General features: G+C 41.6%; 1 protein-coding gene across 1 annotated transcript; it reads right to left on the bottom strand.

The window, feature by feature from the left end:
• Positions 1-37,733: 37,733 nt before the first annotated feature.
• mtnr1aa (melatonin receptor 1A a) lies at positions 37,734-71,886 on the bottom strand. Its single transcript, XM_030094268.1, has 2 exons — positions 71,489-71,886; positions 37,734-39,320 (listed from the first exon to the last, which is right to left on the bottom strand). Exons 1-2 carry the CDS (start codon positions 71,670-71,672, stop codon positions 38,452-38,454), a joined length of 1,053 nt encoding a protein of 350 aa, XP_029950128.1. The 5' UTR covers positions 71,673-71,886; the 3' UTR covers positions 37,734-38,451.
• Between the last annotated feature and the right edge of the window lie 203 nt (positions 71,887-72,089).

The raw sequence follows: 72,089 nt of genomic DNA, 5'->3' as shown, positions 1-72,089 counted from the left end.
AGCGTGTGGGAGAGAGACGGAGTAGGTGGACAGTTCCATCACCGAGTTAAAAATGAACAGAAAAAAAAAAAGGCAGGGGTTTTCTCCCTAATAGATCTGGAAGGTGGCTCGAACAATTAAAGAAGAGCAGAGTCAATTACTTAATGTGAGAAAAAGCACAGGAAAGCACTCTGGCAGCCATTCAAACCCACACACTGACTTCCAGGCACGGACAGGCTGTGAAAGGAGCCAAGACTTGATGAGGAAAAAAAAGAAGGAAGATTGGTTCAGAATCCAATCACATCCATTGAACATGCACGAGGCCAAGTCAATTATTCACAAGCTTCACTTTCTAATTATGTATATTCATATAAGCATCATCAATTATGCATATGAATGATTGAATGAGTTGATCAGAAAATAAAAAAGATGTGCTTCAAAGCTGAAGGGATTCCCGCCGTTTCCTTTGAAAAGGTTCTGTGGTAAATTGTAAACCAATCAATTACAAATCAAACAGACTAATACTTCACATGCATCTACCAATGGTTTGAACAGATGAAATCAACATTTATTATTAATCACAAAAATTAAGGTTGAAATTTAATTCACTGGTAATTCGGTATTCTTGTTTGGGCATGCTTATAGTTTAGCACATTTCAACTGTTCCGTTTTCAGTGAACACCAGAAACTGAATGTGGATTGGCTCGTTAATTATAATACTATAGGGGCAAAGCCTACACTTGAAGCCCCTGCGGTGCTTCAACCCAGATTTTTGGCTGACACGCTGATACCCTTTACGACCTGAATGATGTCGCTGAGGCGATCATTTCCATGTTTGAAATATGTCCATTTGTTTTCCTCTTTACAAACTCCACCGCAGAACACTCACGACGGCTACAGCAATGGCGATGGCAGTCAAAACCGTTTTTCCTCTCCGGGGCGCAACACTTGCCAGACCGTGATCACTTCCGATTTATACACCTGGAGCTAATTGGCTCCTACAGCTAATCTCATATTACCAATATCCAAGCCTGGAATAAGGCTGTAATGGTGAATAAATCTACAGAACGGCCTCGTGTTATGTGCACAGATTAACTACTCTGATCAACCACAGGATTACAATTTGCTTGATATTTGGAAGCTTAATTTGTGATTTTACCCGTGCATGGTTTTCTTTCCAAAAAATCCAGCTTCACTTCACAAACCATAGTGTGTATTCGTCCACATGGTATCTCTAAGTTACTTGCACTGTGGTATGTGTGTGTGACTCTCTCTCTCTGGCTCTCTCTCTCTCTCTCTCTCTCTCTATCTCTCTCTCGGAGCAGCAACCTTTCGTGGTGCTCTGTCTTTTGTCGCATGTCTGCTGGGACGAGCTCCCGCTCATCCAGAAGATGACTGGATAAATTCTGCCCCTCACCAGTACTGTTTAACCTCTGAAAAGGTTGTTGACAGCAGCCGACCGAGTAGACAAAGGGGTAGAGGAAACACCCGATTCAGTGAACCATTCACATCCATTCGACAGCTTTGGAATTAATACATAAATGTTTGATTATCAAGCATTAAATTATAAATCATGACTGAACAATCATTAATGCCTGAATATCTGTGCCGCGGTTTGTCTGTAAAGACAAATGAATGAATGCGTGGTGTCTGTGTAACAAGCATTTGGATTTAATTTGACTTTACATATGCAAACAGTCAAAGTGTTGTTGTGGCACTGTATTGTACCCTTCACTGTCATTAGCATGTTTAATATATGCAGCACATGTTGGATCATTTGTGTACTCATGGGGCAATAGCTTCTCAGGCCAATTAGTCGATAGCCAACCAGCATGTCACTTGACATACAGTCCATGGTGTGCAACTTTGTATATATTTGTTAATTGGTTTAACACCACAACAGCTGCATCAATTAACCTGGAGCACAATGTGAATGCAGAATCTGATCTATTTGTCCGGGGCCTCAGAGAGCATGTGTTTCTTCTTCAGCCAAGAAGCCTTCTTCTTTCATCCTACCGTCTCTATTTTTGGAGCAGCTCTGCGTTGTCCAGCATAGCCTTTTCCTTCCAGAGGCTTGTTACTCGGAGCTGGTGGGATCTGGGCACATGTGTCCCTGTTTGTTTCCGATGTTTTTTTTTTTTTTTTTCCGAGAGGTTAATGCGTGCTGACATCACATAAATGTCCTCTCATCCAACTGAAAATATGCCAACCGTGCAGCAAGGAAGCCAACTGCACACACGCAGGGATGCTCCCACACTTCCTATCACTCTGTCCTCATCTCTCGTCCGACTTCATATCTTACGCATCGCCTTGCTTTCATTTGTAAATAACCAGGTTTTCCTGCTTGATTACTCTAACAAGTCCACGTGTCAGAACCCTCACTGGCAGCACATCTGCGATGTGTTTAGAGTGTTTCAGTCATTCAGAAGTGACAGACAGAAATATATATATAAACAGTGCTAAAATCTGTGCTTCCAAAAATGCATTGAACATAGTTTCACCTCACAAACTCATTTTAGCACAGAAGCTTCGTCCAGAGCAGTAAAACAGATATGACAATTACCTGAAAGTGACAAAAATTCCAAACGTTTCCCTTTGTTTTTGAACCCATTCACAGAACAAAAGTTCAAGCAGAAATGTATCATTATTGCATTTCTGTGTCAGAAAGGTTTTGCATTTACACAGCAACATTTTCAAAACTATATTCAGCAACAGCAGAAATGCTGAAAACAATGTAGTTGTTTTGTGTCTGTTCCAGCTTGCAGTCCTTGCTGCTGCGGAAAAAAAAAAAAAAATCACAGCGACGAAGTTGAAGTCACGGTTGAGCCAAAATCAAAGTTCCAATTGTGAAAGGTGCATATGAAACCACACACACACACACACACACACACACACACACACACACACACACACACACACACACACACACACACACACACACACACACACACACACACACACACACACACACACACACACACACACACACACACGCGCGCGCGCGCGCACACGCACACGCACACACGCACGCAGAGAGCAATAAGCTAAAAAACATAAACAATCACAAACTTCAAACTCATGGAGATAAGGTCAGATTATTTTCAGAAATGTGTGCTCTTCGCTGTTTTTGCGGAGACAGAGTCAAGCTATTTTCATAGAAATCTACCTTGGACGGTGTTTTCAGAGCCTCTGAGCACCGCTGTCATGTAAACATTCAAAATGCAGCAGAAGTTTGCTATTTACAACTGAAAATGTATAAATTGGACTAAAATATTTAATTACAAAACCTGAGCAAGTTGAAAAATTAGCAATGATTTCTTGCAATTCAAAATCAATTTGGAATTTCTGTAAAGTTGTGTATTTTCTTTTCTTTATTCTTTTCTATTTTTGCTATTAATCCTTATCCAACAGTAAGCCACAGCTGAAATGAATATTCAAGCAATATGTTTTGTTTGCCTGCTTGCTTATTTGTTGTATGAATAACAAATTTAATTTTTCACTCATACAGTTTTTGCTTTTCACCTACATTAGTTATTTTTTGCATTTTTTATTGTTTGAGACCGAGGCGTTTCATGTTACCATTTGACAAAAAAAAAAAAAAAAAAAAGATTAATTCAAACAGATGCTACTGGCAATTTGGTGAGATTAAAAAGTAAGAAATGCTTTCAGCTGTGGTTTTTGGAGAAGTTCTTTGTACTTTTACAATGTATTACAACAACATAGTGTCTTGAGTTTGGATGTCCTGAACTCTTTCTCTCTTGTTGAAGACTCCATGTTTGGAAATGGCAAAAAGAAACCTATAAAAGTCCAGTTGTAAGAGATCCTCTCCGTGTACCAGTCCTCCTGAGAACAATCTTGATTTGCCTTGTAAGACTCTGTGTTTATCCTGAAAAGGCACACTAAATAAAAATAACATAGCTGTGAGAACTCCTTGGTACATTCAAACTTCAGCATAGGGAAAAGCACAATTGGGGGAAAAAAACAAACTGTTTACTGTATTATCTGAAATGGAAAATCTTACATAATATACCTCGGTGGGCTTTGTGGCTCACAATCCTCTCGCTTTAGGGCAACAGCTCTAACCACTAGTATGCTCTGATAAGTCACACTAAAATATGGAAACTCCACACTGAATCTGAGCCAGATGAGTGCAAAAGTAAAACTGCAAAGTTTCTTGATAGGTAATGTGTTTGATTGTTGTTACCTGGATGTTTTTAGTTGAATAGCTGTCAAATTGGAAGCAGCTGGGTGAGAACTGCCCCACTATACCACACCGGACATATCTATTTAATTCATTTATGACTGTAAACTCTTCAGAAAGTCTGGGGACTTTACAATTCATATGCTTATAGTGAAACTTTTCAAGAAGCAGAGCGCTTATGGACATTTTTGGCTGCATTTTCCACCTCAAGCAGCATCATGGAGCTGTGCTCCCCGTTTTGTTGTTTTGTGTACGTCATGCAACACGTGAATTGACATCCAGTTGTCAAACTGTGCGACTGATTGACAGCTTCGGGTAGAAGGGTAAGGTAACAATGTGGAACTGGAAAGTAAGCAAAATCAAAAAACAAAAAAATGAACAAAAAAGCATTCTTGCTAAACCCGTTACTTTAGTAAGATGTAAATTTAAAACAAACAAAAAAAAAAAAAGACAATTTTTAATGCATTAGTGATCGACTATAAACTACTCTTACAGTATAAAGAGCTTTTAAAACTGCTGGAGCAGAGCCAAAAGCGCTTTACTCGGCATTATCACATTCACCCATTCACACACACAATCACACAACACATGGTAAAAATAAGTGTGACAAGCCATTGAAGCCGGCGTCTGTACTGACTGCACTGGACGCTTTCATTGAAACCATCCAAAGCTTGGAAATTCAGGCTTTCATAATGTTGAATAAAAATCACCCCCAGAAAGATTTTGATTGAAAAGTCAAATATTTTAAATATTGTCGTTATCATCTAAATCCAGTAATTCTCTCAAATTTTTTCACAAAATACCTGATAATGACAATCTACAAGACAGAACAAATGGAAAACTAAGAACTCACTTGAGTAGAAGCAGCCACAGCCTCTACCTCCAGTGTTCCTCTGAGGAGAGGGGAGAACCATCTGAAATCACAATCTGCCAATCAGACCTGAGAGGCAGAGTGATCAGAAGAAAGCCACTCCTTAGCAGCCTGTCTTCAGCTTATTAAAATGCACCTGAAGGACTCTCAGACAATGACAAACTATACTCTCTGGTCTGATGAGACTAAGATTGAACTCTTTAGAATGAATTCCAGGTGTTGTGTTCAGAGAAAAACAAGCAGCACTCAGGCAGTGGAGCATGGTGGTGGCAGCATCATGCCTTGAGGATGTTTTTACAGTGGCAGGAGCTGGGAGACAACGCAGGACAGAGGAGAAGGTAAATGTGGCTGCATACAGAGACATTCAGAATGAAAACCTGCTCCTGAAACCCGAGTGACGGCTCGTCTTTCAGCGGCTCGAAGCAAACAGCCAAGATGTCAAAGGAATGGCTTCAAGACAACTCTGACGGTTATGGAATGGCCCAGAGAGACTTCAGAATTGACTCTGGTAGAACATCTCTGGAGAGATCTGAAAATATCTTTAAACAGACGCTTCTGATCCAACTTGATGAGCTTGAGAGGTGCCATGACAGGAAATGGGCCAATTAACTGCCCAGATATAAAGGTGTGTGAAGCTTCAGCCTAGTGAATGTGCATCGCAAGCTATTGCGTTTCGAATTCCATGTTTAAAATTCTGTTATTTTGCATTTCAAGGCAGTTTTCAGCCCATAATGTAAAGCATTTCTTACTAGAGTGCTTTAATTCAGAATGCAATCAGCAAAGGAGGAGGTTCCTTTTAGACCACTTTTATTAAAAAAAAAAAAAAAGGTAACGCTTCCTTTTACAGTACGGTAATTACCATGTTAACATGGTAATTGCAAGGTAAGTACCATGTCATAAGGAGAAGTTACTGTAAAATTACCATGTAATTACAGGGTAACTATGTTGCTAATTACCTAGTACTTTTTGAGTAATTACCAAGCCAATTCCAGGCAAATACCAAGTAACTACTTGGTAGTAAGTATTAATTACTGGGTAATTATAATGTATATAGCAACTATGTCGTTAATTGCCAAGTATGTACTAAGTAATTGCTAAGTAATTACCATGTAATCAATGGGAAATGTAGACTTTTTACTAGGTATTACTAGGTACTGCTAGGTGTGTACACTATGTATTTCCCTATTAGTCAAGTGTTTTTTACTACTTACCCGGTAACTTCTTAGTATTTCCCCGTAACTATACCATTTGCCTGGTAATTACGGTTGAACTGTAGACTACTGCAAAAGGAAGTGAGGTCTGTTTCCACGCTATTACCTGGTAACTACTTATTCGTTACCCAGGAACTGCAAAAATACCTACCTCGAAATTATATAGTTATTAAAGTGGATTTGTACTGTAAAAGGAAGTGAGGTCTGTTTCCATGGTATTACCTGGTAATTACTCAGTATTTAGCCTGTTACTCGGAAACTTTCACATTACCCCACACACTTGCACTAAAAATGCAGCAAACCCCATCAGTGTCTGTGATACATTCTCTGAACAGCACACTGTATCTGTCAGGAGATCAGAGTTTCCATCAAAACCACCATCACCAGCCATCACATTACATTAAGATGAACGCATTATTATTACACTTCCTCACTCCAAACACCTCACTGTGACAGACATGCAAAAACAAGAGAGCTGCCAAAGATAAACATTTTAATCAAATGGAGTTCAACTTCTTATAAAACAATTTACAAAACAGTGCAAATTTTTAGAAGTCAGGCACCTTTTTTTTTTTTTAAGAAACAGAACAGATTTCTTTTGCAAAAAACAAAATACAAATAACAGTGATAAACAATCACTATAAATCAACGACAAGTACACTGCTCCAGTCTTGTGAATTCACATCATGTGTTTTCTGCAGACCCATCTACAGGAACCCTTGATCTCCATCATCCCGAATACCCAGGACCGCCGTCGCCAGGTGTTGTCACGTCGTCCACATCCAGACTTGTACCTCCCTCGGCGTGATGAAAACGAGGACAGCACAACTGTTCCTTCTTAATGTTCAGGGTTTATTCACTTTAACACCCAAACCCCAAACGTGAGAGCTGAAAACATACAAATATACATATTAATAAACAGAAACTTACACAATAAACAACTATACACATTGCACAAAACACAAATATCTTTAAACCTTCAAACATACACATGAAACCGACATTACAACCGAAACATTCACCCAAGCCTGAACCACAGCCACCCAGCACCAGCTGCAGAGCCATCACACTACCACCACTATAATAATCAATAAAACACCAAGCAAAACGGAAATATACACACCTCAATGGCTGCTTCATGCTGTAAGCCGTTTGTTTTTGCTCTTTTTACATACTTTTTGGAGCGTTTTTTCTCTCTCCACGTTTATGTGCGCACCACTTAATGTGGTCCTACCTGGAACGTTCCGCCGTAAACGCGCTCTCTCTCAATAGAGGTAGAACCAAAATTTAATTAAATATAAATATCACCATATCACCAAGTGGCAGAACTAACCATCTGCAGACGTTCTGCCATAAATAAGCTTTCCCTCAGTCGAGGTAGAACCGAAATTTAATTAAATATAAATATCATCGAGTGGCGGAACTAACCGTCTGCAGACGTTCCGTTTCTGTTTATTAATATGTATATTTGTATGTTTTCAGCTCTCACGTTTGGAGTTTGGGTGTTAAAGTGAATAAACCCTGAGCATTAAGAAGGAACAGTTGTGCTGTCCTCATTTTCATCACGCCGAGGGAGGTACAAGTCTGGACGTGGACGACGTGGCAACACCTGGCGACGGCAGTCCTGGGTATTCGGGATGATGGAGATCAAGGGTTCCTGTAGACTGTTCTGCAGAAAACACATGATGTGAATTCACAAGACTGGAGCAGTGTACTTATTAATGTTGATTTATAGTGATTGTTTATCACTGTTATTTGTATTTTGTTTTTTGCAAAAGAAATCTGTTCTGATTCTTAAAAAAAAAAAAAAGGTGCCTGACTTCTAAAAATGTGCACGGTTATGTAAATTGTTTTATAAGAAGTTGAACTCCATTTGATTAAAATGTTTATCTTTGGCAGCTCTCTTGTTTTTGCATGTCTGTCACAGTGAGGTGTTTGGAGTGAGGAAATGTAATAATAATGCGTTCATCTTAATGTAATGTGATGGCTGGTGATGGTGGTTTTTTCCACTTTAATAACTATGTAATTTCGAGGTAGGTATTTTTCTATTTACTGGGTAACAAATGAGTAATTACCAGGTAATACCATGGAAACAGACCTCACTCCCTTTTACAGTACAAATCCACTTTAATAACTATGTAATTTCGAGGTAGGTATTTTTGCAGTTCCTGGGTAACGAATAAGTAGTTACCAGGTAACAGTGTGGAAACAGGCCTCACTTCCTTTTGCAGTAGTCCACAGTTCAACCGTAATTACCAGGTATATGTTGTAGTTACTGGGAAATACTAAGAAGTTACCAGGTAAGTAGTAAAAAACACTTGACTAATAGGGAAATACATAGTGTACACACCTAGCAGTACCTAGTAATACCTAGTAAAAAGTCTACATTTCCCATTGATTACATGGCAATTACTTAGCAATTACTTAGTACATACTTGGCAATTAACGACATAGTTGCTATATACATTATAATTACCCAGTAATTAATACTTACTACCAGGTAGTTACTTGGTATTTGCCTGGAATTGGCTTGTAATTACTCAAAAAGTACTAGGTAATTAGCAACATAGTTACCCTGTAATTACATGGTAATTTTACAGTAACTTCTCCTTATTACATGGTACTTACCTTGCAATTACCATGTTAACATGGTAATTACCGTACTGTAAAAGGAAGCGTTACCAAAAAAAGTATCATGTAGACCAATTTAATACAATATTTATGTCAAATACAGTTTTCAAATTGAAAAAAGTAAAAGTGAGATGTGGCCCCCTGTCTACTTCAAAAACACATCTTAAAGAAAATGCTCCAACAGTGTGGTCATGAAACCAGGACCTAGAGGGAGGAAACAGCTTCCAGATATTAAGAGGGATAAAGTAACATGCTGCTTACTTTGAGAAATTGAACATATCAAACTCTTATACTACTTCAAAAATAAATAAATGCACCATTAGCAAAACAGTCATACTAATCCAAACTTGAAAAACAGTAAGCAAATGATCTGCAGCACTGATGAGAGATTTTTTACTTGGTTGATGTGTGTAGAAATGACTATGTTGTAATTGGTGCTATATAAATAAAGCTGAATTGAATTGAAGGCAAACAGAAGACAAATGAGATCGAACATAATCAGAAAAGCCAAGAGTTACATTCAAATGAGCAGGTTTTATAATGAAGCAAGGGAAGAAACAATGTTACTCTTCCCCTAAGACCAGGCAAACCAAAACTCCAGCTACATCACCCCTTTCTCCCAAATTCAATCAGACAAAAGCAGAAAAGAAAGGGAGCCACACTGTCCAGTCCGCATGGGACTGTCTGGACGTAACAGGAATAAAAAATAAATAAAAAAAAAATCCCAATGACAATAAAAAAAAAAAAAAATTAGAAAAGTGCACTCAGCAGACAGTCTGATTTCTGTTTGACACAACAATGCATGGAAAAAGTGAAGTGCTGTGAATACTTTCTGGATGCAATGTACAAAGAACATCTAGGTGGGGCTTTTTATTGAACAAAAGACAGTTTCAAAGCACACAATGCACAGGAAAGTTTTATAGAAACCGTATCACAGCTTATTCTCACAATTTAGCACAAAACACACATCTTTGTTACATTTTGTGATTAAAATTAAGTTTCTCATCATGACTTAATGAGCATCAACATAGCAGCGCTGACATTTAGGTAATTAAAAAGTACTTTTTAAATTCCTACCACTGTAAAATTAAAGCACTTTTGTTATTCTAGAAGCTATTTTCATCTAACCTCAGCATTACTGTTCATTGTGCAACATTATTTAACTCACCTGTGGCCTCATTATAAGTTGAAATATCAAGTCGATTTGTAGCGTCTAACGTCATAAAATTAAGGCACTTGTTTTTGCCACTGGACCCGTTCCACTGCGCAAAGACACGTTGAAACAACGTCTTTTTTGGGTCATTTTTGTACGTCCAGTCTTGGTCCACTGAAGGTGCAGACTGTAACGCCAGATGACGTCTTTTTTCCAACGTCTTCGGGAGTATAGCAGCAAAAGTCCGGAAAATTATGAATGAAATTGACCACAATCTAACCACTGGGCTTGCAGTCTGAGGCCCAGGCATATTCTTTCAGTCATTTCAGCATTTCATTACAGCCGGGTGAAACTCACGACTTACTGTTCAGATTCACTAAATTTAACCCCTTGGGTGGATCTTTTATTAGACATAATTCTATATTTACGAGACAATGAAAACAGACTCAAAGAAAAAGAAATACAAGACGGGGATTAAGATTCACCTAAACACTTTTTCAATGGTAAATTCATCAACGTTGTCTGGATGTTGAAATAACGTTTTTCAACTGACACATTTCAGCAAAATTTTTAGAAGTCGTGGTTTTAAAAATACTGACGATTACATATACATCTAAAAACTGTTGATATTTCAATGTTGAATCCACAGTGAGTTTACGACACAACTTCAAGCATTTAGTGTCGTCGTTGAATTAACGTTTTTCATCGACTGACATTATTTCAACTAAATTTCAGCGTTGAATGTCAGCTGGGTCATTATGGGTCATTATGACGTCGAAAAAAGGTCTAATGACGTCTGAATCTTGGACCAATTTTGTACGTTCTGCTGACGTCTAGATTTGGTCTTTGGATGACGTCCAAATCCTGAACGTCATTATGACGTCCAAAAAAGGTCCAATGATGACGTCTGAATATTGGACCTATTTTGTAAGTCTTGCGGACGTCTAGATATGGTCTTTGACTGACCAACCCAATAATGACCTGATCCGCACGTCTTCCTGACGTCAGATGTTTGGTGGGGTACAGCTACTTGAATATTTTCAGTATGAACGTGTCTTTGCTGTCTTTACAGTGGTGATAATGTACAAGTTAAATATGGAGGAAGGCAAAGCCAGTTCCATTACAGCAGGCCTGCCCACATCATTACATCGAGTGCTGCTTTCGCTTATTCTGGAAAAGTGGGTGCTGTCAAACCCTATAAAATGTTACTTTATGCGGTTAATGTCTAAGCAGTAGGTGACACAGTGTAATGCATTACTGAATAACAAAATTAAAGCAATGGTATTTCAGAGCCATGACATGAACCACAGATTTCACACTTTCCAGACCATAAAATATCATTAAGTTGTCACACTGTCCTCGTCTCCTGAGGTTATGAAAGCTAATGGGATGGTGACTTTGTGTTGCATTTTTGCAATAGGGAGGTGGCTAATTTCTCACTGATGATCTCTTCAGAAAAGCCCTGACGTAATGCTCTCTTTGTATCTTATTTGGTGTTTTTATTGTTTAAAAAGTTGCTTTTTGAAGAGGACTTATTGGGGAGAAGAGTCGTACCATGATATTTGCAACTTAAACCCTGAGAAGACACACACAAAAAAAAAAACAAAAAAAAACTGCCTACCATTAAATGTTGAGATAATTGTGTTGAACAACAGACACCCCTCAGGAGTATCTTTACACAGGCCTCCAGCCACTGAGAAAAAGAATGACCTCTAAATTCATTTTATTTAGGATGAGAATGTCCCATCATGAATATTTTCAAAGCAACTCTAGTCTATGTTTGCACCCCGTTTAGCATTAAATTGCCTCTCTGAAGCAGAGGGAGGAGCTCCAATTTGAAGATTGCATTTTGTCAAAGCAGCTGCAAGACAAGCAGTAGCACCAATGCACTTCTGGACAGTGCGTAATTTACTTTTATTTTCATCAATTGCTGCTGGTGTAGTCAAATTCATCAATAATCTTTCAGTTTGTATGAGTTTAATCTCACATTTCAAAAGTTGTTGTTTGTTTTTGGTGTCAGTCTGAAGCCCACACCATCATGTGCGGTATATAATCGGAAAAAGCATGAAAAGCACAATAGACTGACCTTCAGAGTGTCACCCCTCACAGCGGGATATTATCTGGCATCATGGTTGAAAAAGCCACCTGGAAAAAAAAAAAAAGATTTGTTCTGTTTCAAGGAAAAGACATATGTCCTGCACTCCACAGTTCATTAACCCCATATGGCACCATTGGCACAACACACCACTTCCTTACACTGTACGGTACAGGAGAAGAGCAAAACCCCTCCCTGCTAAAGAAACAAGCTGGTAAAATGGGATTTCAATTTTCTTCTATTTCACATAATTATGTACTTCATGTGATAATTTGAGGCTGATGTCTTGGTGATATTTCTGATAAAAGAAAGTTTAATGAAATTGATTGTATTGATTGCTTAAAAAACCCTTTTGTTAAATATATATACTTTTTTACACTGTGGAGTACTGTGCAAAAGGTTATCTTACTGTACATCAGATTAGAGTTACATTTGAGAGGACGTCAGTCGTGTGAGATAAATGGAAAGTCTGCAATTAAAGTGTTGCTCCATGCACATATCTGTCCTCTCCTTTAGTTGATTTCCACACTGTTATATGTGCTTAGTTGTAAGGTCGTTCCGCTTAACAGGACAGTGAAGGATCATTTGACCTTGTTATCGAGCAGTATATTAAAGTTCAATTATCTTGGTGGTGATGGGGAACTATATGGCCTCTTTACAACAGTCAGGAGACTCCACGAGGACGCAGGGGCACAGGGCGTGATAGTACCCCCCTCTCCATGTGTGCCTCCTGGTGCACAACAAGGCAGAGAAGGACAGGACTCGGACGGGGACAGGACTCGGACGGGGACAGGACTCGGACGGGGACAGGACTCGGACGGGGACAGGACTCGGACGGGGACAGGACTCGGACGGGGACAGGACTCGGACGGGGACAGGACTGGAACGGGGACAGGACTGGAACGGGGGTGCGCTGCGCTCCCTCGGGCAGCCAGCACGAACAGGAGTAGGACAGGTTGGGGCTGCACACCGGCAGCAAACAGGAACAGGATAGGTTGGGGCAGCACCTCGGCAGACAGAACAAACAGGAACAAGACGGGTCAGGACTGCACGCCGGCAGCAAACAGGAACGGGTCGCCGGCTGCAAACAGGGGAACAGGACAGGTCGGGACTGCATGGCGGCACACGATCTGGGGGCGAGCTTCTCTCGCCGGCGGGGGGCCATAGGCACGCGGTCCGGGGGCAAGCAGCCTCGCCAGCACACGCCCAGGGGGCACGGTCTTCTTTCGCCGGGGCGAGCAGCCTTGCCGGCATACGCCCTGGAGGGGCGCGGGCTTCTTTTGCCGGCGGGGGGCCATAGGCACACGGTCCAGGGGCGAGCAGCCTCGCCGGCACTCGCCTCAGAGGGGCGCGGGCTTCTTTCACCGGGGTGGGGGGCCATAGGCACAAAGTCCGGGGGCGAGCAGCTTCAGCAGCGGCCAGAGGCAGATGATCCGGGGGGTACTTACTGCCTGCTGGGTCCAGATGTGGTCGGCTCCTTCTGTCACAGGTGCGGGGTGGAAGGACCCAGGCGCAGGCAGCCAGGCGGGGAAAAAAAGTCTTTATTTTCCAAAACAAGGGAATCCAGAACTCAAGGAAAACCGGGAACTCAGGAACACAGGAACAAACGGCAAACAGAGCGGAGGTGCAGGCAGGGACATGGAGGCACACAGACAGACCCACAAGGAGCCGACAAGACACACCTGGAGCACGGGACTTAAATACATGGCAGGGCAGGTGAGGCACATTAAGGAGTTAACGAGGCGGGAGAACATGAGGGCAGACAAACAAAACAGGACCCCAGCGCCTCCACGAGGACGCAGGGGCACAGGGCGTGACATTCATAGGTTTCTTTGTGATACTGTATTTACAAAATGATTTATCAATGACATGATTATGGAAATGGATTGCAAAACACTGAAATTAAAAAAAAAAGTGCCACAAATGATAAATAATAATAAAAACTGAAGAAAAAAATCAATAAAATGGAAAGCACAAGAAGAACAATTTAAGAAAACAATATGTTATCGAAATTTTGTTACTAAATGTCCTGCGCGTGATTATGAGGGAATGTCTCAGCACAGTTGAGGAGTCACCTCATTGGTTGTGATGAACACATAATTGGGATATCAGGATGGATGACACTCTGGAGCCGCTTCATGTGTCCTGTGATTGCCTTTGTACAGTCCACTGTGGCTTTCACACACACACACACACACACACACACACACACACACACACACACACACACACACAAACACCTGTTTATTCACCAAATCAAAGTTATTCTGTTTTGATTAACAGAAACAAATACACCATCTTGTATATAAGTTCATCAATCACTGCCACAATTTGCAACTCACACTGAAAAAATAAAATGTTGACAAAGCTTCACTCAATTACTTCAATTGGTAACACCTAAATGAATTAAGTAGTTTGAAATAATGTTCACTGTATGCAACTTATTAACCTAATTTGAAGGAACTTAGTTTTTTTTTATTATTATTAATTCTTAATTCTTTTTTCAGTAAAAACCCCAGAAACAAACCTCAAAACCAACCATCTCGTGAATGTATTTGCCAGGAGTTGAAGACAAAAAGCGTCTTCAGCTTTTGAGGATGGCTTGACCTCCATTGCCCAGGAAGTGAGCGCTAGTATGTCCTCTGTGGCACATGCACTTAGACAAGACACTCCGGCCATTGTAATGCACACCCGGCAGCTGGTCAGCACCGTTTGAACTGATGATGGCGATAACAGCACCGACTAGAGAGAGTTTAAAGGGAATCATGAGACTGCCAAATGGTCCCATAACAGAGCAGACGGGGAGCGAAGATAGAGGACTGCAAATAGCGTCCAATATACGGAGACAAAGCACCACTTCGTATTTTGCCCACCCATGTCCTTGACTTTTTGTACCAAGTGAAGTTTGACCATGTGCAGAATGCGGCAGGCGATCACAACCTGAGTCACACGTTCGTTTTCTGGACTGTCCGTACATACTCCTGCAGAGTGATCCAAACAACAGAACTAGCTTTCCAGCATCGATACGTTCAGTGTGTGAATGAGTGCCTTCTTCCGCCGCCCCCTTCTGGACCAGTGTGCGGACGTCATCCTGGGGTGGTGGCTGGGATCTGGGCTCTGGGATTTTTTGGGTCTTGAGGACCTTTCTAGCCTGCTTCTGATCTTCTCGGAGGTCAGAGGTCATATTTGCATGAGCACAGTCACTTTGCATGATAACGTTCATCTTTAATCACTTTATATTCAGTCATCATGTTATCTTGTGGACTGCTGCTCTGTTTGTAATTCAATATATGTATCCCCAGCTTGCATGTCCAGGATTACCAGTTATGTATTCTAACAAAAGTCCTTAGGATGTTCTCTGTTATATCTCTGTGCAGGTGTAGTAGCCGGTCATCTTGAGTGTTGGTTCCAGTCGAAAGATCGTTGTTCTATCTCTGCACTTTTATTCTTCTTTCCACTCAATTTTGCTTGTTTGTTTCTTGTGCACCCTCTCTCTCTTTCTGTATTTCTGTTCCCCTGTCAGGTCCAGTAATATTTTGTACCAGTATTCAAACTAAATATGAAGTAAGAAATCATATTGTCAAGAGGTTTAAGCTCCCCTTGGAAGGGTAAATCTGCTTGGCTCATTACAACAGTCAGGCCTTCATTCTGCCGTGTTGATGCTGGACAGGACAAAAACATAAAGGAATAGGAGCAGTAAAACCAGGAATGTCTGACAAATGGACAAAATGCTACTTGTGTGGACTGTGGCTGAATTTGCTTTATTGACCTTGACACCCATTGACTATAGTTTGAGAGGGAGCTTATTGGTTAAGAGAAATGCATGGCCCTTAAAGTTGTGCAGTAGATTGAAAAGAATCAATGTCATAACATTGACATTAACAGCTCCCTCTCGTGGAATCTATTGATTCTTCATTTTGACAAAAGCCGTTTAGTTGAAGCATGCAAGAGTGCATTTATATTAGACATGAATGGGAAACTGTCGCCAGACGCCAAGGTTGGGGCCCAACATAACAGGAACAGGCCCCTGAGAGAAATCAAAGCATTACATACAAAGCATGCAGACAAGTCAACAGAAACACAGCAGTGCCTGAGCAACAAGGCCAAACCCAATGGATGTTTCAGAAAATGTTTCTCAGTAAACTTTGCAAATTTCTTCTTCAGTTATGTTTTACTAAATTGAATAATAGATTTTTATTGAAGTTTTGAATCAACATAAGTTTGACTTTCTTTCTGTAGGAAAGAAGAAATCCATCTATTATATTATGCTGAACTTAAAAACTTTTTTATCTTTTGACAACAAACTTGAGAAATAGGTTTTTAATTTAAGCCTACACATTACTAAGGCTCTTTCCTGCAAAAATGACAAGAATCAGATCCCCCTTTAAATCCAGGGATTCTGTAGCTGACTGTTTATTAAAATGGGATTTGGGGAATTATCATTCACATGGTTTTGGATGAAAAAAGTTGTTAAAGATTGTGACAAGCAAAGCTGGGTGAAATGCCATCATGATTTGCTGAGGGATGAACAGAGAAAGCCGCAAAGAAATCTTAAAAAGACAAATGTACAACTTGGTCAGCTTTGTCAGAAACTTAAAGATGAGCTCTTTAAGACATATTATTTCCATTAAGATCCATGTCAGGTAATTGAATGACCAGCGGAGACCTCGTGCTGTGATATTATCCTAATCAAGAGAGGAGAAAAATGGCTGAGAATAATCTTCTCCTTGAGCATGACAGATAATTGGGTGGCAGTTTTATGGCAGACTTGACAGCATAGACACGGCGCTCAAGGTATTTGAGGAAGGCTCTTTACGGAGCATCGTGTCAGCTGAGTCGAGACAAGGCGAAGAAAGATTTGGCAGCTCTCCCCTCATCGGAAATGGTACTGTGTGTGTAGTATTTATGCCTGGCAGTGGTACAACATGCTTATTCATCTTCATGATGGTTTTTTTCTTCCCTTTCTTACCATGTGACGATAGCCATTTGTCTTCACTTACTTTGACTGAATGAGCCAGTGTCCTTAATTGTCCTATAATTGATCAGAGAAGATATTTGTGGCATGTGGTCTCCGAAGTAACTGAGACGAGGTCACACCATGCTGCGATGAGAAATTGGTTTGATGTGGCACACTTATTAATTTTGGTAGCTGTGATTTTTTTTCCCCTGCAGTGTGATTTTTTTTTTTTTAAGATCACAGTGCATAATGAGTTTCAAAAGATTTTTTTTAACTGAAAATGCACCAAGAAAATAAGTAAGACTTGAAAATAAATTCCACTGCTTGTCGAGTGGGATCCATTAACTTTTCAGCTTTCTGACTCCTCAAACCTCCACAATGGTTTTAAATGAAACAGTCCAGATGTATGTGAAGTGCAGACAATCGGCTTTATCATTCACCTTACCAGATGCCAAACAGAAACACATTCAATAAAAACATTATATCTTTTAATTCCTTGTGACTGAAATAATGAAAGAATGACACAGATGTGCACATGGAGCAGCTCAGTAGCCGATTGTCCAATTAAAAAAGGTGAAAGACATGAAGTGTATTGTGGTTCACATCTTGTTCACACCCTCAAATTAAAGTTGCAAATCTGCACTGAAATGATAGTACATTTGTTTCATTTCAAATCATTTAAGGTCATGTACAGGGTCAAAAAGCTGGGAATTATGTCAATGTACAAATGTTTCTGGATGTCATTGTAGTTAAAACTGAAGTCAGTTTAGGAGTTCTTCAATAGAGACAATTGTTTCTAGTGAAAATCATGAGCTGGAGGCTCTCCAGACAAGAAATTTGATTTGTAACTTTAGATAGCATTTCTACATTTGCAAAAAAAAATAATAAAGCACAGTAGATGTATGTGAATAGATGTCTGTACTTTGATTTGAAAGTGGCCTTTGAATGCCCAGCGGCCTTTGAGCTCTCTATGGCTGTATTGCTTTCAGTGTCACTTGATTCACTTTTCACCAATATGGTTCCTTCTATCTGTAGACAAACTTCATGCTCTGTTCATGCTCTGCATGGTTCGCCCAGCCCATGCCTTGCCACCGGCCACAACGCCTCTCATCTGTTCCGAGGGGGTCCTGGTCCCTGGCGGCGGTTAGCCCAGCCACGCTTCGCCACCGACCACGACGCCTTTCATCTACTCCGGGAGGGTCCCAGTCCTCGGCAGCGTTCCTTGTGGCGCCCGACGGCGGCTCTCTGATGACTGTTCTCCGCTTCTCCGCTCCTGGATGGCCTTTGGGGAGGGAGAAGTTTTTGGTCCCCCGTTCCTGTTTGCTGCTGTTGTGCAGTTCTGTTCCCAGAACACCAGGAGGCGCACCTGAGGAGGGGGGTACTGTCACGCCCTGCAGCCATGTGGGGGCGCTCGGTCCTGGTTTGTGTTTGTCTGCCCTCATGTTCTATTGCCTGGTCACCTGCCTGCTCCTCTTGTTCTCCTGTCTGGTCTTCTGTCTTGTTAACTCCCTAATGTGCTTCACCTGTCCTGCCCTGTATTTAAGCCCCGCTCTCCTGGTGTGTCTTGTCGGCTCCTTGTGTGTCTGTCCTGGCCTGCATCAGCTGTGTTCCTGAGTTCCTGGTTTCCTCAGTTCTGATGGAAATAAAGGACTTTTTGTACTCCACCTGGCTGCCTGCGTGTGGGTCTTTCCACCTCGCACCGTGACACTGTCGATTCTAAAATGGTCTGAAGGACTCTGAGGAGGACAGTGAATCTGGACAGCATCATTTCCACCCAGAGATACTAAACCCTTGTCTCCATAATTGAAATAATCTGCTTGTAATGCACAATGGACTCTATGCACAACTTCACCACTTCCTGAACTCCAGGAGGCTCCTTTGTTTCCTGTCTTTCATGATAGGATGAGCTGATTAGTCCAGGTGTCCCTGACCTCTGTAACCACAACAGTAATGGTCAGGGACACCTGCATTAATCAGCTCATCCTATCATGAAAGACAGGAAACAAGGAGCCTCCTGAAGTTCAGGAAGTGGTGAAGTTGTATATAGTCCATGTCGGGGTCCACATTTGTGTCCACCTTCTCCTTGATGTGTGACACTACCAGGCGTTGAAGCGTTTCATAACTACCTGGGTGAGGGCCACCAGTTGATAGTTATTCATACTCCTCACTGCTGCACACTTGGACTCTGGGACAATGGAAACTGTTTTCAGACACACCTGCACCACAGCCTGGAACAGAGAGGTGTTAAAGATGTTAAGTGTGGATGGACTTACTTAAAGTGCAAAATCTAGCTTATCATACCTTATAGCTTTTAGAAAAATATAATTGCCTCAAATAATATTCTGAACTTGTGGTATCAGGCTTCAAATACAGTGACTTAACATTTGTTGGACAAAGGTGCCTGTTAGGTCTTTGTCATAACTCTCTCACTATATACAGCTCTGGTCCAGAGTATGGTCTCCTCTGGTGGTCTATGTTCTTGTTAAAACAAGGCAGACAGTCCATCAAACGGGCGTGATTAAAATCTCCAGCAATCACAAAAAATGCCTCTGGCTGTTGATTCTGCAGCTCACTCATGTGAACATGCAGCTCTGCCAGCACCATGCCAGTGTGCACACTCTGAAGAATGTAAACAACCACCAGCAGCACTACAGTAAACTCCCAAGACAAGGTAATGTGGTCAACACTTAAATAAATGTCACAGACGTGGAGCAACACTGACTTACCAGACACAATTATAATGTCACAGTAGTTAGACAAGAACAGAGTTGGAAGAGTTGGTCTGTTGTTAGCCCTTAACCTGGTGAGCAAGCTATTTCCCCTTCTCCTGCCACCGTTTTTTTCTGCCACACTTGTTTCTTTCATAAACAAGCATCTTCCATTCACATACGATGTGGCGCATCTATGAAGGATCATAAATCCATCATTTTTCATCAACTATCAAGAATGTATTTATGTTGACTTGTGGTTTTACCCAGAATATTATGGTATATTTTTCAGTGTGGTGTAATCCCACAGCTCTACTGCACTCACAAATTTGGACAAGCCATTTGAGCTTCCGGGGATATTGGATAAATTCTCCAATGGTTTACTGTGTGGGGCCGGCAGAGACATTATTGAGGATAAACTAAATTCAGCCCATTATCCTGTAGTGTGTACCGACCTTTAGTTTGGTAATTCTGAGATGACCTTGATGTGCCCGTTTTGAGAATAATTTTGGGAATTTACCAACTGAATCTTGTGATTCAGTTTGTAGTTCACCTCCTGTCCACTACTTGGTAGTATTAAGTCTTTGTTTACACTCCCTGATAGAATTAGTCTTCTGCTTCCTTCTTCCTGAAAGTGCTATGCATTGCAAAGTTCTAATGAACTTAAATCATATTTGCAAATAAATGATTATTTTGCATTTTACCCATCTGTGTTCTGTTTCGTTACTCTTTATCTGGGTCTCACTGCAGCCCCTGTAACTATACCTTTGATCATATTGATAGCAATAGTCAAAATGACACTATTTTGTGTAATAAAGAGATGTGTGCATTATGTAAAAACATAATTACAGGCTCTTATACATACAGTTGACAATATTTCAGTTGACACTACATTTACACCCTGTGGCTCCCACTCTCACTTAATTTAACAGCTACATTATTGCCAGTAATGACAGACAATGGAGGCATAATGACCTTTAATGAGCACCTTTTAATTCAGCTGTCGTCTCTGACAGATTGTAATTCCACGTCTGAATGCTGCCCCCTGATCATTGATCATTTCCCATGGCAGTTTTTTTGTGTGTTGAGTCGAGGGGAAAGTATGACTGTACATCTGTTCATCTTATCTGCAGAGGTGTGATTTTTCAAGTTGAAGGAGAGGTGTGTGTGTATGTATGTGTGTATACGTACGGGCGTGCAAGTCCAGTGTGAATTTTGCCACAAAGAAAGACATGTTTAGTCATGGATGATATTTTCCCCTCCAGCTAGCCCAGTTAACACTATTAATGGCTTCGCAGCATGTCCCAAAGCCTTCTCGTTGGCTCATTAGAAGACAGTATCACTGCCTGGACCGTCGCCAAGAGGGACCCCGACTGTGAAGTGAAACACGGAGCAGACTATAGCATCTCTGACTGGGGCTGCCACTGCTGATCTCCAGCTTTCTGGACTTCCACTTTTCTTTGTGTCTTAAGCCATCCATCACTGCTTTTCCTGTTTTATCCTGAATCCGAGGAGGACTTCGCAATTAGCACAGTCATCAAAAGGAAAAAAAAAAAAATCTAACCAAAGACGGAATGGAAACTCTGGCTAATTCCACATTCAGATGTCATCATTTGACTGTTGAAAGAATAGATTGGTTGCTCTGAATATGTCACTTTATAATGAGTGGCTAAAAATAACTAACCACACATTTTTAATTCAGTGATTGATCCTTCTGAAAACCCATTAGGACTCCGTTAGTTCTCTCTCAGATGTCAATGCACTTGTACTGGATCTGTTTGAAGTGAGGTCTGTGGAAATGTCCGTCTTCCGGCCTATTTTAAGTTTTACTGAAATAAAAGATAAAAATCACAACCACCGGCTTCTTTAAATTGTGGGTTTTAATGATATCATTGTCACTGCTATAGACAGGATAATGATTGGTGGGAGAAGAGTTTTGAGTCTAAAGCGCTTCAATAATCAAACCTGCATTTAGCATAATGGATCTCTGATGAATCTGTGAGCCTAATTTGCCATCTGCAGCGACTCAGCTGAACAATGTGATGAGGTATTTGGCTTTAATTTAAAAGTAATGGGTAAAAAATGTGGAAAATATGCTTATTTACTTCCTTTTCGAAAATGAGGAGGCTGATAACAAACACTCTAATGGAGCCGGCAATATTCGCTACAGCTCAGCATTGCGCGGTGGGCCAAGCAAGGGCAAAGGTAATATTACTTAATTACCATGCAAAGCAGGCAGTTTGTGCATGTTTTATCAGCCAATCAGCTACAGCAAACCAGCCTTTGTTTGGAAATATGTCAGTAACTCAACCTGTAGGTTACATAGTAACACAATATAATTATACAGCAGAGCAGTCATTTAATGACGGATAAATAAAGTAGAATATTACCCCAGAAATATCAGAACAGCTTTATGCAACCTGACTGGCGCCTCTTGAATATATCCATACTGGTTGTGTCAAGTAGCATCTTAATTCAAGCCTTGTTTACATCAGTTCCACTCTCCAGTGTCCACAGTCATTGTGACGGGAGCAAAGAGGAAGCCAAGTGTTCTCCTCAGGGCAAAGGTAAAGGAACGAATCCTATGAATTTGATATGTACATTCACCTCAGGGGCACTATCCAAGTCTGCATATGATAAAAAATCTGCATGTAACTGATTTTAAACAATCATTTCAACCCAATGCATGCTCTAAAAGTCCTAGGTAACAAACCTGAATTGAGATCAAATGAAAGCTGATGATATCTTGGGCTGAATAAGACGGAACAGATTATCTCTCTGTCCTGTTAGAATTCAAATGTTTTGATGTAATCACTCAAACATATTTTAATCAGTATTGGCAGCACTGACCTTACCTGCCCACCCCATCGCTGTGCAGAATGTGGATCTTATGTGTCAATGGGTTGAAGCCAAGTGTGAAACATCTATGTGTTAGATTTTTTTTTTTTTTTCTTAATGTGCATGTTTGAAGCATGGTGTGTGAATGTGGACTGACAGGGTTGTGAGAAGCAGGTCGTCTGGTTTCTGGGAGTAAACAACTGCAGGAAGATAATACTAGTTTAGCACTCATTGGAGTCTGTGAGCTTCTCGGTTGATAATCACTGACCTGTTTAATCAGAGCAACTGTAGTATCTCATTCATTGACTTGCACTGTGGTAAAGACAGCGTCAGCTCCAACCAACCGTCACAGAAACACACTCCTGGATGCACCCGGCCAATAAAAACCCATCCAGGCAGCAAAGGCCCGCCTGCACTCAGCTGAACCGAAACTTCAGGCACATTTGATTAAAGAAACAGTCAATATTGACCCTTTGAAATCTAACAAGGGTCCCATTGTTCGTCACTTTCACACATGATGCATTCGTGTAGCCGTTTGTATTGTTTGCATCATATATAATTTCATTTTTCATATATGTATCAGGTGTGACCAAATTCCATTCTTTGGTGCGACATGACCATAAATGTTCTGCTTAAATATGTAAGAGTGTGCGTTCTGCGTGTTGTCTGCTTGCCCTTTGTTTTTTTTTTTTTGTTTTTTTAGGTGTATATGTTGTCTTTGTGAGTCTAGACCTGGGTGTGGGTGGGGGAGTTTAAAAAACATACAATTGTACTTGAAATCTTGCAATTTTATAACTGCTATTATTGTATGTCGTGCTTGTTAAAATGAATAAAGAGAGTTGGAAATAAATGTTATGCTTAAAGTCAGTAAAATGTGCATGTGTACACTGGATTATGGGATGCTGAGAACTGTAATAGATGCGCACAGTCAGCATTTGTATATCTCATGAATTGTGCTTTGAAATGGGACACAACAAGTTATACAATTGTGATATTTTTTTGTCTCCAAACAAGGAACTGAGAGGATCTAGCCTCTGAACTACGACAACACCCTGTGCATATAAAAGAAACAGAAACTGCTGAGACAGCAATTTTTAAGTAATCTGCTGCTTTGTTGTACAATCTAGTGCTTGATTCGTATGTTCATGAAAGCTATATTTCAGCACGGGAAACTCCTGTGACACTCGCAGTGTCATGAGAAGACAAAATGAGATGTCAGAGCTTTTTACACATACCTGGATTCGTTCTGAACCATCTCTCAAGCTCTGTGCATCTGAAAATGTCGATTAGCCGCTCACATGCAGCGGCACTCATCGTCATATATACATGGGCTTGGTACATGTGACCCAGATAACCTTTCGTGCCTACATTTTTTTTTCAGAGCTCTAAAAATAGCTGCTAGCATTGAATGAAATATGACTGCACTTTAATGTAAATAATGCAATGAGTGGTTAAAGACAGATATCTAGACTACAGCACTGTTTGTACATTTGTGGCTTCTGGGTATGATTTACTTCTAATATAACAGGATGTAAAAGTACAGTTTGAAAGTAAAGTACATCGTTTGCTTGTTCACCTGTTTTTGCAGTTCAACATAAAAGGCCGCTCACACCTGGATTAACTTACTTTCATTTTTTCTGTGTTTACTGCTCCATGAAAACACCAAACAACACCACCAGTGGCTGGTAATTTTCCAGCTGGGTGCCACAACAAACCACTGCAGATAAAGAAGAAGAAAACATGACAAGGTGTCATGGTAAAAACATTTGTCAAATATCTGAGGCTGAAGAACAAGATGGAATAATCGTGTTTAGCTTTGTATCATTTAGAAAGTGCTGCAGCCTCATTGTTCTGCATAGATGTGATGTGTGTGTCAGCTGATATAATTTCATTCACTCAAAAGTCGCTGAACAGTTTCTGGTTTTTTTACTCGCATGCATTTTTTTTTATGACATGATATTCTTTTCCCATTTTGCTTTTATTCAAAAAGCAACTTTACCATGTTTCAGTTCAGCTACACATGTTGCAAAGGTTTTATGTATTTTGAAAATGCAGATTGAAAAAAGTGGTAGAAGAAGGCACTCGGATACTGCCTAACTCAGTCTGCGGAGAATATCATCCAGATCCCACAGAAAATTGACACTCTGTTTACATAGCAATGTTTTCAACTGAAAATGCAAAAATTTGGTTCTGTTTTTGGTGCCCATAAACACAACAAAATTTGTGGAGCCACTGAAAATACAACTTTTTGGAAATGTCTCCCAAGGTGGAATTTTTCAAAAATGATCTGACTATGTGTAAATGGGGGAAAACACAACTTTTCTGAAATGCTACTACTGTACATTGGCCCCACAGACACAGATATTTCTTGTGTGCATAGATGAAAATGTGTGAACAGATCAACAACAACAGATGACAAACTCCAGAGAGACATGTCTCTCTCTGGGTAGTTCTATTTCATCCCTACTTACTGCCAGAAGACGGTGCTGAAAGCACGGAATGTTCACTTTGCGCATGCGCAGATTGAGTATGCGACAGAGGTCACTTGTGGCCGCTGTGCAAACCTAGAAAGTTAACCGGTTCCGGTGTCACACAGGCTTGGTTCCTTTGTCTCCTTTTGTGTTGTATTTGCATATTGTTGAAGATTACAGGACTAACCTGTGGGTGTGGTTCTTAGCTCTACAGAGGTTCCTCAGTATTGGTCTGGGATTCCTAGTGACTAAGCTGGGATACATGATTCTGTGCTTTCAGCACTGCCTTCTGCCAGTCGACTGGGATTCATAGATTCACACTTAGATTTGAAGCTTTCATTTTAAGACTGTGTAACTTAGAACTGTGAAAGCAATCCAACCCTATTGTATGCCCATACAAATTTTCTGAATTGAAAATGCTGTACAATGCATTTTGATCAAGCAACGATGAAACGAGATGAAAACCAACTTTAAAATGGTAAATGCAGCTGACTGAAGATCCTGCATGTATACATAGTAGAGGTGAGTGAGTGTCGAGACACAGCTGACAACACTCATCAAGTCACTGGAGAGTACACCCTACTTAAAACCACACAGCATGGCACAACAGAAAATGTGAACGCCAGCTAAATAAATAAATAAATAACTACTAATACAAACTGACAGGCAATGTCTTATAACTTATGATTAGTTTTGAAAAAAAAGAACCAAAGAACTACAGTAATTCAAATATTTGAGAAATGAGTGAGAAACTTATTGATTAGCCTGTAAGTAAAAAGAGGAAAGTTTTTACAGTGTAATGAAGAAAAGTATAACTTCAGCTGTTAAACGATTGAAAGCCTCAAGACATTAAATCTAACAGAAATGGTATTAATCCAGCTTAGTGGAACAAGCCTCGGGTTTACTATTTTTCTTAGTTTTTGGGCCATTTCCTCCCTTTGAGCTATTTTTATCAGTTTTTACTGTCCTGGAGTTGGAGCTATTGATTTTCAAAGGTCTGGCCATTCCCCAAAAGTTAAATGCAAACTATCGATCAAAACTGTCCTTTTGGGTTGTTTCTAAGCACATAATCACTGAATCAAACCTTCAATGAACAGTGTCTTCTGAGTCCAAAATTTTTTCTTATTCAGGATAGAAGTGCAAATTACTCAATACTTACAAAAAAGAGACCAATAACATCTAGTATAACACTGCCCAGTAGTTTTCCTCAGAGACAGTTTGTCAACACAATTTGTAGGGTGACTATATTCTGAAAACCCTAAAAGAGGACACATCCTATCTGGTCTCTTTGAGACTTTGCAAAAATACCCAAAGATACTGAAAGTTGACAAAGTATCTTTGTAAAACATGCATTTTTCAAAACCTTCCTTTTCTGTTCAGACTGAAAATTTTCCTCGACGTGTGAAAATGAGAGGCAGAATATTCTTTTTTTTCTTTTTTCCTTCAGTCCTCCTGGCCTTGCTGGTCTGCCCATGCAGAGCTGATCTTTCCCACCTTTACTTGCTGCAGACATAAAGGTGCCAGCTTTGCAGACAGTACACATCGCTCTCCACTGTTCTCAAACACAACGAAAAAGAAAAGGGTATTTTATTCTGCAGAATGCAAAAAGTCGTGGATGCTGTCAAAGGGAGGACAGTGCAAAAGGTTTATTTCTCAATACAGCGAAGCTATAATTATTACTTCTGTATTTCTATTAATTCATCATCTTCTGTGATCATGTCTTTATCATTCTTCTATTGTTATTGTCTCGTTCAGGCATCTTTTGTGTTAACTGTGTGACACTGTGAGTGAGAGGAAGGCTTTAGGGTCGGGGCTCGAATATTTCGGTGGTGGAAGATGATCATATCCCTTGGATGAAACATTTAACATTTATCTTTTTCATCGCATGTTGTAGAATCTTGAGGTTTAGTTTGACTGAAAGCTAACAGCTGTGCCGTTCGGTGCAATCATAGCTCTTTTACAGGCTGAGACACTGCATCTCCAGGGGAAATCGTCAAAAAACAGCTAATCATTGCCATTTTGCTAACACCTGGATGCAGTTCATTTCCGATTTCCTGTGTATATATTCACCTGCATGCATTTGAATCATGTCATGTTCAAGTGACGTTTTAGTAAATATTCTTGTAAATAGTTACCTATGTTTGTGATAGACTTTATTTCTTTGTTCTATATTGTAAAGAAGAGTTGAAAGAACATTTTTCTGTTGTCAAAAGTTTTATTTTATACTCTGGATTTTTAAGGAAGGAATGTTGTCTAATTAGTAATTTCACCTTGATGACTTTATTAGTGAGCTAAAACAATGTTTTCTCTAAACTAATCCTAAATCTGCCACTTCTTTGACAGCCAAACACATAAAGAGAATTATATTAGTAGGAAACATATTTGAGGTAGACCACCTCAATCTTTGCTCTCTGTGTGAGTTTCCTTCAGTATGAGACACTTAGATCACTCAGGTGAGATTAGTGGGAGTTAATTAATTCCCACAATTTTAAGGAAGCATGTCTTTGGGTTGCATGTGGGTTTTCCATTGTTCACAGCATAGGACTTGAGATCCGAACAGTCTTCCAAAAACACTCAGCACATTGTTATGGTACACAAACAGACCATGGTTGTTTTCTTCTGCTTGAACTGGACCTTTTGTCCGGAAAATGATTCAGATTCCTGCTGTTGCAAACAGATACCCATGTGCTCTCTTCAAGACAGAACAGCCATTTTATCATAATGTAATTATTAACCCAATCAATTCAATCAATTTCTTGGAGATTCGGTGGTGTTTTGATCTTTTCCTCTATTGATGTCATGATGTTAAGTTTTTGGTCAACAAGCCCTTAAAATAAATCTAAATTTTCCATTTAAAGTTGTGACAAGTAATTTTACTTCATCATGGAATCTGTCACTAAAAAATTCAGACAACCGTTCAAAAACATTTTCATAGTCTGTTTGATCATGCCAAAGCAGTTCTGTCACTTTGTCATATTTCATGATTATGATTGCAATCCCAAAGTTTGTGTACCCTTCTCAGTGCCTTACTGTTTTCATCCTGCAGTCCTTCTTTTAGGCTCTTGGCTCCTTAATCTCATCCTACATGTAGAATGGCAAGGCTCCAAGGTTGCACAGAACATTTTTTCAAAGACCTGAACAGACTGAAGGCATGACTTGACCTAACCAATTTTATAATCAGGCTGCGACTATATCTGTTTATACACTGAGCGCATTTTCATCTTGAAGCCTCGTGTCCAGCCTGAGTAGCAATCGAGGTCTGTGCAAGTAGTCCACTCAGCATTCGCTCTTATGGATGCTGCTTCCACCGTCCTCTGCTAACTTCTGGAGCAACCCCTCGGTACAGCAGTCCTTGTTCATCTGGCCTCAGTTCAGAAAACAAACTTTCTCACCTCCTATTGTCTCAAATTATGTGCTTTTCTCTTCAAAAGTCAGCAGTGCATTCAAGATTTCGTACAACAAAAATCTCAAATGTTTCGATTAAATTTTGTTTACTTTTCGGAACTGATGCAAAAATGTGATATCCACAACACACTTTTTTTTCCTATCGGTTCCTAGAGGTTAGGCACTACATGCAGAGTTTAAGACCAAACTTTATCCCAAAAGTCAGTCTAATCAGTGTTCTTATAACCAACTGGTCTATGAAAAGAGAGCCCTTCTTCTTCTCCTACAAATTAAAGTAGTTCATCAAATTTATTTATTAAATTAAACTAAATTAAACTAGCTCTAATTTCTCCTGATGTTAACCTTATATTTGATAAATACGAAATCAGCCCTGGCTCCCTTTTTACTCCTACTGGTTCTGTCCAACTCTGACAAAATTTTGAACACACTATTTTCAAATGTTCTCAAAACTCCTCCACCCCAAATTTCAGCCAAATCGTCCTTTGGCAGATATCCAGATAATAATTTACCAAAAGTAAAACCTAAAGTTTCTGCCTTTTCTTGGTTGCTGACTCACTGAGTCATTTTATAGGACCTTTTCTTCTCTTATCCTAGTTTCGATTTCTGATCATTTCCAATTCGGGCAATTTTTTTCTTCGATAAATTGCAGGAAAGTTGAAGTCCCTTCCATGTTGAGATAGTTAAGTGCAGGGATGTCAAACCCTTTTTACTTCTTGAACTGCATACAATCCAATTTGATCTCAATTAAACTGACCCAGCTAAATGATCAATTCAAACAGAATTGGTTTTGATGGTTGTCACACAAAAATTTAAGTAGTAATGTACTTACTGTACTTTTTACGAATTACTCAATACGAACTGCTGACAATGTTACGTAATAAAAGTATGTAGCGCTGATGAACGAAAAGAAAACTGATGTTGCTGACTAAAGCTAATGACTAATTCTAAGTAGACAACTCTCTGAAACCATTTGTATGTTTTCAGAAACTCACCCTCAACATATGGCTCTATATTTTCCCAGCATTGAGGCGATCTTCTCTCACCGCCGCATCGCTGATCTCTTCTGGGTCTCAGTGTTGAGTTGTGACCTCTGACTGAAATCATCTGCCCCCAGTGGACAAATTAAAAATAAGTGTTATTTTTATCAGGTTTATTGGTTGTATAGAGGTGAGAGGATATTTGCAGGTTTGGATTTCAATGCTAACAGTTTACCTTTGACTGTTCTTAGCAAGTAAAGACACTTTTTTGGTCATGGGCCCAAAGTTTGAGAGCTCTACTTTGGAGATTCTTTTAAAAACAGTTATTTTGAATTTAGTATATTTTACAAAGCAGCAGCAGCAGCCTTCGAATTTCTATGTTTGTATTTATGCAACATCTTCTCTCTTGACAAACTAAGTTTCAACCTAATTAAACAGGCTCGGCTATTTCCTCGACAACTCTGACATGTTTATGCATGATTAAAGCATCATTTTCTCCGGCTGTCACATCAGTTGAATGCTCATATCAGGCCGGTGCTGATATTCCAGAGCTTCTACCAGCAGACACTGATGGCATGCCAATAGAATCAGCGTACCGAATATCTGAAAGCCGTCTAACGATCGCTGTTTCATTTGTGCTACTAGAAGCACACTGCTCCGATTCAACAGAGACAAGGTTTTGATCAGTGACACCTTTTCCTTCCCATTAAGTTCTCAAATTGACCACTTTATGTAGATAAAGATATCATGTGTGAAGTGACTCTTTTAAAAATAAAATCTCATTATCTCATGAAGTAAAAGTAGTAGCACACTAATTAGGACACACATGTGTCACCTCCGCCTTCACTCTCCCCTGGTAAAGTATCCCTCAAGGGCGCCGAAAGGTTTTTGCAGACAGCACAGGTGTTTCATCACAGACAAGATGCCTCTATCATGTTGGCTAAACATGATAAACAAAACCCAATAATGACTGGAAGCTTTGTTAGATCAGTTTGAGAGAAACAAAGTTTTTTGAATATGATTCACCACAGTGTCTTTCTGGGGAGCATCCTCTGATGAAATGCTTTTTACACACAGTGTGCATGAATAAAACTTAGATGGCAGCACTGTCACAGTAACCAAGCAGACCAATATCCCACCTGAAAGTCAAATCCGTAAGTCTGAGGGTTTCATTCTGAACTTTTCAAATATGGCTGAGTGTGTGTCACCAAGAACTGAGACAGGATGTCGTCCATTCTCAGCTGTGCACACTGTCCATGGTACACCCTGCTTTTATGTCATGAGAAAGGTGAAGTCGAGCTGGAGTCAGAATACTGATTTAGACTTTCTTTCTGGTATTGTAGCCCAGTGGCTGACAAGTCACCTTATAGCAGAGAAGGTATGATTTATTGCGAGGCCCTTTCTGTGTGGAGATTGCATGTTGCAAAGGTACGGTTTTAGATTACTTGTGTGTGTTGCAAGATTGTCTTTCTCTGTGGGTGGACGAACAAAATCTCTTCCCTTCGTCTTGGGCTGAGTTAGAGCTGGGCCCTCCTGGATCTGTGAAGGCTGCAGCCTGAGATTTGCTGTAAACCGGTTTTGCATCTACATGCTGTTCAGGTTTTGTATGATTACATCTGCAACAGCCCATCTTTACATACTTGACACAGATTTTTTACAATCCCCTGCAAAAGCAGATCACATTACCACTGCTTGATTATAAATGAAACCTCAAAGATAACAGTATCAATAAAGTAAAATAACGATAGCTGACAGTGGAGTGTCCAGTGTGTGTTCAGTGTGGTTCCTGCATATAAACATCACTGAAAAAAAAAGAAAGTCTGCTTTATTGATCATCCTCGGGGAATTACCTCTCTGCATATGAACCCATCTATTTATGGTTAACCTTAAAGGTACTGTAGGCAGGATTCAGCATCTGCGCCATCTTGCTTAGGGTTACCTAAGCAAGATGGCGATTTAACCCATCTAAGATGGCGATTTGAAACCCAGCACAGCCAATCCTGTCCTGTTTTCTCTGACATCACACCCTTGCGCAAGTTAAGCCCCTCCCACAAGAACGTGCGACGAACGCCCCTCAACCAATCACGGTTAGAGCCTCAGGTCCTCTTCTGATTGGTCATAGATACCTGGAGCTGTCGAGATTCCTTTTCAGCTCAGAACAGAGACAGATGGAAACGCTGCGCCCTCGCGGTAGTGCAATTATGCTACACTCCTAAAGGATTATCAGTGGATACTCTAACATTTAATCCAAAGAAAACAGAAAAATTAGCATTGACTAGCTAAATCCTGCCTACAGCACCTTTAACTATACATTCAGAGAGCAGTTGGGATGAAGGGTCTTGTTCAGTGGCCCACAGTGTGAGCCTGTCAGCAGTAGGATTTCAACCTGCAAACTTCAAATGCCAAGTATGTTTCTCCAACGTCTGGGCTTCCACAACTGAGGTGATTGACGTCGACTTTGCCGACTTGCATGGCAGAGTGGTCATCTCTTCATCGGAAGGCTGCAGGCTCAATTCCACATGCAGATTCCTCTAGCATGAGGAGTCTACCTTTGGCTTATCTCCTTAGACAACAAACCCGTGTCCCTGCAAAAGCAGGTCAAATGAAGAATTCAATCAAAGCCTCACTGTTTTGTTCCAGGTCCGTTTTGTTGGTCTGCGGATGTGTCCTAATCACAGGCTGTTTTCATGATTTATATTGGATAAAGGGGCTATAAAGGAGTCTAGATGGGTTTCGCATACACAGATGATGCTCCTAATTTTACAGCTGGGTGCCTTTGCGGGCCAGAAGAGGGCACAACAAGATGACAAAATAAAAAAGAGCATCAGACAGTGTAGAAAGCAGGATATAAACATTCAAGGCATCTTTTCCCAGTTATACTCTCCTTATCATTCCACACAGATGGGTGTTTTTCCTTCTGCCAGGTTTTTTTCCCCCCTTTTCCCAAGTGGAGTGGAAGCTGTGACAGACAAGCTGCATAGTTTTTGTGCCATGGTCCATTTTCACAGCAAACCTTTGGGAACTTCAGCAAAACACCAGCTTGATGCACACAGTCCAACACTTTAGAAACTCTAAACAATTTGATTACTTAAAATGACACAAAAAGAAGTTTGTTTGGACACCAGTGATGAACCTGAGTGTCTTCCGTCACATGCTATTGCCATGACAACAAGGCCCGGCTGTGGCTATCTGCCATTCGTGCAGCGGCAACAGGAAGGTGGACTCACGTGCAGATAAGTCCAGGCATGCAGAGACAGTTTAAGACGCTTCCTTTCAAAATGCAAAGCAGGGGCTTGTTTGTCAGTTTGGCAGGCAGTCAGGTAATAGAAAAACGGGAACAATCGGGATCTGGAACGGCATGACACACGAGTGTGTGCGAGTGACAATCTGGCATAGAACAATAGCGAGACGGCACGCACGTGTGAGGGGACCGATGGCAGCACTGGCAGTAGATGAGGTGGGCGTGGCAGGAAAATGACTCTAAAGTTAAACTCCCGTCGTGTCGTTTTAGGTTTGTGAAGCCATTCAGTGTCAGTTGATCCGGATGAAGACTGTGGTCCTGATCCACTCAAGATTTGAGTACAGAAATAAGAGAAAACTGGATCTTGCACACACACACACACACACACACACACACACACACACACACACACACACACACACACACACACACACACACACACACACACACGCGAGCACACACTGATGGCACATACAAAGGGCGGACCTGTCTGGCAGACACCCAAAATAACACAGAATATGAGGTGTGTGTTCCAGAACTGCACTGAGATGGGACTCCTGCAGGAATCAACAAATTGCAAATTGCAAAACTGCTGCAACCGTGAAGACTAATAAAACACAAAAAGACAAAATATCTAATAATGTTCCTGGCATTCACTGCAGTGTCACCAAAATCACGAAATCCTTCACTTGTCTCCTTTACTGATCAAACCACAGCAATTGGATTGATAAAAAAAAAGACTTTTTCATGGTTTAAGGATTTTTTTTTATTAGTGATATCAAATCAAATCAAATCAGTCTTTATTAGTATTGTACTTTTCACACAATAAAAGCAGTGCAAAATGCTTTACAGCATTTAAAAAGAAGAAAAACAACACAAAATAAACCCATCCCTTCCACCCACAGTATATACATATATACACACTACACGTACAGTAGGTGCAGCAATACACACACTCATGCGACATACATTAGGGTGACATGGCATGGCGCTGCGGATCAGGGAAAACGCCACCATTGGGGCCATTCACACTAGGAGGAGTCACAGGTCAGGACCACTGAGGGCGCCGGCACCTGCAATGCTGTAATGCTGTAATATGTTTCACTTCCTCCACATAAACACATGTAATTCCATTCTGACATGATGTTTTGTGGTTGCAGTGACTCAGTTTTCCATCCTGGCACATCTGATGGAGATGATGGCACTTCCATCAGATCATTCTCATATAAACAGGCCATAGTGCACTCAAATGCCTCATCTGAGTTACCGGCTTTTATGCATGTTTGTCGAAAACTGCGCACAAACTAAAAACAGTATATTTGTATCATGTATCATGTATATTTTTATTGTAGCGGTTTATCAAACTGTATTCAGGGTCTTAGTAAATAAGTCCTAAATGTTAAAGGTTTTACAGTATTTAGTACTAAGATGTAAAATTAAGTTTTTGTTATCAATATACAAAGGAACAAGGCCGGTTTTTGTTCACGTTGTAGAAAAGATTAATGTATACTATTCTTTTGCACATACTTCAGCTTTTTCTTTCTTCCCAGCATGCTCCTCTCAGTTCGTCCCTTTTGTTTCTTCCTACACTCTGATCATTCTTGCGCGGTCAGGTAGAATCTGCAGCTGACAAACTGTTGTGGAATATCTGGTAAAAAGTATGTGAGAACTATTTCCATTAGAGGATGAAAGCAGGCGAAACAAAGGAGAACGAGTGAATGAATCAGAAAGCAAAACACAATCTGAAAGCACTTTCTGGTAATTTTCTAGATGAACATTTACACTTCTGTGAACATTATGTTCTAAACATTCTTTAGACCATATTGACCTCTACACAAAGTCGAGGACTGATGGTGTGAAAGTGATGCCGGATGACGCTGTGCAGAACAGTCTCCACACTGTCGTTCGGCGTCCTTATAGCTGCAACAGCACAAGGCCGCTAATGTTCTCCATGCCTCGGCTGGATTTACCATTGTTGTTTCACTCTACATAACTCAACTGACGGTGAGATCACTCTGATCTCCTCCATGCGGCGTCTTTCCGGTTTTACACACCAGGCTCGCGGGGCTCTGGGGAACGTTGCAGGAGGAGCCGGGTTCGTAGCTGTGATTCACCTGTAGATTATGTCTCTGTGAGAGAAGACAGAGCGGCTTTATCCAACAACAGTTCCAGCTCCTCAAAGCCGCTCAAAATATGGACAGCAGCGGCAGGCCGACACCTTTCAGGGAAATGGACAACTGGTCTCTCTGTATAGAGAATAAAGTGATATAAAATGTGACTGTCACGTTAGAGGGAGTCGGTGGTCAGAAAGACATGCACTTGATCTCAACTGGTATCATCAGCTGAAATATATTCTTGCGTTAAAACTTATTGAAAGTGGATGCACAAAAAACATTTATTTTCAACAATTCTGACATTTTAATGTTACCTTGATAAGAGAATAACCGGCAGTCGTGTGCTATCTTATGCAGTCATTATGAAAATTCAATTTGAGAATTACACTGGCAGCAGGTTTTTATATAATTGGCTTTATCGGTTATTGGCCTGTATTATTTTATCGATTGTTACAACCCGGACTCCATGACTGTGTTTCAAAAAGTAGAAGGCTTCTCTGAGTGGTGGACTAGTGATGAGAGCTGTTAGCAGCCGTCTGATGGACGGAGCCGATCCCAGCTGACTGCTGTGGAGGCAGGATGCCAGTCCGTCACGCAGCAAACCAAGAGACAGACAGACCCACACGGCATAGAACAAAAAGGTCCCACTGGGTAACTCTGTGTGTGTGAGTGTGTGTGTGTGTAATCGGGATGGTGACTATGAAAGTTTTAATACTGAAGTTTAAACTTAAATTAGTTTTTATTCTAATTTAAAAATGTTGGCTTCACCAATTTCATTCTAATAATAATAAAAAGAAAAGTTTCTTGACAGACGTGGCTAAACTCGAGCAACATCACAGTGAAAATTAGACTTTCTTTCTTCTTCTTCTTCTTAAGCTTTTGATTAAAGTGGAAATTGTAGAATTCTAGTTACTGATGGTCGTTGGAATAACTTTTTGACATGTTTCTGACATGAGTTTAGATGAAATGTATTTTGGTCACAAAATCCCTCAGGGTGACCTTGTCTTGCTCATTTTAAATCCCTCCACGACGCTGCAGTGGCACTGAAATCTGGTTATTGACGAAGCCATTCCTGAGCCCTCCGTTTCTGCTTTTTGAGTGGATTTGCTTATGTGTTCATAGTGTGAGCCTGATCCTCCTAAAAGGTTCACTTTGTGTTCGACCTCCATCCAACCTCCAGAAGGCAGCGCATTTTCATCAACCTATCTTTGACATGACGTGGAACTTGAATAAGTGACTGCATGCTGACTGATTCCTCCTTTTCATTCAAAACTTGACACCATGATGTGATTTGTCACAAGTTTTGAATTAGTTTACTGCTGGTTAACCCAACGTCATTTTTCCCTCAGTGGCTTTGAACATGCAACTTTCCAAAAGATGTTTTTGTTTTTGTGCTGCCGTCATAGACCACATTTTTCCGAAAATAACAATTTTTGGGGGGCAAAAAATAGATGGATGTAGCTAAAACAAGATAAAGTGTGCAGAAAAGGTGAACTCTAAAAAAGGTTAGTTCGACTTAAAAGATGCGCTGATATACGGAAGAGATCAGATTGTGATGAAGAAATAAAAAAAGACATTATGAAATGTATTGCCTATTTCTTCTGTTTCTTTGTTCCGCTCTGCACATGTCTCCTGTGGTTGGTATTTCAGAACAGAAATAAACTTGGCTGCACGTGCGTGTGCTCGTTCCTGTGTGTTAATATCTTTCTGCCATCAACAGAATCTTAGCCAAACTTAAAATAGTGAAGCCGATATTAGTTTTTCTGGGCTTTCTGTCGCAGAGGATACGCTCTGCTGGAGCCTGGGTCAACAGCCTTATCACAGCCATGGAGACATTCTATTTTCTTTTTGCGGTATCAAATCAGCGATGGGAGATGAACCTAAAGCGGTGCCATTGGTCATGTAACACCTGACTTTTTCTCTTCCATTTTGTTGTACATCCCGGGCTTTGAAAACCGTCGGGCCCAGATTACTGTATGAGTCTGTCTGGGGGCAGTGTAAATCCCTGGGATTTTTACATTTGCTCATCCGCAGCCCATTCAGCCTCTCCTGCCACGCACGGCTCCTGGGATTAAACAGATAGAGAAGGGGGCAGGGAGTCCACTGGGAGCTGGCTTTTCATCTCTTGCTTGGAGGATGATGGTCAGCAGCCATTATGTAAGCCAAGTGGATTTCAAATGCATAGTTGAGCCGTCCTCTTGCGTGGTGCGCATGACGCCTTTGTGTCGGTTTGCCCACGCACACCACGCAACACACATGCAAGCAGTGATGTACAGCATCCGGCGCAGTGGCTGGCTGCACCGCAGAGTCCTTCACACACACTGTGAAGGACACGAGCACCTACCAACACTTCATCGGCTCACCTTGAAATTTGTTTGCGGACGGAACCCGGAAGCTCGCGCGTCGACCCGCCGCACACGCAACGGACATCAGACAATGTCGGAGGGGAAAAAGACAGACAGGCAGTGTATTGTATAACCGAGTGTTATCATATTTATTGGCTAAAGACGACTGTGCTCCACTTTTGGCAAAATCCCATTACTCAGGCAGATTTGTAGCGGCACCGTCCACAAGTATGAACACACAGCGGCGTATTTTGAAGGTCTTGTTTCCTCTCCTGAAGGAGAAATTTAACTATACAAATGATTAGACTACTGTTAAAAGAAAACAAATATATTTCCCCCTAAACAATTCTAACGGTACACTTTCCTGGAAAGAGGTTAATTCAACCTTACCTTCAACCTTGCTGCCAAATAAACTGATAAGAACCCGAGCAAGCGTCTCAAACAGGTCCCAAGTTGTGATAAACAAAATTTACAGGTATGTATTTGCATAAATGTAATAAAACTGGGTACATTAAAAAACGGGGCTAAAGCATATCTTCCATCAACGTCGGCTTTTATTTTGCATATGAACATTTCCTGATATCCATGCATACAGTATAATGAGCTCACGAGGTGGTCGAGATAGATAGATAGAAAGAGCGAGAGAGAGAGAGAGAGAAAATCTTTTTTTACTAAAATATATATTCCACCTAATGAAAGGGACAATACTGTAGGGTATAATAAGACAGCAGCAACCCACATTGCTTGTACTCAGTTAGTGATACAGTGTCACAAATGAGGTTATTAAAATTGGTTAACTTACTTTATAAACTTGTGGTTATATTTTCAACCAAGTTGGGTATAAACTTTCTTTTTAATTTGTTGGCCTCATAAAATGTTACTTTCATTTTTACTGGAACCTGATATATCTCACTATATATCTACATGACATGGCATACAAAATAAATACTTATATAATGCATAATACATGTATATCATCACTGTAAACATAGAAACAAAACGTACATCATATATTTACGGTACTACAGATACTGCAGCCAAAAGTGCTTGATAAAAGACAAAGATAATACGCACCCCTGCTCTTACTGTGATTGTTCAGAGGTCAGATAGCACCGTTTGACAGTTCAGACAGCTCAGAGGGTCGACGTTGTTTTGGATTTATATTTGGTATTTTTCTCACCATTTATTTTTTAACTCTCAGTAACGGCATTTATGTTTATGTATGAGTTTTTTTTCTTTTTTTCTCTTTTTCTTTTAAACCGAGTCCACCTTCACTTGGTTGTTGTTGGTCATGAGCGGAGACGGTTTGCTCTTGAGCCTCTCCCCCGCGTCGTTGGAGCTGTCCTGGAAGAAGATGCGAGCGGTACACACTGACACTACAATACGCTTGTACTCACGCCGGAAGTTCTGGTTCAGCACACCGTACACTATGGCATTAAGGCAGCTGTTGAAGTAGGCCATGAAGTAGCTGGCCACGAATAACCACTCGGGGATGAGGGGGATCACCACCTCCGGTTTGATGGCCACCGCCAGTCCGATGAAGTTGAGCGGCGCCCAGCAGACGGCGAAGAGCACGAACACCACGAACATGGTGACGAAGTTCCTGACGTCGTGCGGCGTCAGCTTGGGCCGATTGTCCGGCTTGACCCGCCGCCGCACCTGTATGACCAGAATCCAGATGCGCAGGTAGCAGTAGGTGACAATCATGATGGGCAAGATGAAGTGAAAGAAAACCACGGCGATCGTGTACGCCGAGCTGGCCGACTGCTCGAAGGTACAGGAGTAAACCCGGGGGTCGTACTGCAGCGAGCCCACAAACAGGTTGGGCACGATGGCCACGACAGTCAGCGCCCAGATGAGCATCACATAGCAGACGGAGTTCTTGTCGCTGTACAGCTTGTCGTACTTGAGGCTGTGGCAGATGTAGCAGTATCTGTTGATGGCGATGCCGGTGATGTTGAAGATGGAGCCGATGACGCTGACACCCATGAGGAAGCCGCTGATCTGGCAGTGGACGTAGCCCAGGTTCCAGCCATTGTGGAAGATGGAGGTGAGGACCAGGGGATATGGGTAGATGGCCACCACCAGGTCCGCCACCGCCAGGCTCACCACGAAGATGTTCCCTGCAGATGAAACAAACAGCCACAGGGAAGACGTGAGTCACCGACGGCAGCAGCAGCAGCAGAGCAGAAACAAATACCGACAGATGAAGAGGCTCTGAATTATTACATCCACGCACGGCAGAAGAAAACCTGCATCCTTGTTCAGGTAATTAAGTAATAAAAACACCATCAGTGAGACCATGAGAAAACAAAAGTATTCAAATGAGGCCTGTTTACACATGAATGACCGGCTGATGGTTGTATTGTTTGCTGTTTGCTTGGGTCTGCTGTGGAGTGACTTGATGGAGTGCCGAGCTCCCACAAGCTCATCATTGAAATGTGACACCACAGAGTTGGGATGTGTCGCTGGAAGGAGTTATCAAACGTATGGGCGCATTACAGCAAATACATCTGAATTCAAAAACACAATATGGGAGACGAGGGAAAGACAGGAACAACAGTGTAGATTTAGAAAAGACTGCAGGAGTCAAGAAGGCTGACAACAAAGAAAATATAAATGTGTTGGTGAACCAACTGAGGAAATACCACTGGCAGCAGCTCTGTTAAAGGTTGAGTGCATTTGCATCTCATTACAAACGTGTGAGAGACGCAGCACAACACAACGCAGACCTTTTTATGAATATTCATGGAGTTACATTCATAAAGTTCCTCCTGTTGGTGAGCCAACGCAATATCAGGTCTGGTGCATCCAGATCGTGCCGTGTTCTCGTCGTCCCGGCTTTGCTCTCGCTCTAAGCCATTAGGATTCCCCACACATCCAGCTCTGCCGGCGATGAACACGTCCTCGCAGCGATACATTACTCGACTAACTGGTGACAGTTTCTCCCGCTCATGTCGCACTAACCTCTGCGATAACAGCGGCTCCCCTTTCACCCCGACAGACCAGTTTCTTGTCTTTAGGTTGCTTTGACAACAACCCACACAGTCTGAAGGAGAACAGCAGGATGTCTTATTCCTCCTCTGAAAGGTTGAATATCTCTATTAGGATTGTTTCTGTCTCACTATGAATCCTTTGCTTTTTACTTTCCCTCCATTCTGAAATTCTGATTACACTGCATGTTTCAGCCCAGTTGATTTGTGAGTTGCTTGTTCTCGGACACAATTTCATTTTCATTATCATTTTAACCGGTTTTTTTTTTAACAATTTCTTTCCTTCGCATGATGTTTGCTGCAAATGTTGAGATCCTGATGACAATACATTTATAAAGCATCGCTGAGTCAGTAATTGTTACAATGTCAAATATCTCCGCCACAGCTGTGCCCCTGTGAGTGGACATCATGGCCAGTCCATACTCATATCATGCATGCAATAAAAACCAATAACATAATATGAAATGATGAGCTGTGCTCTTATTTGAGCTTACAGGAAAAAAAAAAAAAAAAAACATAAATGTGGCCACAAGGACTTTCGTCCTTTGGAGATTTAAATGTTGGGAGTTTGAAGAAGTTAACATGTATGTCGCATCTGAAGGGATTTTCTAAGGCTATTATCACGATCGCACATTAATGTAAATGGGATGGATGGATGAACAGAGAATTAGAAGATAACAGTGCCTCTGGCCGTTAGCTGGTGTCAGGCGGAGGCATAAAAATAGTCTTGGGTCAAAATTTATGTCAGTTTATGTTATGCAAAGTAAATATTGTTTTATAGCTTTGTTTTCTTTCTGTGACGTGATGTGGAGGGTTTCAGTTAGGTTACTGGAAACAGATGCATATAAAAACTTTAATTTATTCCCACTTCTTTCAGAGATTAAAAGCGGTAAAACTTTGATTCACGAAACTACAATGTCACCATGATCGTCCCAGTCAGGTATTTATCTATATTTATTTACTCCTATTGACACTCTGCACGCATCGATAAGGGAAAGAAGATGACGGATAAAAGGGATTTGTTGTCCACAGTTGTGAGAATTTGTAGGAGCGCCACAAAGAGTGAACTTTGGATTTCACGTGGAAACCAGTGTCCCAGAATGCAGAGGCTCCCAAGCCAAGCTGGTTCCACTCTGGCTTGTGTCCAGACATGCTGCTGTTGTTTTCTTTTTTAATCCATCAGGAGATTACAGAGCACTTTTTCGTCTGTCGGTCTGGTGACAAGCATGATGAAGATTCTTTGAGAACCTTTTCCAGCAGGATTTTCTACAACTCCTCTGAACTGATCCACTTATGGTGGGTATCGCTGGGCTGTAATTGGCCCGGCAACCCGCCCCTACCCTGAGCCGTACAAACAATCCATTGTGAAACGGAAGATGACAGATGTCAGAGTCACAATACAGATGGAATGAAAGCCGCTATCAAATACATCCGTGCGTCAATCGCTCATCAGCAGCCGCACAGCGATTCGGCCATTGGTGCAATCGGAGAGCCGCCTAATAACTGAGGGTCAACTTCACGTTTCTGTATTATAGAAGCTACTTTTAGACAGATCTTATGAAATACAGTCAGATTTTGAGATACAAATTTGTATTTGTGCAACGAGCCAAATGAATCAAAATGCATTTGTTTCTTTTAGAAGTAATGGATTCAGGTGGTTTAATGGAGTTTGTATGTTCTTCCTGTGCGTGCATCGGTCTCTCAGGGCACATTCCTAACAGACAAAACACATCCGCTGCTGTGGACTGGCAGCTTGTCCAGGACGTGCAGTACATTTTACCAAATGTACACTGGGATGAATTCCAACTTCCCTTTGAGAATATTTATGGAAATATGAAAAAAAAAAAACCCAAAAAAAACAAACAAAACCTTCAGTGTACTATAAATGTTCCATGCGATACCTGGCATTTTATTTCTTCATGTTCTCTTCTTTTTAATCAAAAGAACAGGATCGAATTTACTCAAGTATAACTAAATAATTATATTATTATCAACCTGTACTATTCATATTAAATATTTGAGAATGGTTTACATTAATCTTCACTGAAGCTATGGCTCTTGTCTGTCAGTAGCGGCTGAGGATGGTCTGTGTGATAATCTCCATCAAGGTGCACTGACAATAAAAGAAGAGTAAGCACTGCTGTCAGTTCTGTAAAACAAACAAAAAATGTGATACGCTTTGGGAAATAGCTGGCAGTAATTTAAGTAGGCTATGCTTTATTTTCAAATATGCTAAAACATGCAAAAGTACCACCCAGAACCCATTAGAGACATCCATTTGTTTCTGCTGCTACTTTGTTATATAAGCCACAGGGAGAGGGCCTCAAGGCTGGATGTCTGAGAGGAAACGCAGCTGCAGATTCTGCATTGTTTGTGTGAAGGTGTGCGTACGTGAGCCCGTGCGAACACGTTTGGTGGTTTCCCCTCATGATTTAATGTGTGTGAACCCCAACCCGCATTCAACCGTCACCTTCTGATGTTGATGAATAATGAAAGAAAGGGTGGTCCCTGTCGCTAAATAATGCATGTTTCTAATTGGAAGCAAGGGCTCAACAATGAGCATCATGAGCGGACACGGTTTACAGGCTGAGCAGTAATCTAGGGCATACTAATATATTCTTTGGAAATACACTGATGGGGAAATTGCTGGAAAACACACTTCTCTGATTGTCATCTTTTTAAAAGTGCAATACATAATTTACACTCAGAGGAGACAAATAAGCAAATATCCTCTTTTGAATTCGGCCGAAACAGGCTGTGTGTGTGTGTGTGTGTGTGTGTGTGTGTGTGTTTGTATACACACGTTATTTTGTGCCTACGGCTTTTTCTGCATTATGCACACTTTTGCGTTTTAGCTTTGGTGACCGTCGAGGTTCCTGTCACGATGATGGGTGGAAAATCCTAACATGTAGCCACAAAGCATTTTCACAGCTGTCACTTACACATCAGTGGAATGGGCTCCATGTATGGCGGTAAACACCATATTATGAGGCCTAATGACAAGTCTGGGTTCAGTTTTCCAGATGTGACAACACCCTGTCACCGATGATGAGATGCATTTAGTGCATGTCAGATGGGAACTAAGCGCATCGTATTTACAATCATGGCAGTGCAAGAGGCAATTTCATTTTTGCACCCGTGTTCGGGCAGCCGGCATCAGACACACTCCACCAACCTGCAGACAGATCTGTCAGTCTCACCTGAGCATTAGAGGCACACGACTGATCGGCTCGGCAGCCTGTTATCTCACACAGAACATGCCAGCCATTCTCCTGCCAGAGATCACATGTGGCTATTAATTAAGTTTTGTCCTTTTATATCTGTCATTCAGATGCCCTCGATAGAGAATTAGGTGCACCTGCTGTTGTCACATGATCTCATAGCTGCTTAAAAGCTTTACAGTATATGTGTGTGCTCTGGTATATCTATCTTTGTGAGGACCTTGAGGTGGAGGACACTTTGTTCAAAGCTAGACTATATTTCCAAAGGCACTCGTGGAATGTTGTTCTTGTACAAATGCCTGTGCTGCAAATATCTGTATGTAAGCTTGTTTTAAAGCTTCATGTTTGAGTGTTATTGACTAAACAGAGAACGCAGTGCAGGGTTTTGTCAATTCAAGAGATACTTAATCCCTAAACATCCTTCTTTAAAAAAAAAAAATAATAAAAGGGTAAATAAACAAATGAAGGATATAAATTCAAACATTTGATATGCTTTTTTTAATCTACCTTTTGGTGCCCCAACCCACTGGTTCTGTTGCAATAAAGTGACGAGTACATACTTTTCTAGATTGGGCTTTGTCACCGAAAGTGACAAAACCCAAATGGAAAACTTGTCACACGATGTTTATTGTTAGAATATTGACAAAGGTCAGGTAGCTGGGTTGCTGCAAGCTGTACTGTGCTTACTGCTCGAAGTTTGTCTGTTGACTAGTGTGTAAATTACAGGTGTCTAACTTTATAGCTGTGTAGGACAGATAGAACCAGTGGTGGAACAAATAGAATGATTTGTTCAATGACAAACCGAGAAAACATCATAACCAGTCTATAAATAATCAATGTTGGTGAAAAAGTCTGCAGTGCACCTGAACAACTCCATTTTTTTATTGTCAAGTAAAAGAGAAAAAGAGAAAATATTTATGCGATTTTTGTTTTCGGAACAAAATTGATGAATCCTTTGCAAACGCATTTATTTTCCATGTTGTGGGTTTAAGTGTCACTGTTGTGCTCACAGGTTCTATCAGCCAACCAAACAACCAACCAGTGAGCGATGAACCAGCCTAGAATCTGATCAGTCAGTTATCCGTTTCATTTTATGAGGTTTGCAAGGCACAGAGGTTAACCCAACGTAATCCAATATAACTATTCTGCAATATTGTTCCATTTCCACTCACACCGTCTTCAGTAGTCATTGATTGAACCACACTGTCAGTTGGAGTCAGTGGCCGGAGATACTGTTGGAGTACGACATGCTGCAAGGGCTTTTGGTTCCATCACTTTCCATATAAATTCAATGTTTTCCCCTCCTTAGCAGGTTTTTCAGTCTCCACCAAGTCCTCGGGGAAATATCTCTCTGACTCTTTAGCTGCTAAATCCTCCACTTTGTTCGCAGCCTGGCAGCTAACTCAGTCCTCGGGGCTGTCGCGATCATTAAATCCTCAATGACAGCCAATTGTGATACACATAATTGCAGTTAATGATTTAATTGTCTTTTTTGTTGTTACGCTGTACTATGCTGCAAATCTGACAAATTGCCTTCTCTGAGATACAGGGGCTCCACTGCTCCGGCTCACAACTAAAATGTACCCACACATGGCTTAGAGTGAGGATATGTGATTAGTTTGAGGTATTTTAGTGTATTCTCTGATCGAAATATCTCATCAAAATTTCAGAATAAAACATTCGGTTGAAATTACAGGCATCACTTTGTTCCATTAGCTCCAAATATCTGCTGATGAAAGTCAACAATGCTTTTTAAATCTTTTATTTTTTTCCCTAACTATTGGAGTTTGAAAACAGTCATTGAAATTGCAAACCTCCAAAAAAACTGCAATTCACTGTGGATTCTGATTTATTTACATCAGAACTGGCATGATGCAGTTTGAGTGAGACACATCGACTTTTCCTTTCAAACAACAAAAACTTGAGCAGTTGTACTGTGAAGACTCTGATCACACAGTCTGCCTGAATTCTCACCAGAATTAATAGCTGATCCGACATAACAATAATGTTGATTTTCTTGTGAATACTAGCAGAACTTTGTCCCAGATTAGGTCTGATGAGCAGGAGATTAAGTCCAGTGACTGTACGTTTCCATGCTCAGAGAAGGAGTTGAGACAACTTGTAAACAGTCATCCTGAGAGGAGTCCTCCTTCGCTGGAGCAACGCTGTTGCGGGATTTTCAAGTCAAGTCACTCAGTATTAACAGCCTTGACCTTGACAAGGTGAAATGCCTCCAGGCGGCGGGCTCTTTTGGCTGCTGGACTCCCTCGCTCACTGTCTCTGTCACTCTGACTAGTCCTGTGATTGACGCATCACTCCCAGTTTTCATTTGGCTGAGGGAGAGATACGGCCCGGCGCTGCGTCCCTGCAATCCAACGCTTTTAACCAATTTCTACTTGGATTTAGGTACAGCTGAAGCGCCATCTGAGCATTTTTTTTTTTTTTTTTCTACTGTAACTTTCAGTGAGTTTGACTGGTAAGCTGAAAAGAGATACAGTTCATTTAATTTTGGCCGGATTTTTCCCATCTTTTATGGTATTCCAACGTAATCTCAAATACGAACAACTTTAAGGAGTTAAAAAAAAGTGTTCCGGGGATTTTAAATCTGGGAACCAAATCCACATCCGTCCCTGTCAACATTAACTTTGGCAATGACGACACCTTCAGCCGGGAACATTTGATTTTTATCCAGTTTTTTCGAGCAGGGAGTCCAGGTCAGTCTAACTGAATGGAAAGTGTCTGTGAGCAGTGATACTGACTTTCACTGGGTCAGACAAGGCTGGTCACTTGTTTGTCCTGAAGCCAGTGAATTGATATAACAAGACTGTGATGTGATAGGAAGTTGAGCCAGTCTTAGCTTTCATCTCCTTTTTAGAAGAAAAAAAAAAACTCCCTGGTGCTCCACATCTTTCACACAAGACGATCAGATGGGCTTTTAAACTTTCCACTTATTATATCCTTAAGCTAATCAGTGTGTACAGTTTACACCAATCAACTCGTCCAGCAATATTGTGTCACAATAGTGATTTTTCCCAACAGGCACAAACATAAAGATAAGCTGGAGGTCAGACCAATTATGCAGCTGTTCTCCATAACTGGACATTATTTCTAAGTCAAAAGCCAAGAACTGATCTTCATTTAATCAGTGGGACTTTTAAAAGTATAAACACAGTGTCGTCTGACGGAACCGGCTGTTTCTGCCTCCTGTGGGAACACGGACGGACATCATAACATAAGGCTTTCCTTTTGGCCCGGCTAATTCATCCTCAAGCCTCACTAGTCTCCTGTCCTTCCCAGTGCCCGGGTGAAAGCAGCACCCACAGCGAGAGGCCGCCATCTCCGTGCTTCACAGAGGGAGAGTGTGAGCAGTGTGTATCCGAATGACAATAACAATGAGCATCTGAAATAAGGGAGTATGCAAGTGCGTGTCACTTGATAATTGGTTGTATTAGCAACCAACAGGAATAGTAAGCACCTGCACTTGAAGTGTCTTGGTTTGACATCCTGCGAAAGACAGGAAAACACCAAGAGGACTCGTACACTGAGGTGACCGATTTGGGTTTCCCCTTTGGGAACTGGTACATCAAGGTGGGAAGACACCAGTCGAACAGGTGGCGAGCTGCCTGCTCATTTCACTCCGTCTTGCATCACAGCTGTAAAGTTGCATTTTTCATGGTGGCAGACTGCTGCTCCGCTCATTCAGCTGTTTCTCCAGGTGACGTTTTTTGGTGCTTTGACACTTTGTCCAGTGAATGTCACTCACAATGTGTGACGGCAGCAAAGTGGTGCAGTAAAGCCTTCATATATGTTTTCACCGCTGCCCAGCTGCTCCGATAGCTGTGACATTTAATTTGTTAGCATATGCATGTTCTGGCACAGAAATGCTCACTTTGCTAATTTATGGTCCGTCGCGCTACAAATACTTACAGGAAAGACCGAAGAGAAAGCAACAAGCTGATAAACTGTCCGACAACACAATGATGAAAAGGGAAAGCATCTGATCACTAAACTGATGATAATCTTTACTGATGCTTCATCGTACTTTCTATGGATGATCTGCTGAGGTAATAGTTTTTTTTTTATTGCTTTCCTGTTTGTAATCTAAATTCCTCCAATTTCTCAAACTAATATCAACATAGCTGTGAGAAGACCATTGCTGGTTTGTGATGAGATGACAATTTTGCTTTTGCATGAAAGACTTGCTCTACAGAGGCCTCTTTTGTCCTTGCTCAGTTAAATGACACTATCTGCTTGAGATCAGGTTTCGGTTTGAAATGTTTGATAAATTTTCATACATGAGTGGAAATGTCAAAACTGTTACACTCATTGTTTGCCCCACTGGAGGAAACCTGACCCCCGGTTTGAAAAAAAAAAAAAAAATGCTTAAAACAATTCTGAATTTCAATTTTGACATTAGATTTACCATATATACTGTACACAGCATTTCTGCCTCCACTCTGTAGGATTCTCAGACTTTGCATGGCGTATAATAACACACGTGCATTGAAAGGTCAGCAGCAGGTGGAGCCAGCCTGAATATGTTAGCCTTGACACGCTGTGGCCTTATGTCCCATTAGGACTATCGAACAAGCCATGTCATTACACCCGGTCAAAAGTCAAGTCTAACTGCATACCTTGTCACAGAAAGTTGCAGAGGTCAGAGTGAAAATGCAGAAAAAAAAATGCAGGAAAACGACCCTTCAGTGCAGCGCTCTCGGCAGAACAAGCTGCAGAGTGTTCATTAAAATGTATGTTAATGTGAATGGAATCACCCCAGGAATATGAATACATTTCAAGATGTCAAGAATATGTAAATTGTAATTATAATGTATCGCCAAATGCATATCTCACATGCTAAATTTCAGCCACGAAGAGTTGATTTCCATGGACTAAAGCCGCACGATAAAATGAGAATATTTTCTGGAGACCAACACAATACGACCAGCAACAAAAAGACATCCATCCTGCACTGAATTGCAGCACAATGTGACAAGTTGAGTGAAAAAAGGCTCAATTTCTGTTCAACTGGACTTAGCCACAAACACGATAAATCCCACGGTGGGCGAAAAAACACACAGCAATTATAAAACAGCAGTTAAAAAGGTAACAAACTCTTTTATTGCACCCTCTAACTAGAGACTGCTTTTATAGCCACAACAAAAGCGTTTCCACAAACATAGTTTCAACTCTTCACCCCTCCGTGATACCGCAGCTTATTTGTCATGCAGCGCATTTGCATCTCAGCACTCTGAGACTTCTGAGAACAAAAACATTCGTGGCTTTTGCTCATCCCGCCTCGCACTGCTGTAACTGACACTGCTGTTAAAATGACGCGAGACAAGGCATGTGAGTGACTGCAGAGGTAATAAAAACTGAGCCTGTTTGACTTTTATTCCACTCTGCTGAAACATTGTGCACACCTCCAAATGCCTTTCAGAAAAAAAAAAAAAAAAAAAAAAAACCTGCAGATGTACTTGGGTACACTTTCACTGAGCTTGACAGAGTAATCCTGAAGCTCACCTTCGCGTTTGCAAAAAATGTATATATGAATGTGACTTGATGAGTAGAAGTACTTGGGAGATGGTGTGACTATTTTCAAAATTGTGTGTGTGTGTGTGTGTGTGTGTGTGTGTGTGTGTGTGTGTGTGTGTGTGTGTGTGTGTGTGTGTGTGTGTGTGTGTGTGTCTGTGTGGAGGAGGGGCTGAGCATCTGGCAATATGCTGAGTGATTCTTGCGAGGTATTGGGTGATCCACTTAAAATCTTATCTTCAATCTACCTCTCTGACAAAAATAAAGGGCTGGATTACCACTGTAGTCTGTAACGCAGAACAGAATCGGTACTTCCTGAACGTGCACACACACACAGAAACGTGACCAGATGCAGACAAAGTGAAAGCTGTGTTGGACCTTTACTTGAACTACTCATATTATCCACAGTGAAACAGACTTAGAGAGAGGGAGAGAGAGAAATGAAGGATGTCCTATAAAGAAGCAGAGTGATTATGTCCCTGGGTCACTATTGGATTTGCGGATATTGTGTTTATGAATGAAGCCAGTGACAGCCGTGGATGATGAAGCTCTCGGCACGTTTAATCTCCTCTCTTCTCTTACAGAAGCTATTTCAAGAGTCTGTGATGTGAAGTAAAACACAGTGAACATACAGTCCATTCATTGTAAAAGACGAGAGAAAAAACCAAAACAAAACAAACTCTTTCATTTCTTGTATGAAGACTAAAAAATGGAACCACTTTAGACATGGGTTCACACATAAGCACTTGATTTCTACTCCGCTGAGGCAAACACAAGAAGGGATATAGAAGAGTGACCTCAAGTGCCCCCGCAAGAAAGAGCAGAGGGCAAAGCAGCATTATCCACTGCCGGCCTGATTTGTGTTCTCATCCAGCACCGGGACTGAATAAAGACCTGCGAAGCGAGCGGCCTGGAGATCATAAAAATGTCAGAATGAAGTGTTAATCACCACAAGCTACAGTAGTACTGATTTAAAAAAAAAAAAAAACGATCTCGTGAAGAACCACAGCAACAATAATGAACTCTGTTTTTGTATTTTTTTTTTTCTTTTTTGTGTTGATGTTTCACTTCCGAACTTGTGATATTCAAAGATTTATATTGGACAAGAAAAGAGCTCCCTTTGGGTAACAGATGTTTTTACGATACTCTCATGGTGACACAAAGTGCCTTCTGTTTGGCAAAATTTGATACAATGAACATTTTCTTCCACCGATAAGTGGAATTCACCGTCAGCAAAGAGCATTTCATCTTTGCTTTATTTATGGAAAGATTAATGAGCTCCTGTTTATTTTGACACAATTAGCATGCCCCGTGGGTTTCAGCACTGGGATGCAACTTGAGTGAGACTTCAACAACATCTCACATGCGGAGATGTTTCCTGCTGAATCACCCAACCTTTCTCAAACCTCAGAGAGAAAGAAGAAGAAGAAAAAAAAAAGATCTCAATAAGCAGCCTCAACCTCAAATGTTGCTGGGCCTCCTTCTTACAGCAACCACTGCAATTTTGAGGATCATGTGTTGTGAAAATACCTGTCCGCCATGCTTACTTTCTGTGTTCAGGGAGCAGAGATGACAAAACACCACGGGTGGTGTCACCCTGGATGTCAGCCAGGCCCCCACAGCTGGTGGCCTGACACAGCCTGACAGGTCCAGTCACGTCTTCCAGATAAAGCCCGCTAGACAAGTTGTCCAATGTCATGTTGTCAATCTGATTACACAGTCTTCATGTGTCATAGACTAGTGGCAATAAAAAAAAAAAAACAGGAGATGAAAAATTAACCTGTTTGTCAAGCCAGGCATGAAAATTAACTACGGCTTCGACTCCATCATCTGTGTTAAGCCGCGCGCTGCCGCCGATGTGCTGGCATTTATCGTTCCATCACGCTGATCTTGACGAACATCAGGTCATTGTGTGCGGGATACTGTACTTGAGATCCCCCGGGGTGCTGTGAGCTGGGCGGACCATGTGGCCACGGCTCTTGAAGCTGCCAGTGCTGCTAAGATTTACAGTACTCCAGCTGCTCCCCAGCAAGCCGCGTTCAAGCTACAGCGGCGTATTGGTATGACTCCGGTGCTCTGCCGCTCATCCTGTCATCTTTTACCACCCGAGATTTTGGATAGATAACACTGAGTAGATGAATGGCGTCAAAAGACGTCCTGTTTGAGGAGAGACTTCCTCTCCCTTTATTCTGACAATAACGTGCTGACATTTATCCTTCTCGTATCAAGGACAGATGAATGATTTCTGAACCGATGCCTCCCCCCGGTATAGACTGGCTGTCATTCCTGTTTACGGACTAAGATGTATCATTTATATATGACAATCTCTATGTTGTACTCATATGACAATTTGTACTGCATATCAGTGTTAGAGTGGCAATCCACAAGAGGAAAAAAGCCCAAGTATATAAAAACAATACCTTTGTAAATCACTTGCTGAATAGGTGTATGGGATAAATAATGTACAGAGTGAATTTCAATTCTATATATCTGAACGTGAATCATTCAGTTTGAACATGAATTGATTGGTTTGAAGGAGCTTCACAATGAAATCAAAACTTTACACTTTCACTTCTGTCTAATCACATTCAGTTTTTCAATCAATCCCAATTTTTTCTGTCACACATCCAGGACCTGGAATTAGGTAAAACTTGTTGAATGCAGGAAGAATGCGTTTTACAATGTCTTTACCTGCAGGAGTGACGGCCAACGACCAGCAGCTCAACACTCAGGTTTGTAAAAAATAAGAATAAAGAAATCAGGACAGATATGTAAAGTGTCATAAAATGTCTTTCTTCCCATCTGTGTTCAACTAGTTTGCATTCGGAGTTAAATTTTCTACTTGTTGCCTCAGGAGGAACCGACAAATGAATTTTAAAGGCGACCCAGGAGGAAATATGCGATGTACAGGGTTATGTGCAAGCAGAAATATGCATTCTCATACACTGAATATATGTATGATTCATAAAACTGTGTTTGCGGGCAAGTAGGTAGAAAATAAACAAGAAAAATTAACAGGCCAGTCTGAAGAATCTAAGGAAGTTCCGACACATGGGTTGAAATTTTGGGGGTAAAAAAGAAAAGTCATTTGAAAATAAATACCCAAGTAAAGGCGTATTTGTACTTGGTAACTCCATGCCTCTTGTTGCTTTGCCATGAAAGCACCAACTGTTTCACCAATGAAACTCTTTTAAATAAAACCTTTGTTCAGTTAGACAAGAACTCAAGGTTAGTTTGGGACTCAGAAAAATGTTTATCCCAGTTGGCCTGGGACTGTTTGGTGAGAAGCCCTTCAGTGGGTAAATGAATAAATGGATGGATGTCTTGTGGAGTCGTATCATCAGGCCGTGAAATCACCATAAAAAAACCAGAGAAAAAGACACGGTCACTGCTGGGATCTGGTTTGATTGGACTGCTTGCATTTGAGAAGAATCAAAACCGGACTGGTCTGCTGTCTACTATCGTTTTATTAATTATCAATAAGAATAACTAGAAAAGTGCTCCGAGAGAGCAAACCTCAACCCCAAACCGAAATCCAAATAGTTGTGACAATAATTACAAGGATATTCTTTTATCCTGATGAAACACATGTAATTTTTTGTCTGTTTTGTAAGACGTCTTCCGTTCAGAGCTGTCCTTTTTCCAATCTACCGAACCATCTGGTGGGTCATGGGAGTCTGCGTTTTGGACTGAACTTCACAGATTGAACAACTGTCAATAAAAGCCAAGTTTCCTGACGCTGTAAAATGTAACAGCCTGGTAGTAATGTTTCTTTGCAAAGAAACATCTTCACAAAGAGCACTCTTTCTTGAAGAAAGAAAAAAACAATTTGGAAAAAAGAAATAGACCATTTCACTTAAAACCCAACACACACAAACATAAACACTGTTATGTGCACAGTACAATCATAAAAAGAAAAGGAACTGGTTCTGCAAAAGTGCTGCTTTTTTTTGTAGAAAAATGCATTCAAGCACACAAAGAACATAAACAGAGCACATCATAAGTGAACACAATGCCAAGAAATGACCTGCTCAAAACTACATCCTCAACCTGTCCCATTAACACATAGAGGTACGTTTCAATTCTTCTCCCAGAGTGCGTCACTATTTCACAGGTGACTCTCGTCTGGAGGAGCGTCTCTGAAGAGAATAACGGACAGACCGAGACAGACGGCTTCCCGCTGAGCCAGAACACCTGGATAAATTTATGAATGCTGTTCTCTCTGTTTTAATATAACTCTCAAACGCTTTCCCACACATTAAAGTTAACAAGGTTAACGAGCTCCACCTCTGACCCTTTACATTTTCAGTTGGAAAGCGAAACAATTCAAAGCATCCTTTCCAACGAGGTGAAAATTCGGGAGAAACGCAACAAGTCATGGTGGTTATGTAAGAGTGTGCACATTCAGCGTGCAGACAGAGGGCTACTGTATAGATGAAGAGAGGTACTGTCTGCACAGGGTCACATGGTGCTGGAACAGTCGATTCTCCTCTGAGCTGTTTTGAAACTGCAGCAGGTTAGAGGAAGATGACAAAGAGCCCCGAGCTTGAGACCATTATATGGAACCACTTAGGGTGGCAGACTGTAGTCAAACAGTCTCGTAGTCACACTTGTCTTATCTAAACCTTGTGCCGATCAGGCCTGACATAAAATGCCGGCACCACGTTCACATCAGGAACAATACACACAGCAACATAATAAACTGTGGTGTAGCTTAGGGATGTAACAAAAAAAACAACAAAAAAACACCAGAACAAACAAGTGTTTCTTCAGGAGCAGTTTTCATAGTGAAAATTCAGTGTAACGCAACAGTCAATTTATTTATCAACCTATCTTTCTTGTAATCTGTGGCTCCTGCTGCTGACAGAGGCTTTAGCCTCCCAGGCACCACAAATCATCGGTTAAAACTGAGGCTTGGGAAAAGAACTGTTTCTTCATGTGCACGCTCCAAAGCTCACGTACTACCGTACAACCAACCGCCTGTATGTAAACTCTGAAACCAATCCTCCTCCAATCATTTAATGTTTTTGTGTTGTTGTTTTAAACGAAAGAAACAAATAAACTACTACTACTACTACTACTAAAATGCTCTGACTCCGTCTCTGTGTGAATGGAGGGAGACACTAATTTTTGGAAACGGTCTGTCTTCAAGGAAACAGAAGAAAACATAACTTGAAACACTGTCACTGTGCATACGCACCGCAGCCAGAGAAAATAGTTCCTTTGCACAAGCGGGAGCAGTTTGACAATAACAACAGTGACGGCCTCAGGGGTGTCTGGACTCCCAGTCCATATTCTCCAGGGACTTGATGAATTGATAGTTAACAGCAGAGTCAACATTAACACCAATCCAACTTAGTTCTTTCTGAAACAGAAACAATATTACGATGCTTTTTCACATGAAAATGCTGTGTAAATGAGGCCTGAGTAAAAACGAATGAAAATTATTCCCAAAATATTGAAGCTGAAACTAATTATGATGATGATGATGATGATGATGATGATGATGATGAGTAAAATAAGAGCATAACTGTCTTCCTGAAGCAGGCGTAGTTAATGTTTTAGTTGCCTAGCCCCCAGTATGAGGAGTACCAGCAATGGAACTCACAATTTAGATGAAACACGATCCTCGACACACGAAATGAACAAGTTCCAAAGCAAATTGTTATTTCTGGTGAAAGGATTAAGAGCACAAAAACCTGTAGTGCCTGAGTTAACTTTGACACAAAACCACTTACACTTTACCACACACACACACACACACACACACACACACACACACACACACACACACACACACACACCAGCAACCAATTACAAGGTGGCTTGGATTCCCATTTGCAATTACCAAGCAGCTTGATCCTGTCAGAAGATTGGATTGATCCCATTTATGTCATTTAGGTCCCTGGAAAGCAAGTATTTAATGAGGAGTTACTGCCACTCATTATGAAATGAGCACACTCATCATGCTCCAAGGTTATTGAGGTCATTGTACTATTAAAAAAAATGCAGCTACTGTCAAATTTTGACTTTCAGGGTGTTTAATTTATTTCTTTTTGACCACATTAATTAAGATAGAGGCAATATATAATTAACACCATACTGCACATGTTCATATATGTCAGTTTTTAATCAGATTTTAATGCCTCTTTCAATGAGATGACTGCAATAGAGGACCGTGAAACACTAATGCGAAGTGTTATCTTACATTTTCGATATGGCACGGATAGTTAGCGTTCGACTATGTAGCATTTTTCATACGGTACAATGTAAGTCTGCAAGATAGTAAATGTGTGCCTGCAGTCAAAGTCATTTTCGTTTGGCTATTAATATACCTTACAGTGGCTGGGAAGCAGTTCATTCATGGTGGAAGTTCAGAGCTTATCACACGGCACAGCTGATGCCGTGCGCGTGTGTGTGTGTGTGCGTGCATGTGAGTTTGTGTATATGAGAGAGTGAGTGCTTTTTGCTCCATTTCCCCACAACAGCTACTGTAACAACTGCAGGGCCTCGTATCGGGTGAAACATTTTGCAGCATGGTGTCAGAGACCAGGGGTTTAGTGTTTCTCCGGTACGTGGAGGCCACCGCTCTCCACAGATTTTCTGCGTGAGGCAGCTGGTGTGTCACTACAGCTCCTGGTGCTAAAGGTCCACTGATCAATACCAGTTTAGGTTCGCTCGCTGCAGGAAGCTCACACTGTGTCCTGCTCAACATCTTTGTTTTGTGGTTTGAAACCTGTGTGTGGAGGGTTTTTTTTCCCTCATTGCTCTCATCAGAATGTCTGCAGCAGCTCGAGGAGAACAAGGAAATTTGTTTTATTTTGCTTGCAGATTGAGGTTTGCAATTTCAGTGCATTTTGTTGGGTTGCCATTCTGATTTTTTTTTGTGGAGAAAATTGCAATTTCTCAAAGACAGTCCTCAGAATACACCAACAATCATTCATCTGCTGTTCTTCCTATCCTGTTGAGGGTTGTGGGGCGCTGGAGCCAATCCCAGCTAACTTGTGGGCGAGGGCAGGGTAAACAGACAACCACTCGTATCCACACCTAGGGGCAATTTAGGGCCACCCATTAACCTCACATGCCTGTTTTCAATGTTTTCATGAGTTGGAGAATACAAAACAAATCTCAATGGACTGAACTGATACGATTTATCCATTTACTTGTTATTCCAATGCAAAATTTCTCTTAGCGTGAGAAGTCAGTGCATGCTCACAAGTTTCTACTGACCTCTCAGTGACACCGTGAGGAATTAATTTATGTGCTGTTGCATATGCAACTTCCTCCACTGATAATGCATTGTAAATATCTCTTCTGCTGTGCCACTGCTCCTAACAATATGTAAAGGATAAGACTGTGAGGGTTTAGGTGATGACGGTAATGACTTATGTAACTGTCCTAAAGCCGGCAATCTTTTGTATATTTTGATATATCATCAGTCTTCCCACGGAAAATCGAGGTCAGACCCAAAAGTCAGCATCTGTTGAGCTTTATTATATATGATTAGTTTGTGCAGCAGTTATTTCCATCATCCTATCTGACCCCAATTGACCTGAGAGAGCTCAGCGTAATCTCCTTATAGCATAGTTGGGATTCTTTCTGCAATTTTTTTATGTCATCTTTTAACCTTGTTTTCAGAATTGCATACCATAAATTGATAGCTTTGAAGACATAAGCCATATTTTATTGCTGTGGTTAACAGCTTATCGTAGCCTTTTCTTTCACTCGCAGCGTCACTCAAAAGTTGGAAGAAGTATATAATTTTATATTTACAGAATGCGAATGCTTTGCCTCAGAGTCACATACAGAGCAGCCAGAATGTCCCATTCCCACTAATCCCCATATTAAAAAGCCTCAATCTTTTCTGTATTACTTGCATTTCCCTACATTCATGTGTCTCTCAAGCTTTAGTTCTGTGCAGCCGTTCCCATCATGCTTAGAGCGATAAGATCAGGAGTTCAGTCTGTGTGTGTGTGCGTGCGTGTATGCGTGCCTTTTTGTGTGTGCATAAACCGACAGAAGTATATGCACACAGAAACGGTGTCTGCGTGTGGAGAGGAGCGTCATGGGCCAACAGTAAATACACAGAAAAAATAAGCGTCATGTGTAAACAAAGAGCAGCTGGGAGACAAACATCAATCAACCACCCACGCTTGTCATACAAACCCTCTCTCTTCCAGAGTGCTTTACAGACTCCCAAATAATCTGCAACAATGTCACCAGCAAGCTGGTGGGGGGAAAAAAAAAAGAAGAGCAAAACACTGCTTGTGCTATCAGGAGATATCATTCCTCGTGAAGTTTTTTTCTTTCTTGTTTTCTGCTGATTCTGTCTGCATTACAGCTCAGAACAAACGGACCGTGATGCATTTGAATTTTCCTTTGTGTTATTCTGTTGTAAAGGATTTGAGAAAAATTCATGAGCAAACCACAGCGGCAAGTAGTATTTTCACTGTAACCTACTCGTGAAGTTACATTCTCGCGCAGCTTGGCGTCATGCGCGATCAAGAATAAAGTCATCTGTAACGGCGGACAAGAAGTTTTCACTTATTGGATATTTGTGTAACAGCTGCATCAAGTGACTGTGTAAGGTTAAAAGGACCTGTTATAGAGAGAAATCCACAGAGATTCTTCACATGACTCTTCAGCAGGCTGCTCCTTTATGCCTGTTGACAGCGACTCTGCGGCGAGCGACTCAGGAACATAGAGGAACATTGTGGGGCATTAATGACATTTTATCAGGAGTTGGACAAGTCTGAAAAATGATGGGGATGCCGCGAATCTTGTGATGTTGCAGAAGTTTGTGATAAGCAAGCCCAAAAGCAATCTCCAAGAGGGTCTGATCATCCGACTTTGAACCACTTTGGTTCAACTTGAGTCACTGTTGACTCCGGACTCATATCTCCTGTGTTATCGCTTTAAAAATCTGTACAACACAGTTAAAAAACAATATTCAGGCAAATGAAATACATATTTTTAGTGCACAGTGCAAGAAAAGTTTGCAGAGTTGTTCTGTAAACATGGCCTCAGATGAATCCATTCAGGCTATCAGGAGCATCGCTCATTCACACTCTGCCCTTTTATACTTCCTCCATCTTCTTCTCTGATGCCAGCACTTTATAATCAAATGATGTTGTTGACTGTGTGTCAAACTTCTGAAGTTGTCAAGCCTCTAGCTGATTTAACTTGAGCAGACAAAAGACAAAGCTCCTGATGGCACAGATCAAAGGTCACGGAGGCACAGACACCGTCTGACCACAATAAGGTGGGAATATGTCTGTGGGAAACAGTGTGAAACTCCATCCTGTGGTGGGTCTGCATGTTGTGGCCTGGCAGACGCAGGTCATCGTCTGTCCTCAGTGTGTTCCGTGCAGCAGAGACTTGTCTCTCTGTGCTTCTGTCTGAGAAATGCTCACACCGACAGGATCGTCCCGAGAGAACAGCAGCTTATCAGCCTTTGTCTCATCATAAACCATGTGTATCCTCATTTAATTGTTACATCTTTAAACATTTGCTGACTAAACGAAGACAGCTAAATTATTCAGTTTGGAATATATACAATTTTTTCAACAGTATATTAAAATGCACATTCTCAACTCAAAACATTTCCATTTGACACTGTGTAAAGTTGAGCTGGCCTCATTTGGATATGGAATAAGTCAAACCAGTTTGTTTTGTCATTAATTTAACATTTAGGTTGAACAATGTAATTTTCTGTACACCGCTGCTATAATGCTGACACACATAAATAATAAAAAGAAAGAAATGTGAAAATATTAAAGGGGCTGCATCATGCAAAATTCACTTTTTGTATGTTTTAACCTTGTTATATAGCTATGTACCCACCAAAAACACCCTCAAAGGGTTTTTTTCCTTCGTGTCTGCGTGTTTGAGCTTTCCTCGTGTTTGTGCTGCTCAGAGAGGCAGCCCCTCCCGCACCCGTGAAAATGCTCTGTTTCCCACGTTGACGTCACACGGTGAAGATGGCTCTCCTGAGCCCCCCTCCCGCAGGCCCTCGGCAATCAGCGTTGCCGCTTTTTTCTAACTCCGATTACGGAAATAAACTTTGACTATCGTCTGAGAGCAACAATCAAGCAAGAGCAAGAGTCTGAAGGGTGTTAAGGGTCTGCGCTTGGTGAGTTTCTAACAGGAAAAGACGTTTTTGTGTGTCTTTGCGTGTAGAGAAGCTAGAGCTAAAGAGCTAAATCTAGCCAGCATGTTTGTTTTGAAGCGCTGATTGGTTGAAGTACGCTGTCAGTCAAAGTCCACAGGGGGAGAGGCGGGATTTTCAGTGAAACAGAGCGTTTTCTCTTCCGGGTTTCAGAATTAGCCCCAGAAAATCTTTTATTTCACACAAAATTACTTTTCCTTTGTGACAAAAATAAACTATTACCATGTTAATGTCATTTCTAGGGTTTGGACTAGCTAAAAAAGCATGATACAGCCCCTTCAAAAGTCTGTGAAAAAGAAAACTCCAATATATATGTTGTATATATTTTTTTTTAAATACAATCTCCATGTTACAAAAGGGGCCCTGAAGCAAAGAGCAGTGTTTCCCAAGCTATGGGCTGAGACCCAAAGTAAGTGAGTCATGGACCAATTATTTAAAGGATGACAGAGTGAAATTCTTAATTCTTATAAATATTGTGAGCCCCCCCCCCCCCCCCCCCCCACCCACCCAAGCCAAACCCTACAGGTACATGTACAGAGCTAGAGGTTAATGCGTTAGTCGTTAATCCTCCTGATAACCTTTAACACTGAAGGTCTCACCTCAACGGTTCACCTAAAATTAACCTTTATTCAGGTCCAGTTCAGATTACTTTAGTTTGACCTCAAAGAAGTGCCGATCTGTCAAAACGGCCCACTTTGCAAAAAAAAAAAAAAAAAATGTCCTCAGTTTGAATGTCACAGTAGATATGTGTGTGCACGTGCATATGCGCACGTACACACAGAAATTACAGCACAGGGTAGTAATTTGGACACTTGACAGGATGATTTAGCTCTTGGGGAATTAATGGACACAGCTGATGAATGAATGATAAATGAGTCATTTTGGATCTTATCATACTGTATTTAAGGCTTTGCATGGAAGAACTCGCAGCATCTGCTGCAGTCCCTTCTTGAAGCCTAATTGAATTACAAAAGAGGAGGATTTTCATTTTCTGCTTTAGTTGCCATCTGATGCGCGGCTCTCCAAACAGTCTTCACCCTCGGCAGGTGAGCTGCTCCCCACCTCTGGGACCGTCGTCATTGGTGGAGAAGAGAGCTTTGCGTCCGTCCAGTTCATGTAAAGGTCCCAGCCCAGGAGGAAACTATGAGTTCTGATGTAACCGGAGTTTCCACTTCGGTCACGTCAACTCAAGTCCAGAGGATTTTTTTTTTTTTTTTGTAGCATAACCTTGACCCCAAAAAAAGGAAGTAATTTAATGTTCTTTTTGGAAATATGAACACGCCTCACATACGCTCTTTTGCTGTTGCAGTAGTGTAGTCCCACGGTTTGAGCTGTTGCCAGTTTTTTTTTTGCTGACTGGCTTTATGAAGCTACAGGGCAAAGTCTGTCTCATCAGGTTAGAAAAAGGATGTTTTTGGTTGACTTCCCCTCGTTCGCTGCAGTTAGTCGGCTGTAAGTGTGCTGAACACATGAAGCGTCTCGGTCTCGATTGTGTTGTAAGACTGAAGACTGAAGGCGTTGTCCTTTCTAGCTTCAAAAGACGAATTTAGAGTTAAACGCCATGGTGTTTTTTGGCACTTAGTAAACTCCACATTATCAAATTCTGAGGAGTGGAGTGGAAGTGGGGAGGAAGTCGCTTCCACTAAACAGATGTTATTCTCATTTACTGAAGATAAGGCAATGATTTCTGACATGGCCACTGAAACACACTGCAATAATGTGACATAAACCTGCTGTTTGCTTGGCCAAACCTGCAATGCATCAACATAGAGTTAATCTGGTTTCAGCTCCGTTTTTGTGTTCACTTTTTCACAGTTGCTTCTATACTCCAGCTCTACAGCAATTTCTTGGTGTTTTTTTCACTGCTGAAACATGAGGGAAACATCCGGATGGTTCAGAAAAATCAATATGAACAGACCACGGTGTTTCTTCGAGTTAAATTACAAATGAATTCTGTGCCTCAACTCATTGGGACAAGGCTTGCTGCTCTGCTTCTGCTGGATATTCAAGTGGGCAGTTGTTTGCAAACACGATTATCTCAGGGACTGTGCTTCTTTCTCTTCTCTCGTAATGATGTTCCAAAAAACCCTCATTTTCGGGAGGCGCTGATAGAGGAGCTGATAGCGTCAGAGCGAAACAATTCTGGAGAACCAGACTCTCTGGGACCAGGACTGAGTGGAAACAAATTCTCTCCAATCACGTTTCTAATGGCATCATCATTAACGTGCTCTCGCTGTGTTCTGCTATCTGCAAAGAAAAACACCATCCTCTCATTAGTGCACAGACCAGATCCACTGTCTGATCCAGCCTGCATTGTGCAATAGGGGGACAATAGGTTAATTTGCATATGTGTACAAATGCCATTTCTAATTATCACCTACATAAGAAAACAGGAGAAAGAAAAGCTGTGTTCGTCTAACATGCATCGTCTCTCCTCTGATTTATTTATTTTTTCTCACTACTGAACTCTTCCCCAACTGGCCTTGTCCACTTCTCCATTAGCCGGTAAACAGCAACCACAGCAAAAACCAACCTGTCTCATCTGGCACTGAATCGCTTCTAGTTAAAATGAGAATTCATAAGACATTAGCTTGTCTGCAGTGTCAGCAAAGACTGGTTTAATAAACATACTGAAACATACCTGCTCACGCCTTCCATTTTATCACGGGGCAATATTTTCCATTTAATATACACTATATCACATTATTCCTTCATAACACTTCTTGCCAAGAGTTCTTTCCACAATATCACCGGAAAAAAAAGTGAAGCTGATCCTGGGTCACTGCGAAAGCTACAGAATCAACATTTAAACTTCCTACTGCAAAATTCCCTATTGCTTTTGGACAACACCCAAAGTACGCTGGACTGAACCCAAGCCTTGTGTGAATACGGTTGGAAAGTGTGACAAAACACACTCACTTAGACAATAATCACAGGGAACATGTTTATGGGTCATTAAAGGAAAGCATACTGTGATGAAGAAATCTCGCACACTAAGCCGCTGCTCATTAGAGGGAACCAGAGGACTCAACTAATTACTTTACAAACATGACAGGCAACAAAGAATGTGTCATAATCTGCCTCTTGAGAATTAGTGCTACACCTCGACACTGCCATGACTCCAATCTTTAAAAAAGGACTGCCTCCGAAGCGCCACAGCATAAATCTGCAGGTGAGACTAAGAGCAGAATGTACCTGCATATTTCCGCAATGAGAGCATTCCACAACTCAAGTTCTCGCTGTCAGTTTCAATAAGTGCCGATTGAGTTGAAAGATTTTCAGGACTGTGAGATGGAAACAATGAGAAACTTGACTGGAGTGTGTCTCCATCACAGAGACCTAATAGCAGAAATATTCACTGGTGATTAGAGCAAATTAAATGCATGAGTGACTGCTTTCTCAAACAGGCACTTAATGACAGGATTAGACAACAAACTGTCGTTACGCAGGCACCGAACATGTGGACGGCGCAGCTATATAATGAGCTTTATGTTGCTTACATAAATCTTGTATCTACAGAAGCAGCCAGCGCAGCGTATTGCGATGGTATGCACAGCCGTATAACTGTCAGCTCTCACCATGCGTGACAAGATGCGAAAGGATCAACATTCAAGAAATACCTAAAAAAGAACAGCATGGTGGTTCACTTACTTTCACCCACTGCCACACAATAAAGCACACTGTACATATTTCAGACACAACGCATTAAAACGGTCACAAATCATACGGTAATTAAAAACACATCATGGTTAAGATCCTGTAAGTTCAGTGTATTTTTATTTAGAGTTTAAGCAACTTATTTTCCTTGTTTGGTCACACTAATTTGTGAACCTCGGACTTACGATTGCATCCACAGCTCTACAGTGGAGAGCAAAAAGGAACTGCAGCAATAATGCTGAAAGGTTTGCACTGTTATTTATGCTTTTTCTCTCTCCTATTCTTCAACCTGTTACTTGTGCTGGTAAACATGTTCTTGTTCTTAAACAAGTCACATTATATAGTATTATTGTATTGTATTATTTAGTGGCAAAAGAAAAAAAAAAGAAATTTAAATAACTAAATAACTGTGCTCGTTGTTGACTAAAAACACATGACGCACCTGCAATAAGCTAATTTGCAAATTGTTTCTCTAAGATTTTAATTTCAAAACGTTTCATATGTTCTGCCTTAGTTATATTAGTTGTGTTACTGTGAACAGAGAATATTTCAAGCAGTTGGTTATTACATAATGTTAAAGTTCACCGGAGGTTTCAGAGGAAACTCAGTATGAATCTTGTCTTGTGCAGACTGAAACCAACAAATGCACGTCTCTGTGGAAGAGCAGATTTTATTGGTCAGTTTCTGCTCGGTTCCCATGTTTCCCAACAGCGAAATGTGCTCAAACTGTCTCCTGAGTAACGCACATCTTGCTTTGTGACCGCATATCAACAGTGACATTTCTGCACCAAATTTAGGTGATAATATCAAATCAAAGTCTTGTTATTCTATTTTAGGAAGGTCTTTTTTTTCCCACTGTGCTGCTAATCCACACAGACAACATGTCCCTCTCCCCTCAGGATTGCATTTAGCAAGCAGTGAGAATCTTTTTTATTTATTTTTTTAAATAATGGCACACTCCTCTGTGCATGTAGGACAGTGTCTGAGTTATGCAGCATAGCATTGAACCCAGAGACAGTGGTCTGATAGGATCGAATGGGCCGGTGTTCATGGGTCTCCATCAAATGATGTTTATGCATCTGCCTTAATAGTCATCATTACAAACCTCTCTATTGAATCAGCCTGTTGGCTGACAGACAGCGATGCAACGTTCTGATCGAGCTGTTTTCTGGCATAAGCCCAGAGGGTAAACCACAGCTTGTTTTATTTATTTATCTATTTATTTATTTATATCTATTTATGATAAAACAGCAAATAAAATTAGAATAATAGGGAAGGAGGAATTTGTCTAACAAGGAGGTCAGTTTGTGTGTTCTTTTTTTTTTTTATTAGAAATACCAACAGAGCCGGCGTTTTTTTCTTTTTCTTCTTCTTCTTTTTTTCTCTCCCATCAGTGCCCTGCTTGAACAATCATACAGTCTGACACATTCACAGCTGGAAGCTGCTGAGTCCAACTACAGTCTTTCACTGCTGTCCACTGACGGGCAGTCGTGGACCAAGCGGTTCACTCAAGGGCACCTTGAACACAGATGAGAGCGTTTTTCGCTTCCCTGTTCTGATTTTCTCAACTGGGATTTCAACTGGCACCCTTCCCATTACCAGCTAACATCTCTAACCTCAAAGCCCCTGCTGCCTCTTGCGTGTGTGTGTGTGTGTGTGTGTGTGTGTGTGTAATCAAACAGTTACCACTCTACTGTAGGCACTCTACAGTATGCATGTGTTATGCATAGTTCCCCTTGGATGAGCATTAGGTTTTACTTGATCTCACCGCCCTAAGCTTCCCATGTGCGTCATCCCGGGCTCCTATCGAGCAGAAAGAAGTTTTCACTGTATAATATTGTAAATGATTAAAAATAGCACCGGGAAGCATGGAATAAAGGGGAGGGGAGGGGAGGGAGGGGGGGTTGGGAGAGCTGGAGTGGTGGAGGTGGTAGTGGTGAGGGGGGAGGGGGGAGCGTCGGGGGGGGGGGGGGGGGGGAGGTGCTGTGAAATCTTAAATGGTTGCAAATATGCTTTCTTGTATGTGCAAGTATTTTTAGACTCATTATGTCCTTCGTTTGATGTTAAAACACGCTCTCCCCTGCGTGGATGTGTGAGACAGATTTAAACAGGCTGAGACAAACAGGCGCGCGGGGGTCGCCACGGAGATGACCAGATGCCAGGCGCCCGTTCCTGTTACACTCAGCCATGTCAAGCCACTCACTGTTTAACACTTCACAAAAATAACAGCTTTAATTTACTTTGTCCACTTGGCTATTATATAATCTGGGATCCGCTGGGTTTTGCTCGACGGCCGACTTATTGCCTGACTGGCTTGATGCAAAGCGCTATTGGCAGAATTCCTCTACAGGTATGTGGCCTGACAACACAGCGTCCTCAGAGAGCGGTGGGGGTGTCGGATCAAAGCGATGCAAACAGACAGGGTGTCATGGAATATGAAGCCTGGAAGGTCAAGTTTAAGTGAAAAGGGAAAAAAATGTTTTTTTTTTTTGTTTTTTTTTTTTTGGAGTGTGCGTGTGACGGTGAGCAAGCTCAGGAAGAGGAGGAGGACAAAGGGGGCGGGGGGGATGTGGGCAAAACTTGATAAACAGAATGCAAAATGCAAAGAAAAGAAAAGAAAAAAAATCCCAAGAAAAACAGCCAGCATTCTTATCACACAGTGAACGCACAGCGTATACAGAGGGTGGATTACTGCAGGCGGGCTTTGTGTTTTCACATAATCCTGTAAATATTAGAAAAATCATGAAATTGTTGAGAAGACGTTGCCTCTCGTGAAGAGCAGACCGAGTCAAATGATTGCTTGCTGGGTCAATTTTTCTTTCTCTTGATGACCCTGGAAAGAGGCCTGAGCCCAGCGGGACAATGTAGCACCTGCCAGGAATGAAATAATCCAGTCACAGAAAAATAGATTTTTTTTTCTTTTTAAAAACAGTTTCTCTCTGTCTTTCTCTTTTTTTTTTCTGCTACAAAAAAACCAACAAGCAAGAAACACTCGTGACTGAGAGTACGCCTCTATCTCTGTATGTCTAGTTTGTACCCTGGATTCACAATAATATGTTACATTACTCCTTTTATTGCTACTATCATGCACCGCTGTCTCTCTCTCTCTCTCTCTCTCTCTCTCTCGCCATCCCCCAATAAACAAGCCGGACCAGGTTTTCATCACAAGCAACGATAACATCATCCTAACAATCCCAGCAGCTGAAGCGCAGCTATGCATATATCTGCTGCCTAATTAGATCTGTGTGTGATCTAATGTTTGAGTTCTAATCCTTGGGAGAGCCACAGAGCCCCTCTGACGGGAAATCTCTATGAAGTAGATCTGCCAGGCGGACGTAATTAATGAAAACGCATCAAGTCTTTCTACATGGCGCGGGGATGCGCGGGAGCACTAACAGGGGCGGTTAATGCTGACTGTAAGTTATCAGGTGCGAAGCAGCCTCGGGGCGAGCTCACAGGCGCTCCTTCTCTCCGTGTCCTGGCGGGCAGCAGGGGCATTAACTAATCTATAGCTGGGAGTTAAGTGTCTCATGAGAAAAAGAAGGAGATCCTTATCTTCCCGCACTCAATGTTCATTTATTCAGCTCGGGCAAACTATAAATTAATTGCAAAGTCATGACCTGCTGGCTGTTGTGGGTCCCCAATTAGTCAGTGTTTTTCACCCACTGAGGATTTTTTTTATTTTTTTCCATTTTGGACCTTAAGCTGCTCTGCTACTTATCATAGCCATCACCTCAGAACCTGACAAACCCGGTGAGCTGCCCTAACTTCTTACATACCCGCTGGAGAACAGTCAGAGGAATGATACAGCGTCAGGCCATCGGCAGCCAAATGTGGGCCTCAACTCAATAATATTATCCAGAGCAGTGCTTGGATTCCCTTTTATTTTTCTTCAAATTATATGGATCCGTGAGACAAATAGTATCACATTCAAAACTAATATCAATTATGACGAGTATGTGACTGCGTTGAGATTTCTATTTATTTAAATATGAAATAAAATCTGATTATGTCTCGGAAGAAGACGGAGAACGCCTTGTGTCAACTTGAGCTCATGCGTGAACTCTCTAACCTGCAGAGGTTTCAGTTACTGAGACCTTTTCAACGCCTTAAAACTATGAGGATTACTTGAACTTGAACTCTGCCCCTTTGTAAAGAGATGACGAAACCATTCATATGTGGATTCAACGTTAAGCTTTGCAACTGCTGTGATTTTTATGGCAAAAACACATGTGTAATTTGCCTTGATTTTTTTCAGCTGGTGTGATTCAGCACGAGCGGCAGCAGAGACGGCTCCATTTCTTCACATCGCTCTCTTTTAGGAAGTGCTCATTAAACAGTCATGTGAAAAACAAGGTACACAAATCACTTTGTGCACAAAAATACACTTGTTTGTGACTAAAGTCTCTAGAAAAACTGAGACATGCCACACTGGATAAGAATTAGGAGCAAAGCAACAAGCAAACAAGTGATTTAAGTCAGTAAAACAACTATTCTCTGAGTTTTTGATCAATCGGACATGTTGAACCACTTGAAACATATTTGTGCACTGCACAAATGGACTCTGTCTCTAATAACAAAGTGTGTTAATATTGCAATGCACTAGAAAAAAAATAACACAAAATGTGAAAGAAGTGCTTTTTTTTAATCAAAGATGAAATGATTTCCAGTAGCTTCATTTGTTAGTCATGTAGTCTGTCTTTTCCAGGCTGGGCGAGGATGTGATGCACGTATCCAGCATTAGTGCCTTTTAAATTTATCATTGATCACCCTCCCTGTTTGCCTTTCTTACAGAGTTGCTGCTAATGAAAACAGAACATCTTATGCCCTTTGCTTCACATTAAAAGCTTTTGTCACCAAGATTTTTTTCTTTTTCAGCCTGGCACCAAATCAACCAGAGTTACAACTTTATGGTGGCAGAGAGACGCTTTTACCTCCGGCAGATTAAAGTGATAACCTTTGGGGTCAAATATCTAAGTGAAGTAGTAAGAATGAAAAGAGGCTTTTAATGGAGGGGCACTTAAACGAAACATCGGCATTCAAAGTTACGAGCTGGAGTTCACCGATACAATGTTTGGTATAAGGAGAGCTTTGATCATGATGTGGCATAAATTATTTCTAGACTTAACAATATAGAAATAGAACCCCTTTTCAAAGCTCTTGTGGCTCTGTCTTTGTGGGCGAAACAGCGGCTTCTGGAGCCAAAGTGGGGCTCCACACAAGGGTTCACAGAAGAGGAGGCGTCTCGTCGGAGGCGGGAACACATGATACAGCCGTCCGTTATCGATAGCACGGGCAGACGATACATTATGCAGAGCGGCTTACCTTTCCAACCGCTGCTTTAAACTCGCCTTAGCAGTCATACGGAAGTCGAGGGCATCGATACTGAGGGCTTCCTGCACGCTGTAGCTATAGTTTAGAGTGAACCAGTGCAGACGGTTCCGAAGTCGAGCATGACTTGAAAGAATTTGATTGCTGGGGAATGGTGAACTGTTTTTTTTAAGATTAAGACGGACGTGATCAGGTATATCAAACGCTGGAGATGGAAATGTTACCTCTCGTCCTCACACAAGCAGTTATGGTTGCATGAAAAATCAGCATTTTAAGCACTGGTGAGTATGTGATTCCCTTTAGCCCTGTTCTAGCAGAACAAATTTGACCCAAGAAAGTTTTTGTTCCGCTGTTGCGTCATACTGGTAGCTTGCGATCTCGATTCAAGACGCTCAAGGCCGCTGTGAACTCCGGTTTGAGGGATTACGGCGTCTCTCCAAACACGTCTTTCAGGCAGCTTTCCTCGCGATGAAAATAAAACAGGAAACTGCGGAATCAACATGCACTCTCTAACATGTACACAGGGAGATTTGTTTTCCTTTCACAGTAATTTCTCCATTAAGCTCCACAGCGCTGAGCCAATTTCCGTTAAGAATCTCCCAACAAAGCCAATGGATATTTAGAAACCTAAAAACATTCATTTTAATTAAAGACACACGCAAATAACACTTAATACTGCATTAATTCCTCAAAAATACTCATTACACGCAGTCCATTAATACTGTAACAGATATGCGAAGTGCAGCGTATGATCAGAAATAACATCCTGCCGGCACACGGCCAAGTCACGCAACACTGGAAAGGATAAACACGACGTCAGAGAGCAGACAGCGCCTCGCCAGCGTGGAGCACACTGCTGCTTTTCACTGCAGCCGAGCTCAGCACATCCAGGTATCAGCCGCTAAAGCTCATCTTTATCTGTCACTTCAGGTTGTGAATGGCGAAGCTACATGAGTCACCATTCCGACTTTTCCCGCTGAACTGGTGGAGATTTCCACCTTGACATCAGCGTGAGGGGAAGAAAAAAAAACAACAAAGGAGCGTCACAGAAATGAGACCTTTCAGATGTCTGGCGGAAACCCCGACACCTGTCCGTCCCTCTGAGTCACTGAGCCGGCCTGCCAAAGGAGAAGTGCTCAGTTTGTCCGAATGCAATCACAAATCCCGACATCAACCGTTTCTCACGGCGCGTCCGAGGCGTTTATTGTCTCCTGTGACATGTGAGCTATAAACAGATCTAGTGTAAACACGGACGGGGAAGCTCGGGGTTTTGTGCCACGTCCAGTGGGAAGAAGACAGCAGTGCATGTCAACAATCACACGCACAGCCACCAGCTCTCTGCTTTCTTGAGACAGTTAGTTGATTGGAGCCATTTCTTCGTGTGAATTCCTTCACCGTGCACGCCGACTGTACATTTAGGGAGATTTACTGGCACGGGGCTGTGCTCGCGGCGCCGATTTTGCATCCAGCCATGCAGCCCAGCCCGCTCGCCATGTGCTGTTGGCTTCACGCTCACTCGCTCACTGGCCATTTCATGCACTGACAGAGAGTTTGGCCATGCAGAGACGGCAGTGCTGCCGCCGCCCGCAATGTGCGACCGCGTCGCCTGCCAGGTCCTCCGCTGAGTGTATTTCATTACTTGTTATTTAATTTATCCCCTTGTTGTCAGACCGCTGTGCAGTTTCAAATAATGCTTGGTCCATGCCAAGAAAAATTATGCCCACTTGATTTTTTTTTTTTTTCCCCTCAAAGGAGATTCCATCTATTCTACAAAAGGAAATTGAATTCCTTGTGGATGGAAAATGGAGACAATAAAACCCACTTCTGAAAGTTTTTTTCAGGACTGAGAGAAATATGTGGCCAAACAATCATCAGGGGCATCAAATTCCCACAGATAAGGCCCGCGAAAACAAACGGGAGATTAAAGCATGAATGGAAAAGTTTTTAGATCGATCAATATGTCTGCCAATCCGCACGCAATTTGCCAATGGCCTCTCAGACAGAAGATTGTAAGAGCCTTAAGTTAGGCATGCACGCCCGCAGAACTTGAATGGAAAGTAGCAAATGCGCTTCAGAGGCATGAACTTGAGGGAGCACGTCACAGAACTCATTAGTATTCATGCGCAGTTTCACAAAACACAAAAGAAGATGGGGATTTATTCTTCCTCGAACGTCAGCCTTTCCCCCAACTCGGCTGAACGCCATTTCAAACTTTGACCAACGGGCGGAATAACTTGGCAGCCGATCAGGTTGGTGGTGCTCAACAAACAACAACAATAATGAGGGTAATAAAAATTAACTGCGTGCTTGATTAAATTGCTGCTGCTTGCTACATTATGACCTCCTTACATGTAATTAACTATAATTACAAGGAAAAAAAAAACTTCAAAAGGTGCAGTTTCCTAAATTTAACTCCTCCCTTGTCTCCTACTTTGTTCCACAAATTAACATGTGATCCGAACCCAACGCTCTTCCATCCTCAGGTTAATGCAGAGATTCAATCAGAGCGGGAAAATCCCAGATAACATTTAATATTACTGACATACATGTAGGGGGGCTGGGGAAAGAGGAGGAGGGGGCGGGTGTCTCTGCTCTCCATTCACATGATGGAAATGGATTCTGACCCCAGCATCTCTACAGTAAGTGAAGTGGTAATGTCAGGCGTGTATTTAGCAAATCGCCTCTACTACAGCTTCCAAATGATGACAACCGTGATCTGTGGCGCTGCCAGTCAGTAGCGCGCGGACCTGCGCGCGACAGAAGCCTCTTGAGGGGGATGTTGGGGGTTCCTCTCTCTTCTCACTATTAAATTATGAGCACTTTCCCACCTCCTCCGAGCAAGGCAAACACCGCCGTGTCAATCTTGTCCGAAATCACGGGGCGCGCGGCGTTTCGTTTAATCCACATAACCGGACCTTAATTACATTCGCCGGTCAAACGGGTCAAAGTTCCACGACGCACCTGGTAGTAATTTGGATATTTGGTTATTGAATGAAAGCAGCGGCTGGTTGAACAGCCCGGGAGGCTCCAGTGAGAGGCTGGGCTTTCCCCGTGGCTTCTGACTGTGTCAATAATTGTTCCAGTTTCCAGCTTATCTCTGCGCTCGTCTCAGCTGCTCGGTAAAGTCCGCGGAATTATACCGCAGCCAAGTTGATGTCTTGTTTTTGTAGCTGTCAATTAATGAAAGAAAAAGGAGAAAACGGGCAGGACGCCCCGAGACAGGACACTATATGAGTTTGTTAGAACAATAATAATTAATATAAATGCGAATATCAGCGAGACGCCCTTCAAAATGTCTGTTTTCACTTTGAAAAAAAGTGTTGCACCGACTTTTTGTTGTTGTAGTAGTTTCGTCCTCGTGCAGCGCGCGCGCGAGCGCACCTGAGACTCACCTGCGTTTCTGAGTTTCTTGTTCCGGTAGACGGAGAAGATGACCAGCAGGTTCCCCAGGATGTCCACCACGATGGTGAAGATGAGGAAGCAGCCCAGAGTTGTGGTCACCCACGGCGGGCGGTTCAGGACGGAGTCGCTGGGGTCCGGCGAGGAGCTGTTCAGGTGGGACCCATTTATCACCATTGTACTCAGTCGCGGAACTTTTCTCAACTGGGGGCAAACTGGACCTCCGCCTCCGCCTCCGCCCCCCCCGCCCCCAGTCCCTACAGCCCGGGCTCGGCAGACACCGGTGGTGGGTTACCAGAGCCACCCGCGGGTCTCATCGCCATCCTTTCTTCCTCTCCTCCTCCTCCTCTTTGGGCTTCACCCAGCCGCCGCGGATCCGGTAGTAGTAGTCCTCTCTCTCTCTCTCTCTGTCTCTCTCTCTCTCTGTGTCTCTCTCTCTCTCTCTCTCTCTCTCTCTCTCTCTCTCTCTCTCTCTCTCTGTCTCTCTCTCTCGGTGTCACTCCCGCGCCCGTGCGCCATTCACTTTGTCGGTACGCATGTGTGACATGAAGCCGCCACTTCAAACCTTCCCAGCATGTGACCGAGCGGACCGGC

The sequence above is a fragment of the Salarias fasciatus genome, chromosome 6, assembly GCF_902148845.1.
Source record: "Salarias fasciatus chromosome 6, fSalaFa1.1, whole genome shotgun sequence".
In the NCBI taxonomy this organism is placed as follows: Eukaryota; Metazoa; Chordata; class Actinopteri; order Blenniiformes; family Blenniidae; genus Salarias; species Salarias fasciatus.
Note: the sequence above shows the minus strand (reverse complement) of the source record. Positions and strands in the feature narration are given on the sequence as shown.

Coding starts and splice junctions, on each gene's coding strand:
- mtnr1aa (XM_030094268.1), bottom strand. CDS start 71,672: ATGGTGATAAATGGGTCCCACCTGAACAGCTCCTCGCCGGACCCCAGC. Junction 39,321..71,488: donor CAAGAAACTCAGAAACGCAG/GTGAGTCTCAGG, acceptor TTTCATCTGCAG/GGAACATCTTCGTGGTGAGC.